The 56,665-nt window shown below is 25.9% G+C and overlaps 8 protein-coding genes and 1 pseudogene across 13 annotated transcripts; 5 read left to right on the top strand and 4 right to left on the bottom strand.

Annotated features, from left to right (window-relative positions):
• Window positions 1-1,981: 1,981 nt before the first annotated feature.
• On the bottom strand, window positions 1,982-4,656 carry LOC129607470 (uncharacterized). Its single transcript, XM_055518498.1, has 4 exons — window positions 4,225-4,656; window positions 3,840-4,157; window positions 2,513-2,872; window positions 1,982-2,441 (listed from the first exon to the last, which is right to left on the bottom strand). Exons 1-4 carry the CDS (start codon window positions 4,567-4,569, stop codon window positions 2,115-2,117), a joined length of 1,350 nt encoding a protein of 449 aa, XP_055374473.1. The 5' UTR covers window positions 4,570-4,656; the 3' UTR covers window positions 1,982-2,114.
• A 2,104-nt stretch (window positions 4,657-6,760) lies between these two features.
• LOC129607469 (glutathione S-transferase 1-like) lies at window positions 6,761-7,508 on the bottom strand (annotated as a pseudogene).
• A 1,504-nt stretch (window positions 7,509-9,012) lies between these two features.
• LOC129607427 (farnesol dehydrogenase-like) lies at window positions 9,013-10,536 on the top strand. Its single transcript, XM_055518450.1, has 2 exons — window positions 9,013-9,688; window positions 10,174-10,536. The coding sequence occupies exons 1-2, from the start codon at window positions 9,113-9,115 to the stop codon at window positions 10,348-10,350; spliced, it is 753 nt and encodes a 250-aa protein (XP_055374425.1). The 5' UTR covers window positions 9,013-9,112; the 3' UTR covers window positions 10,351-10,536.
• Window positions 10,537-14,521: 3,985 nt separating this feature from the next.
• Window positions 14,522-17,143, top strand: LOC129607355 (transcription factor mef2A). Of its 2 annotated transcripts, none has more exons than XM_055518312.1 (4): window positions 14,522-14,719; window positions 15,008-15,995; window positions 16,070-16,583; window positions 16,666-17,143. In XM_055518312.1, the coding sequence occupies exons 2-4, from the start codon at window positions 15,034-15,036 to the stop codon at window positions 16,861-16,863; spliced, it is 1,674 nt and encodes a 557-aa protein (XP_055374287.1). In that variant the 5' UTR covers window positions 14,522-14,719; window positions 15,008-15,033; the 3' UTR covers window positions 16,864-17,143. The 2 variants fall into 2 exon arrangements, with proteins under 2 accessions (XP_055374287.1, XP_055374288.1); XM_055518313.1 differs by lacking the exon at window positions 14,522-14,719 and having other exon boundaries at window positions 15,089-15,229; window positions 15,288-15,995.
• Window positions 17,144-17,582: 439 nt separating this feature from the next.
• LOC129607527 (coiled-coil-helix-coiled-coil-helix domain-containing protein 1) lies at window positions 17,583-18,735 on the bottom strand. Its single transcript, XM_055518559.1, has 3 exons — window positions 18,538-18,735; window positions 18,404-18,444; window positions 17,583-17,890 (listed from the first exon to the last, which is right to left on the bottom strand). Exons 1-3 carry the CDS (start codon window positions 18,627-18,629, stop codon window positions 17,658-17,660), a joined length of 366 nt encoding a protein of 121 aa, XP_055374534.1. The 5' UTR covers window positions 18,630-18,735; the 3' UTR covers window positions 17,583-17,657.
• A 733-nt stretch (window positions 18,736-19,468) lies between these two features.
• LOC129607423 (phosphorylated adapter RNA export protein) lies at window positions 19,469-21,298 on the top strand. The gene is made up of 5 exons (XM_055518446.1): window positions 19,469-19,628; window positions 19,683-20,436; window positions 20,492-20,583; window positions 20,637-20,904; window positions 20,969-21,298. Exons 1-5 carry the CDS (start codon window positions 19,581-19,583, stop codon window positions 21,175-21,177), a joined length of 1,371 nt encoding a protein of 456 aa, XP_055374421.1. The 5' UTR covers window positions 19,469-19,580; the 3' UTR covers window positions 21,178-21,298.
• A 1,404-nt stretch (window positions 21,299-22,702) lies between these two features.
• LOC129607426 (neuralized-like protein 2) lies at window positions 22,703-24,773 on the top strand. Of its 2 annotated transcripts, none has more exons than XM_055518449.1 (4): window positions 22,703-22,964; window positions 23,037-23,378; window positions 23,444-23,746; window positions 23,814-24,773. In XM_055518449.1, the coding sequence occupies exons 1-4, from the start codon at window positions 22,892-22,894 to the stop codon at window positions 23,933-23,935; spliced, it is 840 nt and encodes a 279-aa protein (XP_055374424.1). In that variant the 5' UTR covers window positions 22,703-22,891; the 3' UTR covers window positions 23,936-24,773. The 2 variants fall into 2 exon arrangements, with proteins under 2 accessions (XP_055374424.1, XP_055374423.1); XM_055518448.1 differs by having other exon boundaries at window positions 23,441-23,746.
• A 2,704-nt stretch (window positions 24,774-27,477) lies between these two features.
• LOC129607586 (uncharacterized protein DDB_G0283357) lies at window positions 27,478-46,330 on the bottom strand. 4 transcript variants are annotated; one of them, XM_055518678.1, is made up of 14 exons: window positions 46,256-46,330; window positions 45,691-45,907; window positions 45,572-45,636; window positions 44,714-45,471; window positions 44,486-44,657; window positions 44,286-44,435; window positions 44,140-44,229; window positions 43,792-43,854; window positions 42,968-43,165; window positions 42,277-42,903; window positions 42,113-42,202; window positions 30,599-31,595; window positions 29,901-29,954; window positions 27,478-28,723 (listed from the first exon to the last, which is right to left on the bottom strand). In XM_055518678.1, the coding sequence occupies exons 1-14, from the start codon at window positions 46,277-46,279 to the stop codon at window positions 27,495-27,497; spliced, it is 4,734 nt and encodes a 1,577-aa protein (XP_055374653.1). In that variant the 5' UTR covers window positions 46,280-46,330; the 3' UTR covers window positions 27,478-27,494. The 4 variants fall into 4 exon arrangements, with proteins under 4 accessions (XP_055374653.1, XP_055374654.1, XP_055374655.1 ...); XM_055518679.1 differs by having other exon boundaries at window positions 29,901-29,939; XM_055518680.1 differs by lacking the exon at window positions 29,901-29,954.
• A 1,661-nt stretch (window positions 46,331-47,991) lies between these two features.
• On the top strand, window positions 47,992-55,028 carry LOC129607338 (integrator complex subunit 1). The gene is made up of 4 exons (XM_055518284.1): window positions 47,992-48,328; window positions 48,384-49,453; window positions 49,508-50,946; window positions 50,996-55,028. Exons 1-4 carry the CDS (start codon window positions 48,060-48,062, stop codon window positions 54,569-54,571), a joined length of 6,354 nt encoding a protein of 2,117 aa, XP_055374259.1. The 5' UTR covers window positions 47,992-48,059; the 3' UTR covers window positions 54,572-55,028.
• Window positions 55,029-56,665: the final 1,637 nt, after the last annotated feature.

Raw genomic sequence — 56,665 nt, 5'->3', positions numbered from 1 at the left:
TTGCCGTTTCACATATAGACGTGGGCGGAAGCATGGGAAAAGTTTTATTCATGTTTGTTACGTTTCATAAGAAAGTAGGAGCACGGCTGAACGATACATATTTTTTATATTATTTCATCAGTTTTCGACATCACAGAATGAACGAAACATTTTTTTAGCGGTTCTAAAACTTGACAATAACAAAATAGTTGACGTTTAAAACTTGGAATTCTCAAAAAATATTAAACTAACAACACATTTTCATCAGCAAAGTGTAACCCTAAGTATTTGAACGCTTATGTTGCAATTGTGAGAAGTCAAACAAGTGTTCTAAAAAATATCAAAAAAAAACTTTAATTGTATAGAAGTATCATGAATTTTTAAATATTTCAAAATAAAAAAAACTTACTTTGTAGTTTGAAAAAATACTTTAATTGCAGTATAATTAAATTTTAAATTCTTCAAAATAAGGAAAAATTTTATTTGTAAAAAATACTCTTTTATTGCTTTAATATAATTCGTGTGCCACATACACACGTTATCAAAGCTAATTTTCTTTTATTCCTTTATTATTTTTTGTATAGCAATTAGTAATTTGATTATATACTTTTTGTTTCAAATTAATAATATATTAAATTTTTGAATTTTCAGTTTGTTTTAACTTTCCTCTTAAAATAAAAATAATGGTTAAAATAATTATTTCAACTGTTGTAAACATGCACGAGATTTTTTATTTGCTTGGAAAGCATTAGCTGAAGAATTTTAAAATACAATAGTAGTGAGCCCTGTTCAATACACTGAGCGATCTCCAAAGCGCTGTACCTTCCACTCAATTTGTGTTTTACATGGTTATATTAGTTAAACTTTTTTTCATAATAAAAAAGGATCATATAATTATTTATAATCATCACTGTTATATTAAAAGATTTATGTATGTATAGATGTATGTAAAACTTTTTTTTTAAATCAAAAAAGGAATAAATAAAAAAAGTATTTCTCAACACAGTAAAAGAAATTTTTGCATACTTTCAGGAGGTTAATGTTGATTAATCGCGTAACATTTTATTAAATTCCAATAAAAGTTCATACGCAATATTGCTTTAAAGAATATTGTCATCAATTTGAAATTTAAAAAGCTCTTCAAAGTAAAATTTTTTTTTGAATTTTAAGATAAAACTTACCCTTATAATATTTTGCTTAGTTCCTCAGTGAACAGTATAAATCAGGGATGGCAAATAGGGTTTGATCAAAGTGCCAAAATTTGGGGAAATTTATTGTCACACTTTTTCCCGTGCCAGCACAGTACCAAGTACAGGTATGGTTAGGTAAATACAATATTATGACAAGTTGTAATAATATTTATTTATACATATTATAGTTCAAGGTATAAAAATTAATAAATACAGATAGAAAAAATATTAATTTAATTTTTTATCAGAAACTTTTTGTTTCATATTACTTGCAAGAGTTTTTATGTCGGGCTGGTACATTGTTGACTGCAGAGTAATACATGCTGCCGAATCTTCCTCTGTTAATCTGTTTCTAGTCTTTGAATGTACATGATTCAAAACGGAAAAAAGACTTTCGCAAGAGTAAGTGGAAGAGAAAATCGTTAACAACGAGATTGCTAATTTTTTGACAGAATAAAAGGTATCTGGCATACTATTCCAAGCTTCTAAAATTTTACTTTCCATGAAACATTCTGATTCCACATTTTGGGATCGATGGCTTTCTAAATCTTCAACAAGCTTCCGCATATTCACAAATTTATTTATGTTTGGTTTTGAATATTTGTCATTTCGCTATTAGGAAATTATCATTTTTAGGAAATTTTTCATTCAATCAATTTTTCAACGAGTTTTTAGATTTTTTATTAGAAAAAAAATCTATATAAAAATTTGTCGAGGCACAACTATAACGTGCCATCAAATTTTTTTTCCGTGCCAAGTTTGGCACGCGTGCCCTTTAATTGCCATCCATGGTATAAATACCATTATCAAATTATTGAAATTGTCCAATACACAATTACATTTATTTTAATGTGTGAAAACAAAATTACTACATAATATTTATATAAATATATATACATATTATAATATTAGCTACAATATAATATATATTATATTACTTTTATACTAAGCTTTGCTTTTGATATCTTGTAAAATTTTTTTAAACCACATGTTTCTCATTTCGTTACCTTTTCCATTAGCTTCATAATAATATGGTAATTTTTCCAAATTCTTTTTCCAAGTATTTATTTTTGGGTATTTTTCAGGTGACGCAGGACAATTAAATTCCATTGATGTTATACTGGAAATAAAACAAAAATCTGCTACAGTTAAAGTTTCGCCAACGATATATGTGTTTGTTTCCAAAAATTTTTCAACAAAGTCATACGCCTCATAAACTTGATCAATGTAAACTTGTGGAATAATATCAGTATGTTCCACATAAATTTTTCTCTGTAAAAGAATAAAAAGTAAAATTAATTAGCTACAATGTGTATCAACTACAAAACAAAAATCATACTTACAGCTACTTGCAACAATCTTGGAAATAATACGCCAGAATCAAAATGCAATCTTTGATCAATTAATGCTCTCTTATATGGATCTTTCGGATACAAACTATCATCTTTAGCATATTTGGTTATTAAATATGTGCTAATTGCATGACTATCCCAAATATACTTTTCATTTTCGTCTTCCAACAGTGGAACTGAATGTTGAGGATTTTTCTTGAGAAATTCCTCACTTAAATGTTCTTTTTTTAATAGATCAACTTCAAGATATTGAAAATCCAAACCGATAGCGTGAGCGGTTAAGAGTGTAGTACGCACAGGTGGACTTGCAAGAATACCATATAAAATCGGTTTTTGCATTTTATTAGAATGTTATTTTTATTATCTTAACTCTGCAACGAATGGAAAAAAACTGAAATAAAATTTATAAATTTCAGTCAAAAGAGAATCTAAGCAAAAAAAACTTTTTATCTGCAAAAAGCTTTTTTCAACTTCAATATTTGTGATATCCCTAGAAAAAGAATAATATTTTGTTATACATTTTTTTGTCCGACCTACAAATTGCGTTACCGTATTATTTAGCTATTGGCAACTTAAACTTATGAATTAAAAACTTTACATACAAATCAATAGCTGTTTAGGGTTACTTTTCTTCATAAACAATAGTATAAATAAACAGGAACTCGTTCTTTTTAAAAATAAAAGATTTAAATTAAAGAATTACCGCTCCAAAAAAGTTAACCGAACGCATTGCAAACAGTAAAAGGGGTACATACATGTTATGAAACTAAATTTCGTAAATTGAATTATCAGTGGATACGCACTTTTCCAAGAAAGGGTAGCATAAATGAATTTTTTTTAGAAAGTCGTCGATCTGCCGGGTGTCGGTCTGTTGGTGGACGCGAGTATTTGAAGTACAGCTAAGTCGATTTTGATAAAAATTTGATTAACTGACGGATTGACTAAGTGACAGAGTTTCTTGAAATTTAGTATTTGAGTTCTGTTTGCTACCAAAACTAACTGCCAATTTTTCAGCGAATTGAGATGTCATATATAGTGAACCTCTTCTAAGAGCCAAATTAACATTTCTTGTAGTATGTTAACTGGATGCTTACTAGAGTCCTTAAAATTTGAAAAAAGTATTTAAAGGACATTTCTTGTGAAACACTTTCTCTAAATTAAATCAGATTTTTTGCTCTTCTAATAAAATAATAAATATACTTGTTTCAATTTTTTGTTAACAGATTAGCACTGATTCCATAATATAATAATATAATAGTTAAATTTAATTATTCATTTAGTACTTTTTTCAAAATAAAGAAAATTATTTATTTTGTGCTTTCAATTCAGCCATTACTTGTTTCGCAAAAATAATCAAAGCCTGCGCGCCTTCACCGTTGTTTTCACAATAATTCGGTAAAGTTTCCATACGTTTGACCCATTTTATTAATTGAGGATGATTTTCTTCTGATAAAGGAATCAAACCTTTTACCGATGAAACCGTTGAAATCAATGAAAAATCAGCAATTGTCATAGAATTCCCAACCATATATTCGTTATCACCTAAAAATTTCTCCAAAAAATCATATGCCTCAATTATATCGTTAACCAATTGCGGTGGAATATCTGATCTTTCCTTTCTCAGGACAACAATTAACTTTAAATCATTGAAAAAATTTCGCACATTTTAATACAAAAAAAATTTAAATATTCTTTATACTTACAAGACTTTCTCTTAATTTTGGAAATAGAACACCACATTCAAAATGTAATCTTTGATCGACAATAGCGCGCTGATATAAATCTTTTGGATATAGTGAATCGTCTTTGGCATATTTTCCAACTAAATATGCAATGATTGCATGACTGTCCCAGATATATTTTCCATCATCTTCTAGCATTGGGAATGTATGTTGAGGATTTTTCTTCACATATTCGGGACTTAAGTGGTCTCCATTTATAACATTTAATTCACGGAACTCGTAATCCAATTGGATTGCCGCAGCTGTGAGAAAACATGCTCGTACTGGTGGGCTCATTTTATTTCCATAAATAATTAGTTTACCCATTTTTTTATATTAAATATGAATTAATAATATTATTACTGTAAAAATGATGCTATTATAATGAGAATATTTTCTATAAAGCGGTTTTAATTCAACTAAATTGAATAACAAATTTTGAATTACAATTAGTGTATAAATATGTATAAGATACTATTATATTTAAAGCTTTTTTCAAAACTCGCTTTGTTAGGGTGATTGTGCAGAATTTTGTTACATAACAAACTGATACTTTTATATATCAAAAATATTTTCAGAACAAAAAACAAAAAATATCAAAGCTATGGAAGCAGCGCGGGTTTTATTATTGCGTAAAAATTTTTAACATTGAGTTTGACTTTTTTTAATCTGCTGTCACAGAATTTCAAAATAAGGAACACAATATAAAAGGAAATTGAAGAAAAAGTAGAAAACAATTTAAAATAAATGGATTTTATCTAACTGCACATTAGCCTTCCATGTTCCCAATTCTCTACAATTGGAATTTTACTGATGAATAAGTCTTTTTTAAAAAATCTTTATCTTTTTTAAAAATTTTTGGTAGACGTTTCACTAATAAACTATAATTTTTTTTATTATTTCAAATGTAAATAAATATGCACTTAATTTAATTAAATATGCATAAAGAGTATGCAAAGTTTATTTATTTATCAGAAGTTAATTAATTTTTTAATATTTGAGTATTGATGATCAATAAGCAAACAAAATATTTATCACTATGAGTTATCACTTATCATAAAAATTTAATGGTCTTATATATATCTGAACATTGTTGGTTAGACGTATTAAATTTTTTAATAAGTCTAACCAACAATGACTTATTAAAAAATTTAAACATAATAAAATTATTAAGTCTGATAACATATCTGAGTAATTTAAATTTCAAAATAATAATAATTTGTAGGAGATGGTAGAGCTGACCATTTTATAAAAATTTCGTGGAAAGCTTGAAAGTTTAGTTTTTTTATTAATTTACTATAAAAATTTTATAGTAACTTTATTTCTCGTCGTTATAAGCAAAAATAAAATAAAATTACATACATAAGTAATTTATAATAAACAAAGTTTTATATTAATGTTTTTAAAAACTTAGGCATCAATTTGAGAATGAAAATAAACTTTATTTATATTTATAAAAATCTTCAATTACAGGGCTATCAACACAGAAAAGTTTTATAAGCCCAATTTACAATATTCGGAACTATTATCAAGATCATATATATGTACATATACATTAACAAAATACTTCAATTAGGATATTTACAATATTTATATAACCACACTAAACTCACCTAATCTTATCGTTTAAAACAATCCATTACTGATGATAAATTAAGTACACCTTAATTGATATTTCGTTATCAACAAAATAATAATAGTAATTGTTTGGTAAATATAATTTGTAATTGAAATATAAATTTGCCAGAATGAATATTGAAGGAAAATTAAATTTATAATTATTGTCGGAAAAAAAATCAATAAAACCATTAGAGTTAGGATTTAATTATAACGTTAAGATTTACTTCGCCAATTATTGCAATACATATTTCAAATATTTTATATAGCAATCTAATTCTAAAATTCGAATATTTTTGTTGCAAATAAAGTTATAAATATACATATACATAAGTATGTATTTGTTTAAAACGAAGGAATCTTAGATTCATAAAATTTTTAATCAGCAAAATTGTTCTATTTATTTAATAAGTCAATTTGACGTTAGATCTGCCTTTTGGCAAACAACCAAGAACTATAGGTATCTACTAAAAGAGTTGTTAAAACTAGAGTTGAAATATGCCTAAAATATAATGTTCAAAAATGTTAAAAATCATATATGAGTGAACCCAGAGAGTTGCTGTTATTCTCGAATTGTTCAATGAACAGAGATTACAAATTTTTCATAATATTTAACAAAAATGAATTTATAATTTGTGTATTAAAAATAATATTCGAACATTCAAATAGTTTGAAAAAGTAAACAAAATTTGTATTAAAGAGTTTGGCATTATTTACACTTTTTACATATTGTACGTTTCTATATTACGGAATTGAGCAATGAGTTTTGTGAACAAAGTATATTTACCATTTCGATAAAATATAAACAATTCCGCCTTTAATAAAAAAAAAGTGAATTGAAATTTTATATATATGCTTTTATATTATGCTCCTTATTTTTGGTAATTTAAATTTTATAAATTTAAATCTTGGACTTTTCCATAACACCTTTGACAAAGTTTATTAAGCCTTGAGCGCCGATTCCATTTGTTTCATTATAATATGGCAAAGATTCCATACGTTTAATCCAAGCTATTAGCTTTGGATTACTTTCCTCTGATAATGGTATTAAACCTTTTATTGTGGATATTGTAGAAATCAAAGATAAATCAGCAATAGTCAACGAATCGCCGGTCATAAAATCATTGTCATCCAAAAATTTTTCAAGAAATTCATACGCTAATTTTATATCCTCAATTATTAACAAAGGAATGTCTGATACTTCTTTTTTCAAGCATATCCGGAACTGTTTTTTATTTAAAAAAAAGATTTTCATATTAATAGATTTTTGATCCTTACAAAAGGCTTTTATATCACATACTTACAATACATTCTCTTAATTTTGGAAAAACCACTCCAGAATCAAAATGAAGTCTCTGATCAACTATAGCTCTTTTATACAAGTCTTTTGGATAAAGAGCATCATCATTACCATACTTTCCAACTAGGTAAGCAATAATAGCATGACTATCCCAAATAAAATTTCCATGGTCTTCTAAAGTTGGTATTGTATGTTGAGGATTTTTTTTCAAGTATTCAGGACTAAGATTCTCTTTAGCCATAACATTCACTTGACGAAACTCAATATCCAAGTTAAGAGTAGCCGCTGTTAAAAGACATGCGCGAACCGGTGGACTAAAATTTGTACCGTACAAAACTGGTTTACTCATAATTACTATATTTATATAGTAATAATTGAAAAATCAACAAATTTAAAATTAGGTAATTTCTTACTTAATGTAGCAATAATACTAAACTTTTTTTAAACTACTCCAAATTTTTATTGTTTTATTTTTGTTGTTTTATTTTTGTAGGTATGTGAACGCAACTCGAATGTATAGAGTACTCGATATATACACTTTTAAAATATATTCAAATAATTTGATTATAAATTCGTTTCCAAAAACTAATTGTCATACGTAATCAATAATCATTAATATAATCAGCAAATATAAAACTTCATCCCGAACTTATGCAATTTTTTTTTTCAATCCAAAAAAGGTGAAGAAGAAAATATTAAGTTTTTAAAAACAAAAGTTACAATCAATTTTTATGATTCCACTAATTTTTTATTTCCTTCAAATATCTACAGTACATCTTGGTTATAGCGTAAACTTAGGAGATGAGAAAAAATGAACTACATAATCGATTTTCATTATAATAGGCATTAATAATTATCTGTATATAATAAATAATACATCTGTATAAAATATACAGATGAATTATTTATTATGAAAGTTTTATTACTGTTTATTTACTTTTCAATTCAAAATGAAAATTAAAATGACATTTAATGGTTTGACTAAAAAGACAATTTTTTTCGGTCGACAGTCAGTTCCCGCAAAATTATGACTCAGCCGGTTAAATTTAATGGGCTGAATGACATTTTTGTAAGAAGTGACCGTAAATCATTTTTTCAAACAAAAATTTTAGGTCAACAACTATTTCACCTACGCACATAAAAAACTAGATGTTGTTCAAGCTGAAGTATTCGTTGTGTTATAAGTAAAACCAATTTTATTTCCATGTGATAAGAGAAAGAGACGAGTATCGCTAAAGCAAAGACATTCAAGCAAGTTAAAGCAAGTTAAAACCGATTTCGTTATAAGCATTTGTCGTTCCATATGCTTTATATACATATCAACCAAACTTTGTTACAGTTTTTGCGTACTATAACCGTTCGTTATAATTGATTTTTACTGTATTTTAAAATTGTCTTTTATATTGCATTTTACAGACCAAAAAGATTAAATTTTTAACAAACAAATTAGAATTAGCAGATCAGGTCTTGATTGAAGATAATAAAACGGATGACAAAGGGATGACAACTATGAAAAATAATTGATTGGCAACTACGTGCATAATATGTATGTATAAATACATACAGCAGATTGGTTAACTGAATTCAGTAGAAAATTTCAAATTAAAATTTGGATTTCAATAATCTAAAATTAAATTTACATATGTAGATGTTAAATTGTAATAAACAATAATATTATCTTTTATGAAGTTCATGTAATTAATTATTAATAATAATAAAAAATAATTTTAAAAGCTTACGAAAACCAGTTTCAGACATTTCCTCGTTCTCACTCTTTTAATTGTTATTCATATACATATGTACATACTTTAAAAATTTAGTTATACGGTTACACTAAAAAAGTTATTTGTAAAAAAAACAATTTAGTTCTTATGCAGCGTCGTAACAAAAAAGTCAGTCATACTCCATAAATTGTTTAAATAAAAAAGTAAAAGTGCAACAAATATTTTCACAATGGAACGTTGGCATAATAAAGTAGCTATTGTAACAGGTGCAAGCGCTGGTATCGGTGTTGCTATTGTTAAAGATCTTATTAAATTTAACATAAAAGTTATTGGATTAGCAAGAAGAGTTCATAAAATTGAGGAAATTCGTAATGAAATCCCAGAAAATTTACATAAAAATAATTTATTTGCAAAAAAATGTGATGTTTCAAAAGAATCTGAAGTAATTCAAGTGTTCAATGAAATTATCAATGAACATGGTAGCATTGATATATTAATTAATAATGCTGGTTACATGGAATCTGGTGATCTATCTATGATGAACACACAATCTATACGTGATGTATTAAATACAAATGTAATGGGAATAGTTTATTGTACACAACAAGCATTTAAAAATATGAAAACAAGAAATTTCAACGGCCATGTTATTTTAATAAATAGTATTGCTGGTCACAGAATAACTGCACCTGTCGATAATTCACCATCAATTAACATATATTCGCCATCAAAGTACGCTGTAACTGCAATGACAGAAGTCTATAGACAAGAATTTTCGGATCTTGGAACAAAATGTAAAATAACTGTAAGAAAATTTTAATTAACTTTTCTTTTAATTTTTTTCATAAAAAATATGTAAATTTCTAAAATTTATTTAAATTATTTATTCACAGTTTTTTTAATAATTAAAATAATTTTCCTAATATTTTTACAAACTTATCTATATGCTTTTGATTAAATGGAAGTTCATATTCATGCTCGTATGCATGCAGTAAGCGATGCCAATGGCACGAAACCTGTAAATCCAGTTTAACTTTATGTGTTGTTTAGATGCGTAAGCAAATTTAATGGACAACGTAGTTAATTTTTAAATTTGAAGCAATTTTAATTTTCTTTCTTATGAAAATCCTTCCAAAAAACTAGATCAAGTATAGAATGCAAATAAGTTAAGCATGAATATTTTTTTTCTAAATTTCCCTAAGCTTATCCGCCTTTATAACAAGTTTTAAAAAAAATTCTTTTGACTTATTGAAATATAATACAGTTTCTTTTTAAATTTTATTTAAACAGAGTATAAGCCCAGGATTAACTAATACGGCTATGTTACCAGAGGAATGGAAAAAATTTGAAGATGTTGGGTATTTAAATCCTGAAGATATATCAAATTGTGTTATGTTTGCCTTAAGTACCCCATCACATGTACAAATATTTGAACTTACCGTATTGCCAGTAGGAAAAAGAATTTGATGGAAGAAAATTAATTTTTTTTAAATTATCATTATTATTAAATTTAAAAGCACTGTTATTAAATTTTAACGCAGTATTTGTCAAAGCGCAATATCAAAATTTTATGTATTGCAGTTTAAATTTCTTTTTGTCAAAAGTTACTGTTAAAATTATACCGTTGAATGGGAAATCATATTAAATTTGTAATATTTTGTCGGATTACTGCATTTTTTAATTTTCAATTTACATATTATGAAGATAAATACTCAAATTTTTCAATGCGTAATCTTTCATGTTTTTCAAGAAATAAAAATTAAGACTTTCATTTAAACGAACTCCATCGATTCCCTACCTAATATAACAAAATCAAATTAGTTAATATTTTATTAACCCCAATCAAAAAAATTAAGGTTTATTCAGACAGATTATCTAGTCTAATATAAAACCTTCATCTTAACCACTCAAATTTTAGCTATACTTACATATATATTAAATTTAAATAATTGTTTTTATTATATTATACAAATTTATGGAACTTTTTTTAAAAGATAAGTTATTTAATAAATACTTAAATAAATTGTATGATTTCGGTTTACAAAACACAAATTATTTCATCAATTCACACAATACTTTAATTGAGATAAGGTTTACGATTAAAAATACTTAATTGCTATTTGAGTATGTACATACATACATACATATGTTTCAAAAAAATTGTCCTCTACTCTTTTTAATTAATTCATCTTGGTATTAATTTCACACTAAATTCATCCTCATCGGGTCCAACATCTAATGTATCATCAACTAAAAATTGTTTTGGTGGCTGTTTTAGTTTTACTCGCACAGATTCTCTTAATTTATCCATTTGTGGTCTTGCCGATGTTAGAGATATTAAAACACAGCAAATAAGTATTATAGTGTTGAAGAATTTCATACTGCCGCAGTATTGGAAATTGAAGTATGAAGAAAGAAATGAATTTTTTTTTAAAAAAATAAGCTAATATAAAACTTCTCCTATTAAAACCAAAATCACGTCTGAATAGATATTTTGAACAATTTTAATCTTTATACTTGCATATTAAAATATATAACTACATACGTACAGTAATCTTAAATTATTGAAATTATATTGTTTAATACCTATCGGTACAATTGTATGTACATGCATATGTACATTATACACGTAATTTATAGTATATTAACCATTAATTTAGAGTAAATCAAATTTTTATAAGTAATTTTTCTTAAATAAACAAAACTGATAAGGTTTTAAATTCGTAGTAAATTCAATTAATACATACATATGTATAAGGATTTTAGGGGGTTTTACTAAAGAGACAGTAAAATAATCTAATATTAGTCATTTTATATGTAAGCAAATATTATTATTAAATACATAAATAAATATTATAACGAGTATACAAATGAATAAAATATACATATGTATATTTCATGAACATATAATTGAAAATTTTAACAACATATTGTATATTTATGTATAAACAAAGAATTTGCGAGCTAATATACATACTAAGTATGCACTATTAATAAGTAGCAACCTCAAATATAGGAATTAAAAGGATTCACAATACGCATAACTTTGCAAAATATAAATCATAAGAACAACCTCTATAAAAAGCAAAAAAAGTATAATACAAGTCTTAAGGTAAAAAACAAGAAACTACACGAAAACAACACGAAATTAAAAAAAACAGCGCGCGGTGTTCTTTCCGGATTCCCCTTTCCAATTTGAGTCATGTGGTGCTTAACAGTTTAGTGTAGCGGCATCTATGTTGCCACATCAAAAACTTTTCATTATTGTGCATAAAAAATAATTTTAGGTGTATGTATTTACTATTTTAAACAGCTGACATTTATAATATTACGAAAAAAGTAGAAAATGTTGTAAAAATTCAAAAATTACGTTGTTTTATTCAGCAAATGTATAAAAAGTTATTTTCCCGATTTAATTTTTTTTTTCATTTTCAATATTTGTATGTAAGTGTGTTGTAATGTAATAAAAAGTAATACGTATTACAAAAAAGTTTAATTACAAAGTTGTTTAATCTAAAAAATTATTTTTGATGTTGTATCCTAAGGTCAATCAATTTATAACAAATGATCATGCCGTGCGGTAATATTTCGCTACGCCGCATCAGCTATATAATCATTTTGATTACTGCATACCACATAGTTTATCGTTAATATTGTTATAATTATATTGATCACTAAAAAAGTTTTTATATACACCAAAGTATATCTACTAATAAGTAATTCGACTCGTTCCATTCCGTTAGTTTTCATTTGCATCTTGCTTCCAAATTCTTAAAATATTCCATTTTTTTTAGAAATAGATGGTAATAAGAGTTGTGTAGGCAAGAAAGAAACAAAATATTGTAAATAAACGAGTGCATCAAAAACATTGAAATAAAATAAAATTAAATTAAGTTAGGTAAAAATTTTGTTATTTTTATTTTGATAATAACAAAATTTATTTTTCATTTTATAAAATTTAGGTAAAAAATTCGAATGTATGAAAGCAAAAGAAATTGAAATTTCATGTATGAATGTACACATGCATGTACCTGGTACAGTAGATACACAGTATCAGGTAGTGACATAGAAGTAAAGTAATTTATAAAGAAAAAAAGGTGTATGCATACTGATCACTTTATGAAATATAATCATTGCCGATTCATAGGAAATATATTTTAAATTTATTAAGATTGAAATGAAAATAAAAAATTTAAAAATAATTTATTTATTTTATTTATTAATAATAATTATTAATTACAAATGCTTAACACTAAAAATTTAAAATATTTTCAAAAGTACATATTTACCTCTCCATATCTTAAAGCAACAAATGAAATTTTCGTGTCGACTTTTTTTCATCCCAAACACTTCAAATAATGTTTACCCATTTTTATAAAAAAAATATTTTTTTCACAACTATTTAAATTTTTTTTTTACTATTGTACGTCTTTTCAAAATTTATTTTTATTATTTGTAAAAATTATATTATATAAATTATAATAATTTTTTTAAACACTTTTTTTCTTCTTTGCTTTTATAATATAATACACATTTTTTGCCACCTTGTACTGGAATGAATTACAGAAATTATTGTGTCGCTTTTAAAATTCTTAATATTTTTCCCTATACTTTATATAGGAACAAATAATAAAGTGTCGCCTTTCAAAATTACATTATAAAAAAACAGGTTGACATCTATTGCGTACTCTTTCCCTCTCCCAAAAATTCTTATGTGTATAAAAATGAAAATAAGAAAGTATACTGCTTTACTCTTTTAACTAAGGGAATTTTTTGTATACAAATATTGGTGAGTGATTGCATTAGTGTGATGTCAACGGAGAGTCGAACTACTTGTTAGTAGATATACTTTGATTGGAACAAAGACCAGTTATTAAGTAACATTGATTGTAGTGGGCTCAGTAGATATATGTTTGTAAGTACTACTACGAGAAAATAAACAACTTACATATCTCAAGGGATATGGAATTTTATTCTTTAATTCTCTCCCAGTGTCCAGACCTTTATTTTTGCTATGTCAAGTTAAGAACATGCAGAAGTAGATAGGTTATCAGGTTACACAGGCTAAAAAATCAACACTACAGCAAAACTTATAAAAATCCTAAGTTCTTTTGAAACGAAAATTACCAGAAAACAATTCGAGCAAGTAGAAATACTACGAAGTTTTCGTAAAATCTTTGTTTCCACAAATTGTACTAACGATCTGTAAAAGATTATCCCATTTATGATTCGCTAAAATATTGTGCTCTTTATCATCGAAATTTAGTCATCGAAATCTCAACTATATTTATTTTGTTTATTCTAGTATTATGTATTTGTATACATACATACTTCATTTTTATTAAGAGATACACAAGTCCATAGGTATATAATACATATACATATGTATCTATCTACATATATAAGTATATTATACCTGTAAAACAGGTATAATATTATACAAATTAAGCCGTAAAAGTTGATGCAAAAGTGTTTCGCAATTGCTGAATAGTAAGAGAACAAAAAGATCAATATGTATGAGTATTGTAACATTTATAATAATGCATAAATTGTCTTTAAAAATTGCGGAATCTGAAGTACCGGGATAACTGGTAATGCTTCTGAAATTTGAGCATGATGACAAACAGCATTAAAATCAAATGATCTTAGATCTTATTCTGCTTGCGAGATTCAAACAGATGAGATGTATTTCGTATTGTTTCTCGCAAAAAAGTTTTTCTAGTAGAGTGGTTTAAGTAATAGCTACGTCGATTATTTTTAATATTTTAACAAGCGATACATAAAATGATAGTCTTCGCATAACAAGAAAAACAATCATGTCGCAGTTATAACGTTTGTATGTGCAAAACAAATTGTTTCTTTGATTAAGTGTCTTGCACCTTAATTATTTATTTAAATTTTACGTTTATAAAATTAAATTGTTTATTACAGCAATGCAGAATTAAAATATTATGTGCATATATATTGTATATTACATAAATATTAACATACATATACATATATTTATACATACTCATACAAATGATAAAATGATAAAATACTGACGTTGCAAATTTTGCCAGAAAAAAAAATGAAAAGTGCAAAAAAAAATTAGAAATTAAAATTTAACCTGTTATATTTTTAGATTTCACAAAACAAAACCCATCAGTAATGCATCAACAAAATCGTTCTTCAAATGGGAAAAAACATGTTATAATACCAACATCAAGTGCCAACAGTACGAGCCAGCCAATTAAAAATTGTGTCGGAGGCAAGAGCAATAAACCAGTAAATAACAGCTTAAATAGTAAACATAAATTAGGATCATCAAATAATAATTATCTTCATCACCCACATAATCAAAATGGTAATATAAACGGAAGTGGTTTTAATACTGGTAATAACATTAATAACAACACCTATAGCATAAATAACAATGGCGGGGCATTGGATTCATTACCTAAAGCGTTTGTGACTTCAATGAAAACTTTATTTGATATATTAGACGATCATCAAACTGGTTATGTTAAACTTGAAGACATAGAAAGAGGTTGGCAAGATGACGGTTCAAAAGGTTTACCCCACGGAGTTATTGATTCTTTAAGAAAAGTTACACCTTTAAATGGTTTATTAAGCTTTGAAAGATTCTGTGCTGGTTTGAAAATTTGTTTACTTCGAAATCAAGCGACAACAAATATTAATAGTCATTCAGCAAAAAATAATATTAGCGATCATAGTAATAATCGAAGACTGTCAAGTGACAATATTTTGGTTAATAACAGTATTAGTAAAAAGAGTAGTAAAGAATACTCCCCGAACTCATCACCAAAAGTATCATCAATAAGGCCTCCTTCAGCTCCACTTCTAGATATTGAAAATCCTGTTCCTAATAATCAATGGAATAGTAACACGGCTACAGTCAGACCAATGCCTGGTCAAAGAGCCTTAAGCTTACCACAATTAAGTCCTGGAGATAGTGATGATCTGGAAGTTTTACCACCACTAGATTCCGTTGATCCTTTAATGTCGATACATCCACAATCAATCATTCAAGACTTATATGGTGGGGCTCCACCAAAACCACCGCGGACTGGTCTATTATCAACACATAATTCCAACGGATTAAGTACTGGGTAAACTGTAAACAAAAATTGCATATATTAAAGATCTTTCACATAAAATTCTTATTAGATTAATATCTCTATAGAATCGCAAATCCTGGATCCAATGTTATAAATTTGGCTTCAACCACAACGAAAGCATGTGGAACTATTGGAATTGATAAAGCTGAAATACGTAGTGCTTTGCAAAATTGGCAAATGGGCATCTTAATGAGTGAAATGGAATCGAAAGATAAATGGCGCCATGATCTTAACACAAACAATCACTTTCCAAGAGGAACAGCCGATGGAGGCTCTACAGAAATGTCAAATAACATAGGGTTGATTAGGATAGGTCCTCAGTCATTGCCGTCAGTTGAAGTATCACCAAATCAAATATATCAAAAGAAAACTAATTCGAAAAGACGCGAACCAAGACGTCATACTTTGCAAAACGGAATTGATTATAATTTACTTAAACGACTTAAACAGTATGAAGAAGAAAGAGATCTGCTTTACCAAGGTTTTACAGCCATAGAAAAAGCTCGAGAATGGTATTTACAACAAATAGGAAACGTACAAGAAAAAATAAGATATTTAGGAAGAATGGGTTCACATGTGGTAAGAATTGTAACGTAAAATTGCAAAGCAATACATAATACTTACTGCTAACGAAAACGCAAATCTTAAAAAAATATTTTAGGAACAGTGGTCTGAAGTCCACCAAGAGCGCTTAGATTTTCAGAAAGCAAGAGTACAAGAAATTAACCGGCATCTGTCAACTTTGGCAGATACATGGGAAAGAGGAGGTTTTCCAATGCACATGAATTTGGCTGTTTCTAATGGAAGCACTACAAGAGCGACAAGAGGTGTATTAGTTCGATCAATAGAGAAGGATTAACGCTGCTCTAGCTTCATTTCAGAATATTTAGAAACAAAGATTGTGAACCAGGAACAATTATGTATCTTAGTTTGTTATACAAAAACATGGATTTCTTTTTAGTTTTTTCGCAAAGTATCTATTCCGAACTTATGTCATTTCGCCGTGCTAAATAATACGTCTGCGTTATACATTATGAAATATATTAATGGAATATTTCGGGTGCGATCTAGCAAAAATTAATCACCTTTTATTGGCCATATATGTATATTTTTAGAAATAAATTTTTATTTTTAAATAATCAAAATGTTTAAGCTTTTTAAAGTTAAAAATTTTTTCTAAAGGAGAATTCATAACATTTGATTGCAATAGAGATAATCGACAGTTCAGAAATTAAAGTTTTAACTAAAATCTTCACACCCACAAATCTGTAAAAACTAAACGTATAATTATCTATTTGATGTAATGATTTTAATATCAGACGCTTCTGTTACATACATTATGTCTAATCTAAATACGTAATACATATGCTCATTTTTCTAACTTAAGTAATTCTCCCAGGTAGAAGTAAATAATTCGAAATGTCTATATCATTTAACATATGGAGATAGGTGCATAGAGCCAAATTTACGATAGATAACGTGACAAATGAAAGTAAAGTTTTATTTAAAAGGTATTACACAAAAACTTATATAAATATACACAATCGTTATTTATATACATACATTTAATTTTACATAAAAAAAATGAACAAAAAATTTTAAATCTTCCAATTTTTCTTTATTGCAGCTAAAAAAAAAAAACAAACAAATTATCTATAAAGGATTCGGATATCCTCTCATATATTTATTAAGTTGTCTGTAATTTAAATTTCTTCCAGGAACAATAATCCCAAGATTTTCTTGTTGTTTAGCTTGGAAATTTTTGTCCATATGAAATTTAAAGCATTTCTGGAAATTTGAGATTTCTTTTTGACAATATTTTTCTGCAAATTCATTATCCTTCATACAAGCGAAAAGAATAGCCATCTCTTGCAAACACTCAACCTCTAAAAATAGTTTTTATTAATAATATCTTAGATTTAACTCTTATTTTTAAAATTTGTGTGTCAACTACGAAAGCAGCAACTACATAAGAAGTATAAAATAGTTATAAATGTGTAGTGCAAAAAATAAAAGATTTTCCTAAACGATAAAAAAATAAAAATTGTCATAAAAGAAAAATCAAAGAATTTTGTGATATTTGCTTAATAATGCAGTCTTATCCCCTGTTCCTGACTAGAATCTGAAGAATAGATATTATAGGACAGTGGAAATCAACAGATTAATTTATATTTTTTTAAAAATTTGAATGAATTTAAAATTTCATGAATTTAAAATTGAATCCAGATGATTGTTAAGATAAATATTGAGATTCAATATGATAATGTTCAAAAGATAATGTACAATTTGCTTTAGTTGAATACCTAATTTTTTTTTAATTTGAAATCAAATACTACATATATTGAAAAATGTAATTAGTAAAAGAAGTTAATGTTTTAATTCAAGTTTCATATTTTTACCTGATATTGAATCAGCCTTTCCACTAACTCTGTTCTTTAACCTTAAAAGTAAAATGTACTTTCATTTATATATTCACTTACATATATTTAAAATTGTTCATTATTAAATTATATAAAAGTTTAAACATATGTACCTCAAAGGCAAAATTTCTTGGAAGGGTACTTTTTTTACATCTTGGGGCCACCTGCCGTTGCTTCTCATTAAAATTTCAGTTGGAACTCTCATTTCTACTTTATTTCAATTATCTTTTTCAAAAGATTTTGATATTATGTACCTATATTTTATAAAAAAATACTCAACAATAATAAATAATAGCAAATGTCAAATTACTAACAGATGACATTTAATATTACAAATATTTCATAAGGTCCAACATTTGTTAACTTGACATTTTCCTTAATATATTTTCTGTTGATAAATTTTGGTCAACTACAAATAAATTCATAGATCTTTTTCCAAAAATTCTAATATGAAATAACAGATCGAATTTCAAATCAATTCCAAAATATTTTTTCTATAATAAAATGATGTTTACCAAAAATTTTTTCTTTAAAAAATACAATTACATGAACTTAAAACTTTTACATTCTCTTTAATTTTAATGCATTTTTTTTTCTCCTCTAAAAAGTTTATTCAAATTCAAGGTTCAAGCTACTGTTATATAGTATTACTATTATATAATACACTACTACAATAACATTTTAATTAAAATATAATAAAAAAAATAAATCATTAAGAGAAAATTTCGGTTTGAAATGGCTCAGCTTTAAATCGATGAAACAATTAATACGTTTGTAGAGGAAAAATAGAAAAATTTTATTAATTTTTTTGCTAATGTGTTATTCTTTTAAAAAATTTTTGCAGAAAAGTTGTCATGGCATGGATTGTCAAAACTATATGAATTCTTCAAGTATAAATATTTTTCTACTGAATTCATTGAGAGTATCATTGAAGAAAAAAGGAAAAGTACTTTCTGTTGTCATTCTGTTAATGTTTTGTCTATGGTTTCAATGCAACCAAAATAATAATTTATTGTCAAATGTCAAATTCCAATCTATCCTCCAACTTTTATTTTATTAGGCACAAGCGTTCATAAGTAAAACTTTTTGGACGAATTCTTGGTTTTACTTGGTTATTATATTTTTCATAAAAAAATTAAATTTCTTTATAGAAGATATGGAGGTCGGCACTTGCAACACATACGAAGATGTGGAAGATGGAGAGGTTCATATATTTATATTCGAGTTAAAAAATTTTCTAATGTGCAAGTTTTTATAGATATCAGATAGCAGCGATGATTACACTCCTTTGCAAAGACCACAATTAAAAAAGCCATCTATAAAAATTGAATCAATGGCCACTGAAATGACATCCATTAATGAGGACACCGAAAGAGAGAGAGACATGCGTGATCCAGATGACAGTGCCTCTGAGTTTGATCAAAGCACAGATTCATCATCTGATTCTGATGATTGTATGAAAACCACAATAAAAGATGATAATGATATCAATAAAAACGTTAAAAAGGAGAAAAGAAAACGCACAGTTCTTATACGAGTTAAACCAACTGAAGAACTTTTAAACAGAAAATCCAAATTTAAAAAATATGATATATGGGCACAAAGTTTACAAGAGGATTCCCTTATGGAAAATATGAGAGGAATCGATGTAGCAAAAAATAGAAGTGATCGAAATGTTGAAAATTACGACTTCGCATTAAAATATCGTTTAAATGGAGAAAATACTTTGAAAAGGCGTTTATCAACCTCAGATGATATGTCAGAAGGAAGCAATAGCCGACAATACTATCAAAATAGTAAACGAACTAAATCATCTGGAAGAAGATCACGACAAGAAAAAAGACAGAAAAAAAAATCGTCTCAAGAACGCAAAAAAAGCACAAGTAGCTGTGATAGTAATCAAAATGCAGGTCGAGCAATATTTGACTTGAATATACAAGCAGATAGTTCAAATGAAGAAATTGCTAGAGAAATAGCAAATAAATTATATGAGGAAAAAGATGATCTTTTATGTATATTTTCAAAATTTAAATATATAGTTCTTAAATTTAAATTCCTTTATTTTAGTAAGGGTAGTTCAAGTATTAGGTAAAGATTTACCAATTCAAATATTCAAGGAAACTCAAAAAATTGAAAAAGAAGGTGGACTAATGATTATTGTAAGTATTTTAAAATAAGTTCAAAATCTACAAATTATAATTTAAAATTTTAGAACGGCAAACGCCGAAGAACGCCTGGTGGAGTTTTTTTGTATTTACTGAAGCATAATGGATTAATTTCTCCAGACGACAGAAGAGAAATATTTGTAGAAGAACGTAAAACGGCTAACCGTAAACACAAATCGATGCAAGCTATCAAAAGAGATAAAAAAGTAGAAGAATTGAAAAAGCGTTTAAGTGAAAGGGAAAGGGAATTTAATTCTACATCAAAAAATAAGGAAGCTCCTTCACGATCCCTTTTGAAGCCAGAAAGTATTTCGTGTAAGTTTAATAAATAAAATAAATTTATTGGAATTCATAGTTCTTACTTATTCAATCATCGTAGTATCGAATCCACCACCTTCACCTGTAACAAATGGATATCAGGAATTGAGTCCAGAATATAAACCTCCAACAATAATAAATCATGTAGTAGATACACATATAGAAAAACTTCTATTAGCTAAAAGTGCAGGCGAAAATTTGGAAGATAATTTAACAACATATGATGATGATTTCCTAGACATGCATTGCGATGACATGGAATTGATGTAGTTGATTTGAAATTTAGAAAATGCGGTTCAAAAAATTATTTAATGATAATAGGGAGAATATTTTTAAAATTTTGAATTATTTTTATTATATGAAAAATAAAAGTGGAACTTATATTTTGAAAAGAAAAACTGGTAATAACTCACTAACGTTTTTAGTCATGGTTTTTAATGTTGATTGTTGATTAATGGCTGGTACATCCATGCATCGTGTGTATATACCTATGTAATATTTAGTTCAGGTTAAGATGCTAGTCGGTAATATTGAAATATCGTAGATTTTTTCCAATATAACGGCATAGAATTTTTTGAAATTCTAATGGAATATCGCATTGATCATAATCAGTGAAGTGAATGACATTTTTGACAAATATAATTTTTTGGTACATACAAAATTGGTGATTGGCCTAAATTTGAGAAGAATGAGTTACAGCAAAAAAACTGTGTGCGACAAATTAGGCAAATTATTAAAAATGAGTAATTTTGAGGTTATAACTTTTGCAACAAAATACATAACTGATTTCTTATTACAGCAAGGTTTAGGATTTGGCTACCTGGTGCACATCATAATACAATTACAATTTTCAACTCAAAATGATAATTATTACAATTTTTTCAAAAACCCATTTCTCCTTCATATTTTTAAGAGTAAAAGCACTTTGATTTAACATTTTGTCATCAATCTATAAATATAAAAGTAATAAGAACACAGCAAGAAATGCGACTTTCAGTTTTGCAATTATTGCTTGATTGTAACATCTTTGGACGCACATCTAACAACTTAACTATTACGTCAATTCAAATCGATTGCGTTAACTAAAAATTGCAATCAGTTTATAAAAAATTACAAACATTTTGATTGCTTAACTGGATGTGCGCGTATTTGAATACAAAACTATGGAATTCAAATAAGCAAACAAACATTCGCAAAAATATAAATTGTCTGCTAGTGCCCTAAAAACCAATTTGCAAAAAGTTAAATGGCGACAATTAACTTTTTGTTAAAGTTTTGAGTTAAAAGAACCGAACAGCTGATTTTAATTTTTACTATAATTTTCATAGCAAATTAATTTTCGTTGAATCTTAGATTTTGTCCCATATATTTTGTCATTGTGTTGTAGAAGTGCAAAGTTAAGCTCCGATAAAACAATACATAAACTTAACCTAAACAGTGGGCACCCACAATTTACACAGCCATAGTTTTACATTTTGCCAAAATATTTAATGTATATAAATTATTATATTATTTCAAATAACATATGTATATATCCAAAAATTTCATTTGTTCATTCGTTTTGGAATTGTTTTTTTTTTATTTTCTTTTTCAAATTTATCCATTTATACGTGTTTTTTAATCAAATCTTTCACAATGACTCTTCATGTACAAATGTCACTTCAACGAGAACAGTTTTGAATGGACCTATAGCGTAGGAAAGTTGTGAATGAATGTACGTATAAATATAGAAGAGTTTAAATGTATGTATCAAAAACTTTATTCACAGTACATATAAATACAAGATGTCATTCTCGCAAATTTTAGTTTGATGGGTGAATTGTTGAAAAAACATTTAATTTTGGAAAGTTTTTAAATTTTCGTTTTCGGAAATTCGTATAGTAGTTGTTTATTGTAAATTTCTATTAGAAATTAAAACAGAACAAAATCAAACTTTTAAATTAAAAACCAATAAGGCAAATAAAGCCTCAATATAAAAAACGACATGGAAAAGAAAATGTTATCTCGTTTTCATCCATACCATGGAGCAAACATTATTTTGTTTGAGGAAAATACAGGTAATCTACAAAATCAATTCTTCAATTTAGTTTGATCTTTAAGTAATATATTTTAAACATTGTTTTAATTAGTTGCTTTTCGAAAAGCAAGTTTTGCTAACGCTCTTACATTCAGCGAAAAACCCTTGCTGCCAGGAGAAATTTTTCTTCTTGAGATTGAAAAAAATGAAAGGGGTTGGTCTGGTCATATGAGATTGGGGTTAACGCAATTAGATCCTCAAACAGTAGCTTCTTCTGAAGAGGGCTTACCACAATTTGCTTTACCGGATTTGGCTAACATGGGTACAAGCTGGGTATATCCCATATCAAAATTTACTGAAAGTCGACCTAACACAAACAACTTGCATGGCAGTAATATAAATAATTCTAGTAATAATTGTAATGGTGGTAATACAACGGGAGTTTATAAAAGTGGTAATAAAAAGATTATATTGAAAACGGTATGACATTGAAATAAGACTGATTTTGTTTTGTAGTAGATATTTTAGGTGATGGCATCAATATTAAAACTGCTCGGGGACCTGTTCCTCGAAGTGTACTTAGACCAATCGCACAAGACGGTAATGGAGCCGACATATTATTAACTGACAAAGGCTCACGAATTGGTGTAGTTTTTGTACCTACACCTCACCAAAATGACTTAGCTGAAATGCACTTTATCATAAATGGAGAAGACCAAGGACCATGCACTATGGATATTCCATACAAAAATGGTGCCTTACATGCTGTTGTAGACGTATATGGAACAACCAAACAAGTAAAAATTATTCAAATATATGGAAGTAAGTAGTTTTTTATACTGTATATATATATGTATATGATGTTATATATTTCTTTTCATTTTTAAAGTTGCATCATTGCAAAATGCTTGTCGTGATGCAATTCTTGCACGAGTTAAAAGAACTGACATATCAAGGCTGCCATTACCAAAACGTCTAAAAGACTATCTATCCCGGCATTATGACAATTAAATTAATATAAAATTTAAAATTAAGCAAATTAAAAACTATTTAAAAATAGAATAAAATATAAAAAAATTTAATTTTAAGCTATATTTATTCTGAATCATAAAGAGTAAAAATGTAAAATACGTAAGTTTAAAAAAGAAATTTCAATGAAAAAAATAAGATTTCCATTTGGAATCTTTATTAGAAAAATTCTTATTTAAATCTTTTTTTTTCGACACAAGTTAAAAGGGGTATTTAATAAACTGATATATAAAAGAATATGGAATATAATTAAATTTTAAAGTTAAAACTGCATTTATTTTATGTATATATATAACTAAACAGAAATCTATCTTTTGTATTATGCTCGCTCTTTAGTATGTATAAATTTTTTTTAAAAATTTGAAATAATTTAAGAAATTCAAGTTATCGTTTTGAAAACGATGAAAATAAATGCCGATAGCCAACTGAAACAAAAATATTTAAGAATTTAAACAATTTTTTTGTTTTGAATTATTATATAAATACTATTTACTTTTTCAAGATAGTTAGTAAATAGTTACATAAATTTTACAACTTGAAGAAACTGGCGAAGGCAACATTTTTACATTGTTAAAAAAATATGAATTTTCTCCAGCATAAAAACAAAACTCTACTATATAAATGTGTTCCTATGTAAAAACATAATTTTTGGTTTTAGTTTTTAATTCCATATTCTATTTAGCTTTCTTACTTTTCGTTTTTTAAGATATTGTCTAACATTCCTTTTGATGTTGACATCAAAAATTGATTTACACAATTATACCAAATTTTTAGAATTTTTTTATACTTGTATGTATTTTTTGTGAACTTAAAAATTTAACAAAATTCTTGTCTTAAGTTTTCGATAACTAAAAATGTATAAAATTTGTAGATTGTGTTTTTATATAGATGTATGTTTTACCTATCAAAGTATGATATTAAAAATTACATATGTATATCTAAAAATTGTTTTAATTTATTTTAATAAGGAAATGTGTAATAATAAATAATCTTGATAAATATCATCCGTCCTAAATTTCCATCAAGTATTTAAATTATAATTGACTAAACCTACGTTGACTATGTTTTATAAATTTTAATATAAACATAATATGTAGTTTGATTGATTTTAGACATGGTGGGAATAATTTTTTTTAGAATACCACTGGCCAGATTATTTTTCGAGACTAAAGTCACACAAATAAATATGTACATTATACAGCCCACTTCTGCGGGTTATATCCTTAATGCGAAAAGAAACAGCATGGTACCTTTTTAAAAACTTATGTTTTTAATTTTTTAATACTAAAAAATTATGGGAAGATTTACATTATTAGAAAAACTTAAGCATTAAAATTTGTAAACGAATTTTAAAATTAAAACCGAAAGCGAAAGAGGTGTTAAAAATAAGGATAATTCAAAGTGTGTTAATTAAAAATGCATTATTTTAAATACAATATGATTAAACTTTATATTTATATATATATATTATATACATTTGTTTCATGTTGTTTATGTTTTTATTATGTAGTTCATTAAGGCATACAAATATTTTCACTTATGAAAATAACATAAATTTAGTAATACAGACAAAATGATTCTTAATATTTTTAAATCTTTAGACGAGACAAAGTAAAGTAAAATACATCAATAATATTATTATTATTTATTATTCTGATTTTATACTTATTAATAAAATATTTCTAATAAACTTTTGATTAAATTTTGATTATTTGCTGTTTATTTTAATATATTTAATATACATATTTAATGTTAGATTGTAGGATAATTATTGAAGTTTGTTTTTAATAACGTTGTGAAGGAAATATTTGTAAATAATTACAAATCCAAATAATTAAATATTATTAATTAGGATCTTCATATTGATATTTTTAATTTTTACATCTTGTAAAATTCGTTGTTCTCTCATTTTCCACAAATTTCTAATAAAAGCACCCATACACACAAACATTTATGTAGATTTTTTTAAAACGAAAAACTTGAAATACGCAAAATATTTAAAACACTCGGACAATTTTAATAATTTCCATTCTTTCTACATTATTCCCTTATATGTCGCTGCTTTCAACCTATTTTGTAGAGACATCATTAAAATTCAATAAATTCATGTAATTAAATTATCAATTATAGTTGATATTCCTGCATCAACATTTAAAATCTACAGATTTATGTTTGTATGTACGCATAAAAATCATATTATTTTTATTAGAAAAATTCAAATATTTTAAAATGCATACTTAAAACACAATAGAAGGAGTAAGATTTTTTTTATACATTTAAATATTTCCACATTATAAATAACAGTTAAAGTAGAAATTCTTTTTTAATAAATAATACTCATTATTTCAACTAAAAAGTATACATATTCATATACCTATAACTCATTTTGTTTGTTTTTATGCAATATTTATACGACAATACAATTAGATGTCGTATATTAAAACATAAAAATAGTTTAAACCTAAATGTACTATTTTATCAGATTCTATTGGAATAAAGCTAGCAAAATTAGAGCTTACTAGAAAAAAAATAGTTATGAATTTTTCAGACCAGGGACTTCAATAACTTTGAATAGTGCCCAATATGGTAAATCTAGTTTATTGAATATTTAAAACACAAATATTTCCAATATAGTTTAAAATAACGTTAGAAAATTGTGTACCCAAAAAGTATTTTGGATTATTTTAATTACTCACTTTCTTAAAAAATATTTGTAAAATTTATAAAATTCAGAGAAAAACAAATTTTTGTTATCACTTAAATTAATAGCTGTGTAATTTTAATTTTCATTATCATATCAACATACACATACATACAAAATGCATTTGAATTTATAAACCAAAATTATTGAGTATTCAAGAATCGGTTTAACAAAAATTTTAATTCAAAACTAAATCTTTAATACACGTAAAATAGTTTTAATTTTTAATATTATTTAAAAATAATTGATAAATTTTTGTACCTAGTATTTTCAGTAAGACTAACATAATATAATTATTTTTCAACACATTCTCTATTCTCTAACGTGCATTTAAACAGCATTGAAATTTATTAATCTTAATGAATTCTTAAGATCTTAATATTTTATATTAATTTTAAAATCCATTTCCAACTATGTATTCTTGCTTTGTGCACAGCTAAAAATGGATAAACCTGGATAAAAAATTCATATCTATAAATCTACATATGTATGTACATAACCAAAAATCAATAAAATTTAAAAAAAACTTACATAAATTTTACGAGATTCATTAAATTAAATATTCCTTCTTTACATTTTTTATCCTATACGCTATTTAGTCGCTTTTTTCTTCTGGCTTACACAATGTAAGCATGTGGAGATTATCCACAACGAACTTTTTCAAAAAATTTTAAACTAAATGAAGTATTAAATAATATATGTGTGTATATACTGCTATTATATTTTAACATTTAACGTATTATCAAAAATATCTTCAAAATAAAGAAAAAACCAAACAAATAGCTCATTTGAAATACAGCGTTTTTTGCATTTTTAATTTCACTTTTCATTCACACAAATTTATTTATCAAGCATACTTCTTCGAATCGCCTCCTCAAAGTCTGCGTCGAATGTATCTGGTTTCGAATAATCATCAGCAAACTTTTCCATTACTTCAGAGTTAACTGATGATGTAGTAGTTGATTGTTGGTTTTTTTGTTGCTGTTGGTGTTGATTATAAGATTTTTTTTTATAATCAAAAGTATCTTTATAATGATTACTTTTGCTATTTTCACTCAACATCGTCTTCTTATCTTTTTTATTGCTGCCAAATGACCAGGCTTTTAAGTCATTTTTGCCAAAAATTGATTTTTTGTTATCTTTAGAAGTGGTTTCAAAATTCGCAAAATCATCATCAAAGGAGGAATCACCAAATAAATATAAATTGTTCATATCATTTTTTTTACTGTTCACATTGTTATTATTATTACTATTATTATTCTTGAGTAAATTAGTATTCGCAGTTGAAAAATCTTTTGGAGCATTTAATGTTACTGTTTTTTGTGATGCATCGGAAATTGTTGGGTATGATACTGTTTTAAAGAAGTCATCTTCAAAGTTCGCATTAAAAACTTTTGATGATCTTGTAGTTTTTCCGTCACCAAATGCATCAAAAGGGTCTGCTGTTGGTACTTTATTAGATTTAAAGTCAGTTGTTGCTTGTGCAACTGTTATTTTTTCAGTTACATTTGCTGGTGATGATGTAATGAAATTATCATTGAAGCTTTCAAAAAAATTATCAACATCAACTTTGGAAAAGTCAGCGATAAAGTTATTATTTAGATTATTCTGGGTTTTTTTGTTTTCGAGAGCACTATTGGCTTTAGTGCTTGTTGTCAAATTATATTGCATAGTATTTGTGGTAGCATTAAAAGCATCATTAGAATTAGTATCAAATAAATTATTATTATTATTCTTACTATTATTATTATTATTGTTTAAACTTTTATTATTCTTAATAGTGGTTTCAGTTTTCAAATTAAAATCATCATTTAAATTAAAGGCATCAAAATTAGCAAAATCTGCTACAAATTCTGAATTTGATAATGGTCTAGATATTTTAGTCTTTTTTAATGGAATTGATTGAGGTGATGGTGAGTTTGCAGTTAATTGTACATTATCTTGATTTGGTGTTGGTGATGATACTGGTGTTAATTTAAAATTTTCAATTAAATCGGTAACCTTTGAAACATTATTGGATGAGCTATCAATAATTGTAGTATTCTTCTTTGCATCTGATGAGAAAGGATCTATTTGGAAGTATTAAAAAATATATATACATATGTTAATATACGTTAAATATACATACATATATATATGTACATATATACATATGTATATGCGTTAAGTTAATAAAATTTAAAAAAACTTTATTTATGAATTTTTAGCACGATTTCATTTTAAAATTATTAAATTGAGAGTGAAAATCATTAGTTATTAATATTTATAACTCAGAATATTAAATTTGTTTAAGTAAACTAAAAAAGAAATTTCATGACATCTTAAATATTTTCAAATAATTTGTAATATTTCTTTAAAAAGCACAGTTATTTACATTACATATACATATATGTATGTATGTACATATCCATATATACATACATAATGTATGCGAGTTTGACTTTTAATTGAATGAAAATAAATCGGGGGAACCCCATGGGTTATATTCATTTAAAATTAATCTTTTCATTTCCCTTTTTTCTCTTTAAATTTAAACATTCATTTCATAATGTTACGTATGTATGTAGGCATATATTTATTTCATAATATTACGTATTACTGAAAATGCTGTTAAAGAAGGTTTATGCTTTAAATGCTTTAAATAAATAATATTGAGTGGCACAACTTTTCATAATAATAAATTAGTTGATTCATTATTTCAAAAATTGGTGATTGGATTACTAAAATCATAACACAAACAAACACTATATTTTCTTCTATTAATACTTTAAAATCTACATTTTACTTTATTTTCTGATAACAGTATAATTGTCTGATGCTACTCAAAATGGTTTTAGTTGGAAAATATATTAGTATGTGTTTGTGAAATGGAATACCGTTGAAGAGGTCTAGAGGTTATTAACAATTCATGCTGTTGTTTAGATTCATAATAAAAAATTATTTTTTTTTCTTATTTTATGACAAAAAATTATTCTAGCTAATGTGGAATAATTAGAGCAATAATTATATTAGAATAAAAAAATTATTAAACTAAAAAAAAAATTATTTCTTTAATTTTACAATTCCAGGCACACAAATAGTAAAATTTTTAAATATTAAACAAAATCAGTTTCATAAAATTTTTTAAATTGTTCAATTAAACTATAAGTTATTAAATATTTTTAATATATTTTCATTCCAATAAAATTAAATACAATTTATATTAAAAGCTAAAGTTTTAACAAAAAAAAATCTAGCTTAGTTTACCTGACATAAAATCAATAATAAGTCGAGAATAAGATGAATCTGAAGGAAATAAACCTTTAATTAAGAAAAATCTTATAATATTCTTATTAGTATTTTTTTATAAGTGATATTAATTTCTAATATCACAAAGGTTAAAATCTGTTATAATAAGGTGCTTTATATAGTAATGACAAAACAGTTATAACCATAAAATTTTGAAACTAATTAAAAACTTCGGGTTCCGAAAAATTTTTAAGGAAACTTTTTTAAGTGGCCAGAAAGGTTTGATGTAATATAAAAAATTAATATGCGGTTATCATTCAGGAGTTCGAAGGAACTTTTAATATAAATTTTACGAAATACTGAGAGGACATAAAAAATTCATCCTTAAAATTAATTTTAAATAATAATACTTAAGTAGTATTTAACAAAAATTCTGCGTTCACTAATTTTTTCTAACTCCTTTCTGACTACTTCGCAAACGTGAAAACTCTTTCAGCTCATAAACATGCTTCTAAGCACTAAATGAGAATTAAAAACAAAGTTATTTAATAAAACAGGGCAGAAACAAAAAGCTATTTTAAAATCCTGCGTGACATTGAAATTAAGATTCAACTTTTAATATATATCAAATGTTAAGGTTTAATTATAACTAAATTAAATTATCTAAGTTTAAATAAAAAAATGTAAATGTATTTAATACTTTTTTCTTAACATACCTTCTGAGCAATCAGTGTCCTCAGCATCGTCGTCGTTATCATCATCAGCAAATGGATCTTCTATGTTAAAGATATCTTCATATCGATAATCTTTAAAAGGATCATCAGCGAATTCTGTAGGTGCCGGTACAGTGGATGTAACTGGAATCACTTTTGAAATCACCTCAATAGCACTGTTATTATTACTATTTTTATTAATATTTATATTATTTTTGTTTATTTTTATATATGCTTTATTTTTAGCACCAATTTCACTAATTTTGCCATTATTAAATTCATTATCAAAAACGGTAGTTGTGGTATTTTTCATTAAATCGTTATTATTTTGAAAATTTTCTTTATTTTGTGTTTGACTCAATGAAAACTCTACAAAATTCGCATTAAAATTATTTTCATCAAATTTCATTTTATCATCTTTATCATCTTTATCATCATTATCTTCCTCCATTTTTGGTGATGCTGATTTTGGTAAGGGTGATATTTGGGTACGCTGATAATTTTTTAAGACATTTGAATCTGCATTGTTGTTTTTGTTTTTCATAGTATTATTATTAATTGTATCATGAATATCAGAATACGTATCAAGTGTTGTATTGGAATTGTTAATGAAAGTACTTGTGTTTGTTATTAGAGTATTATTTGATGTGGAAAAGATTGTATCTAATAATGGAGAAGATGAAGTCTGAATGTTTCTAATTGCGTTAAAACTGGTAGATTTTATATCATTTTGATTTGTATTTGTATTTGTTCTAGATGAACTAATGACTGTATTATTTGTATTCAATGTACTAGTTATATTATTATCAATATTCACTTTACTTTTGGTATTTAAAGCATTTGTTGTTGTGGTGTTAATAGTGGAAGTGAAAATTGATTTTGATTTAGTATTGTTCTTGTTGTTGTTAAATAATGGTAATGGTTGTGGTGGTGGGAGAGTATTATTCTTGTTGTAGCTGTTAAGAAATGATAATTGTGGTGGTGGTGGAAGGGAAGGTTGCTAGATTCGGATTAAAAAAAAAGAACAAATAAATAAATAAATTAAAAAAAAAAATTAAATATAAAATCAAAAACAAAACTTAAATATAAAACAAATTAATATAATTGTAATAACTTAATTTAAAATAAATTATTTAAGCAACTTAAATTTAATTTTAATTATCCTAGTCCAATTTTAATCTATTTCATATAATAAAAATTATTTGTTAATTTTTCAAGCAATAAATAAAATAATTTTATATTTTTATAACACTTTGTCAATAAATTTTGTTAGATTTAGTTAATGAAAAACGATTATTAAATTTTCTTATACAATTATATATAAAAAAAACTTTCTATACCTTAACTATATTATATTGTATAACTTCCTTTCCTTCTATATAAAGGTATCTTAATTAAATTGTTAGCCTTGTTTCCAAATTATTTTATATCATATGTCTATAGTAGATATGCATATGATTATATATATACTAACATACATTTATACTAACAAATTATTACTTTTTTCATTTTTTAATTTAAGCTAAAAAACGAAAACTTCATTTACACTTGATTATTTAACAAAACAATTTTACAAAAAAAAAAAAACATACTTAAATTGTTTGAAAATATTTAATTGAACTCTTGCAATTTCTATATTATTTTTTTTACTAATTAAATTTTAACAAAATATGTATGTATAAATAAACATTTTGAATTATACAACAAAATTAAATTTTAATTTTTGGAATTGCTTGAATCATAAAATTAAATTTTTGCAGTTGACAAAAATAATTAGACAAAATAAATAAATAACAGTAAAACAAATTATAAACCAAAATAAATATTCAAATTGTGTTTAAAATTATAAAATAAAAACGATATTTTTATACACAAACGAAAAAAAAGAAAATCAAAAAGAAAAGCAAAAACTGAAGAATTTATTTTTGTCATCAAAAGGGCAACAATGAATTCTATTTCATACGAAATAAAATATCATTTTTTTGTTCTTGAATTAACATCGCATAGTAAAATTTATAAATGTACAACATTATTTTAATCCCCAGTAAACTTTTGTGGAAATTTTCAAAATGTCAACTTTACAGCATAACATTTTGATAATTTTAAAAGAGAATCTTTAATATTTACAGCATTGTTTTCATTTTGCATTTTTAATGAGAACTCTAACAGAAATAAATCAATATCGCAATTTTTATGTAAATTAATTTTTAATTAAGTTATGCTTTGGTATTATTAAAAATGTAACAACCAAATTTGTATTATTTTAAAATATGAAAAATAAACTACTCTATAATTATTTAATTAAAAAAAAAATGTTTTTATTACAAATATGTGCTGGAAAAGAGTTACAAAGTTAAAATATTTATATGGGATTATAGTATATAAAATACCAAATTATTGGAATTTCTATATGAACTTTCAGTCTCCAGAGAATAAAATCGACTTTATGATAAATTTATTTCGTACAAAATAAGTTAGCGCAGTTTAAATAAATATCATTTAAAAGTAAAATTTAATATTTCAATAAAAAATAAATATAAAATATAAAAATTTTGAAAACAAAAGCTTAGTAGTGAGTTAGGATTTATTTTGGAAGTTTTTCATTTTCAAAAATAAAATGTTTAATTTCTTTTTTTCAATAGCATTAACATTTATTTATTTATTTAATTTCATTTAATTTACTTTTTTTTGTCGTTTTCAAACTGATCTTTTAAATTTAAATGTGTATATATATAGAAATTAATACATAAATTTATTATATAAGTTGTATATGGGTGATTTCTTATTTTCATTTTTTTTTTGTAGTTAGTATAACTATGCATATGTTTTTTTTACTTATAATTAATATTTATACTTGCATTGTATTTATTTTCTTTGTATTTCCCTTTTTTTTTAATTATATTTTTTTAACGTTTTCCTTTTATTTTATACTTCTATTGCATAATAATATGAATGCGACCATTTAAGCAGACTGTGCTCTTTGTAAATTGCGTTTAGTTTTTTTCTCTAATTATTTAGAGCTAAAAAAGCTAAATATGAAAATAATTTGAAAATTATTGATAAATCTAACAAAAGCGATTAAATAATTAATGTTTATTACAGTTCACAATATATAAAGCAAAGTATATTGTGAAAAGAAATTAACCAATTTATTCAAAAATTGTTTTAAATATTTTTAAAAAATTTCTACAAACATAAACAACTTAAAATTAATTTGACAATGTATCCAATTAATTTCACTTGACATTTTTTCGTTTCCCTTACTTCCTTTCGTACACGTACAAAAGCTCTAGTTTTATTTTAAAATTCCAGGTTATTCTCAAATTCAGCAGTAATTTACATTTTTGAAATACAAGAATTCCTATGTTTTTGAATATTATTCGTATTTGCTAGATTGAATACGAATTTAGATATAATAAAAAATTAACTTACAATTAAATAACAATAGTCTTAATTGTACTAGTGATAAATCACTCAAAAGTTACTATAATTAGAAAACGAATTTTGAAAGTTACATGTTCTTAGATTAATTTGATTTATAAATTCTAATTTTTCAATAATTTAAAAGTTAATTTGAAATTTAAGTTTAAACTCTTTAGTAATCCCGGTTTTAAATATACATTGTAAGCAATATCTAAATTAAAAAACTACTACTTTACCAGAACTAGTTATAAAAAATTTTATAAAATTGAAATTTTATCAATTGAAATTTCTAGAATAAAAAAAAATTTAAATGAAATTCGATAAGCTGAAATTTTCCATTTCATTCAATAGATTAAAAAATTCAAATGTTAATAGCAAAATTAAAATATCTTCAATCAAATAGGATATTTTTACTGTAAATTTAAATAATTTTTTTAAAAGTAATTATCGACGAACTTGGGATTTAATTTTTACAATATTACATTATATACACAGTATGAGTAAATGGACATACAATCGGTAATAATAATAATAAATAACGAGAATATGAAAATTTTGTTTTGATTACTTTGGAAGTACAAAATGTTAAACAATTACACACATTCTATTAGATGTACCACTTGGTGTGATAGCAAATATAAATCGAAATTATTGAAGTATTCAGTTTATACTAAAAAAATTACAAAATGAATATTTATTCAAAAATTTTGAATATTCCAACAACACCTCAAATGATACGTCTAGAAAAATATGCGTGTATAACAAAAATTCTTATTTATTGGGGATTTATATATTAAATTTTGTTGCAATAAATTTTTATATTTTTCAAAATCTTTTGTAAAACCTTTAAGCACATTTAATTCGTGAATTTTCTGTTTTTTAATATAATTTATTTTTTTTGCAATTTAATTTAAAGGTTTCAATCAATCGAAATCGATTATCAATGAATAACTTTAATTATGTATTTCTGTTGAAATATAAATATGATATCGAATAACATCTATGAATATGCGTCTATATAAATTTTTGTATAATCTAAATAGAAATGTAAATTTTAAAGCAGGGATCATATAACTTTATATAATCATATATTGAATATAACTTGAAAATTAATGTTAAATCCCAAAATTCAATCTATTATTATGTAGAGAAAGCATTATATTTATTAGCAAATTTTTTCTTACTTTTATATAATAATATTTAATTTAAATATGCACACTCCTTCAATTGAATTCTATACATATATATAAATATATGTATATAATTTGTTAATTTATTTCTTTTATTTATTATTATTATTAATATTATGAACGATTCTTATTTTTACTTTTCCTTTGACTTTTTTTTTAATTTTTTTTTGTTTTTAATAATTAGCTAATGATAATTGTACAATAAATTTTTCTTTACATAACACCATTTATATATATTCAATTTTTTCCTCATGGTTATAAATACTCGAAATTTGAATTTTGAAAATTTATATTAAAAGAATTATTTAATAATATGACTTTCTTACTTTTGAAAATTAAATTTTTACTCGTCGCATCTACCAAAGTATGAAGAAAATTTAATTATCATAGGATTAACAATTTTAAAGTAAATTAAATTTTAATTTTTTTATTAAAATATATACATTTCTGGATTAAAGTGCCACATAAATTTGAAAATTAATAACAATTTCGAGAAAAATTGTGATTGATGTAAAATAAAAATATATTTTTAAACTTTTTGACAATTTTATTCTATAATTCAAAATATTTTGCCGATTAGATTTTTGAAGTATTTATTTATGTGAAAATATGGACAAAAATATAAAAAATAATTATATTTTTCATAAATTAATTATTACTCTAAGTTATTATATTTTTGAGAATAAATATGTACTAAAAAAATTTTTAATGCTTTTAAATAATACAGATTTAAAAATTGGAAAATAAGAGAAAACTTATGAACATACATATTAAAAAGACATCTACACCTTAAAAAGGAAATCGTAATTTTGCGTGTTTTAACACTATAAAACTAAATAATTAAAATTTTAGTTAGTTTTATAGTATTAAAACACTTTCTATGCGTGGCATATTTAATAAATAAATAAAATATTGTTTTAAAATTAAATAAATGTTCAATTACGTTTATGTGTACGTAATATTATATAAACTTATAAAATTTAAATTGAAAGGCACATGTAAGTATTAGAGCTTTTATATTTTTTTTATTTTACTCTTTCAATAGAAACAATATTTGTTTTTAATAAATTAAAAATGTTGAAAACAATTTCAGTGGTATAATATTTAAATTATATATCATGTATAAAAAAAACATATAAATTGAAATATAATAATTTTACTAAAAGAGAATAAATGTATTGCCCTCAAAGCCATTATATTATGTTATGTATATTATGTTAAATAATACTAAATGTCATGATATTAAATTTTATTTTTATATTACTAACACCTTTTGTTTTTTTAAATTTTTATTTTATTTACAAATTTTTCATATAAGTTTACTGGATTTCTTTAATTCAAATATACTTGTGTGTATATATAAAAACTGGCAATGACAATTTTTGTTTGTTATAATTGGTTTTGTTTATACTATTTAGTTTTTTTATTTTTATATAAATAATATTGTAAAAATATTATTGTTCACTTTGATTTCAAATTTTTACTTTTAAATTTTCTTTTGCGTTATTACAAAAATTGCTTTTATTTATTCTAAAAAATTATTGTTATTGCCTTTTTAATTATGTATTATTAATTATATTAATTAGTTTGTATACAATAAAATACTTTTCAATTTCTTGCACGAACATTATTTTGTTTAATATTTGATATTAAATATGTTACTTAAATATCTTACTCAATCAACTGTAATTAAAATACAACAATATAATGGCATAAATGAGTTTTGAAATATATTAATCAAATTAGAAAAATGTATAAAAAATCAAGATGACGAATAATAAATTAAGTGATTCTAGTTTTTTTTTAATTTATTATTGAAATAAGAGCATTTTTTTCTAAAATAATTTCGAGTATTTATTGTTTTAAAAATAGTATAAACATAATATACATATGTAATTCGTCGAATAAAGTTTTTTTTCATATACATACACGTTATATAAATTAATAAATAAGTATTTACATATCGTTGCTTTAGATCAGAATTATCCCAAATCCATTTTGAATAGACTGGTTTAACTCACTTACATAGATTTTAGTATCTTTTGCACCGCTGACATAAAAACAAAAGTTCCGTCAGATATATTTTTTTGCTTTTAAAAATTGGTGAGTACTCGTATAAATTTAAAAAAAATTTTGATACGAATAGAAATTAGTTTAAACATTCGATATCCAAGTATTGATAATTGAATTTAAACTATAACCGTGTAAGAAAGATACAAAAGCAAAAAAAATTTATTAAACCACTCACCCCCGAAAAGTTTTTAAGATGTGACTTAGGATGTTTCTGACTAATGTGATTGTATAAATACATGTATATATATATATATATATATATATATATATATGTATACATATAATAATTAATAATTATGATTAATGTTAATATGTAAGTTCGGCTAAGTGCAATTCAATTAATTTATTTTATCAACATAGGTATTTATTTTTTACTTATTATTCTTAAATTTCACAGAATATACTTTTTTGGAATTTAAAATAAGTATGTATACATATATAGCGATCTCTGAACAAACATTGCGTACTAGCAAATTTAATATCATATCTATAAAGTTATTTTATAAAGATTTTGGAACGTATATAAGTATATTTTTATGTTAATATATATATATATGTATATTATGTACACATAATTAATGTAGGATTATATGTACATATATATATATATAAATATATATATATATATATATGTACGTGATCCTACATTATGTTTATTATATAGATGTATATATAATGCATATAAGAAAAAACAACAATTTTTTCACATTTTTTTAAATATTTTTTTTTGTGTTTTGTGGGAAGATTTATTTGTAAATAAACAATTTTTTTATCCTTTTTTAATTTTACTATTATAGTACGATATATAATGTATTTATTTTTAATAGCGATTTTAATGTTTCGATATTATATTTAAATTTAGAAATAACGTTTATAATATGAATACATATATGATGCAGATATATATACATACAGCTTATTTATATTATTAAAGTATTTGTTTTATATAACTACTTTTTGGTTCTATACACGCTGATATTTTTGCAAATGTTTTTACTTTTCTTTTGAATTTTCAATTTTCAATTTATTTTACTCATACGATTTTGCATTACGAATTTTAATTAATCCTGTTATTTAACAAAAAAAAAAAATTATTTAGCAACCTTCATAAAACTAATAAAACTTATTAAGAGATTCGCGAAATTTCATATGTAGACGATATTTTTGAGATATTCATTTCTAAAATTATTTTAATTATTTAGTGTGTTCGATTTATGAAAAATAAAAGGAAATTAACAATGTTGTACATAATTATTTTCTTACTGATTTTGATCAAAAATTTATTAAACTAAATTTTAAATCTATTTAAAGTAAAGAAAGTGTTGTATTAAAATAAAACAAATAAATTTATCAGTCGGAGAATCAATTCAATTTTAAAATTCATAAATTTCGGTTTATTATCTAATATTTTTTAAGCAGTTATTGAATTCATTAAAAAAAATTAATTCTGACCGACTGAAATATTATTTTATTTTATATGTACATACATATATCATTTGAAATAAAAAACATATCGTTCCATTTGTATATTGGAAGATTTTTTATTTTATCCAAATATTTAGCTTTTCCAAAACTTAATATGTATTCAATTTGATGTGTTATTAATATACTTTGAGGTCTTTTTTTTTTATTTAAATTAAAAATTTATAATTTATACAAAAATATTAAATGTGGAATTTTGGATAAAATAAAATATTACGTTTAAATACTTCACGTTTTAATTCAAATACTTCAACATTTAAAATGAAGAATTTAAAAATTTCAGTACCACAAAAATTAAATATCAGAATGTTTAATAAATTGAAGAATTGAAAATTTAAATATTAGTTTTAAATTATTATGTTATTATTATTTTCTTTCAATGTTATAGTACTATGATTTTTTTTATGAGAATTTATGATGTTCTCGGTTCACTGTAGTTAAAAAATGTGTTATTCAATTTGAAAAAAAAAGAAAGAAAAGAGCACATAATCAAGTAAAATATTAGTTATGATTTGGTAATTTAGGCTTTTTTTTATTTCATAAAAAATGCTATATAAGTTAATAAAAGGCTAAACAAGGAATTAATTAAGTTTTCCTTTTATTTTAAAAGATTGAATTTATATTATGTATTTTGTACAAATTTATTTGTCTGTACGGTTTCAGTTTAAAAATTAAATTTAATACTTAATTTTTTTTTTGAGAAAATCAAGAAATTATTTTGGGACATCCATGCAATTTATTAATTGTAAAAGTTTTACAGATTAAGAACAGTTGACAATAATATATTAAAATAAACTTAAAATATGAAGTTTGTTCAATATTTTTGTAATATTTTTGCCGAATATTGATATTTCACATTAGTATATACAATTCTGTAAAGATTTTGCTATTGAAAAAATTGATTTTGCTATTTGAAAATTTTTGTTACAAATTACTAATTAATATGAGAACACTTATATAGTGTTCGAATCTAAATAATTATATTTTAATTTAAATCTACAACATTTCACTAGAAAATGTTCGTTTCAAGACATAAAGACATGTACAAAACTAAAAAAATTAAGAGAATAAAATAATATAATCAAAATTAATAAAGAATTAATATTTTTCAATAACTGGCATTACACTGTAATCATTTCGATGAATTTATTTCAAACGTATTTACAAATTTATAACAAAATAAAAATTTTCCTGTTCTCAATCTAAATTCATCTAAGTTTTTATTTTCAAAATTTACATAATGCAATTGTAAAATTTCGGAAAATGTATTCTTGACTACTCTTATTTGTTAATAATGTCATATTAGACGAGTGAAGCTTTAAAACTGAAAAATTTACCGAAATATTGGTAGAAAACAATCATAGTTTAAACGTTTGATTTGAGATACATACTTAAATAAAAAAATATCTTATACTTGTACTTATGAATGGTTAAATTTTTTGCATAATAACAGAACCGCAATTTTCGATTATTTGATTTTAGTATTGCTTTTTTATAAAAATCAAAACAAAACAAAAGTATTTTCATCATTTATTACCTTTTTAAAGTATTAAAACTCTGTTTAATACTTTAAAACTTTCTTAACTTAATGCTGTAAGATTTATTACAATAAGATACAAAATAATTTCTTAACTTTCCCCTCGGTCATTGAAAAGCCTATCAAAAATTTTGAAATTTGATTGCAACAATAAAAATATACTAAAATAAACGGAATTATTCGTCGTAACATGCACAATATAAATAATGGTTAGTACGCAAATTTTGATTATTTTTGTCTTTAAACATAAGTATCTAAAAATTAAAAATTTAATACAAAACTTAAGAATTGCAAACAAAGGCAATAGAAAACAAACATAAAAAAACCTTAAACACAAAGTTATAGGAACCAAAGAAATAAAAGTTTAAAAAAAAAAAAAAGAAAATATATTGCACACTATTCAAAAGTGTAAACATAATACACAAACAGAACATAAAAAATAAAGTTTTCAATGAATAATATTTTGCTTTTGAATTTAAAATTAAATTTCAATTTATTTTCAAACAAAGTACTTTTTAAAACAAATATTACATTTTTAAACACTTCAATAAAAAATTCAATATAAACCATAAACAAAAATAATAATAATTAAAACAAAAAATTGTATATTTGATTTTCGCATGCAAGTTTTCAATTACTTTTTTTTTAAAATAAACTTAAATTTAAAAATTAATTTTCTGCTTTAATAAGAGGAAAGTTACCAACATTTATAATACAATATACTAAAAACAGTAAAGTTGAAAGATAATAAATATTGGAAAAAATTTAAATTTAATAGTATTTAAATTTTAAAATATTTACTTGTTTTAAAGCTTTTTACATTATTATATCAAAAACCAACATTAGTTTATTTAAAATTATTTTTACATGAAGGAAACTTGTTATCTATGGTATTTAAAGCCATTTTGTACATTTTAATATATTTTCACACTAAACAATGAGTACAAAATAAATATAAAACTTAACTTTTTTAATTAATTAGTACAGAGTTCTTTAGTAATAGTAAGATTCTAGTGTGTTAGCATTTAAAGGCTTTGGAACATAAAACAATTCCCTTTCAAAAACAATTTATATATGAAATTTTATTTATTATTTAGATTGGAGAATTTTGTTTTTAAAGAAAGTTAGATCTTTAGTTTTTTTTAGAAAGGAAATAAAATTTAAAAAATTGTCACTTTAAAACTGAAAAACGCACAATTCCAATTTTCTCATTTTCTAAATTATTCAATATTTTATGTCTTTATATTAATGTAGTAAAATTGTGAAAATCAAATATTTTATTCACATAACAATTTTTTCTCTAATAATCTGCGATTTTTAACAGAAAAATTATTTTTGGTAATAAATAAGGCTAGATCTTTCCTCTTATTTGAATATGATTATACATAAAATTATGATTATCATGCAGAGGTTAGTATTTTCTTTTACAGTTTCTGTGATTGTTAGTGTTTTAAGGATTTGCAAAAGTTTAATTTTACACATTGCTAGTAGGGATTAGTGAGTTAGAATTTTACTTTTCTTATTTTTAAAATGGAATGAACTACAGGGAAGAAAAGTACAAAAAAGGAAAAATAATATAGGTACATCAGCAAAGTTATAAATTTCACTTTTGAATTATCTTTAAGAAGTTAACATATAAAATAAAAGTTCATTGAATAGAAATAAAAGTAAAAAATAAATTTTGTTAAATTTGAAAGCCAAACAAAAGTGCGAAAACCAATTTGCTTCAATTAGGTACATATTTCGAATAACTTAATATAACTTTTATAATATTCACTACCAATTATTCCAAGAAGGATTGCTTGTACGAACCTTATTGTCAAAGTCATCGAAATCTGCAAATCCTCCACCACCTGTAGATCCGAATGCGTCCTGTGTTGGTGGAGCTGGGCGTGTTGGACCCTATAAATCAAAATAAATGGTTTTTGCTTTAGAGTTTTGGTACTTATTAAATATTCATCATAATTTGATTATACCTGTAAAGGACGTGGTGGTGCTGGTCTTGGTGGTGGTTGTTTAGATTTCTTTGGTGGCAAGGCTGGACTAGGTGACTCTGGTCTTGGCGGTGGACCTGATTTCTGTGCATTGGGACTTAATATTTTGCCCTGACCAGTTGGAGCATGCAGTGACGCAAATGGATCGCTACCAAAGTCATCTTTCCCTGGTGGTATTGGTGATGCTGAAGTTTGCCTAGCATCGTTAAAGGGATCTGCTTTTAAATTACTACCTGCGTTTGTTCCAAAAGCATCCCCACCAAAACCATCATCAAACTTAGCATTGAATGTATCACCATCTCCCCATCCATTATTATTGTTCACCATTGAAGATGAGAATGCATCATGGTCACCAAAACTATCTGCGACTTTCGTCGTATTAGACGTTTCATTTGCACCACTAAATGGATCAGGTTTTGTTTCTTCTTCCTGTGGAGGCTCAAATGATTTTTCTAAAAGTTGACGAGCTTCTGTGAAATCAGGTTCAATTTGAAGTGAATATTCAGAAACAATATGTGTATCTTGGGAGTCTACAGCAGCTTTACATAACAGAAGTGCATCCGTCATTTGACGTTCTAGTTCTAACAATTGTGTAAGGCTAGCACGTACCTTATTTAAAAATACATAATTTTTTTTTATTTCAATATTTTAAATTTGAATAAATTAATTTTACCTGACTAATTCCTAATTGAGTATAAGACAATTGATTTGTTAATTTATCCAATTCTTTGCGATTTAATTCGTATTCTTTTTCTAATGCCGTTTCTTCATCTTTTAGTTTTTGTAACTCAGAACGTTTAGCATTTAGCTCTCCTTCTTGTTCATTTATGGTTTCTTCTTGTTTTTGACATTGCTCTCTAATTTTGTTTACCTGTATATTTATACACATATAATACCAGTTTGTATAATGCAATTAACATGCATTTATATATACATATATAAATAAATTTTTTTCAATTAACATTCCATCGAAACTATTATTTTCAACTTTCACTTACACAATATGTTTATAAAAAATGAATAAAATAGTACACAAATAAGATCATTTTCATTTTGAATTAAAAAAAACACGATATACAATTACAGTACTGCAACTCCATACTATATAATTATTACTAATCATTTTCAATTTTAACCGATAGGTAATTAGAATCAAAACTTTATTTTTATTAAGAAATAGAGACAAAAAATTGCTTGGACATTTAGTAAATGAAAATTTTATTTCTATAACAATTTTTTACCAATTTTTTAATAGTTTTGAAGGTTAAAATGTTTCTTTAAACAAAAAGTTTATAAAAATCTATTACCAATTCAAAATGAAAAAGGATGCAAATGAATTAAATTTTTATATACTACATTTAATACTTTAGGGAGTTTAAACAAATAAACAACTGTTTTAAAAAAAAATCATCAAACAAAAAAAAACGAATCAACCCAGTTTCGATAGTCTAAACCAAAAAATTAAAACACAAAATGAAAAATGAAGTCAAAACAAACCTTATATCGCGTAACGTCAATTTTGCCATTAATTTGTTCAATTTCATCAACAAAAAAATCCGTCTTAAATTTTTAAGTTAAAATTTGTTTAAAGTGAATTAAAAAAAAAAAATATAGGTTGTAAACCAATATTTAAAAAAAAAAAACGAACTAAAATACTACATTACATTAATGATTGCAATATGCTTTTATATTCATATACGATTTAATATCAACCCAATTTAATGTTTGCTAGGTGTTTGATCTTTTAGAAAACTTAACATTAAAAAATTTTATAAAAATTGGCTACTTTTTCATGTATTTTATGTATATAAAATTTTTTTGACATTCAAAGCAATTAACTCTTACTTGATTTTTCAAATCATCTAATCGTTTTTGCGCTTCCCCTTTTTGGTTTTCTAATTGTTTTAATGTTGCCATTAGTGTATCAAGCTCACTCTAAAATATTTGTAATTGAATTAATAATTTTTATTGAATGCTGTATTAAAATTTACCTGAAGACTTCGAATTTCTCCAGTTTTTATTCTAATATCAGCTTCCTTTTGAGCTATATCCGTTTCAAGAGCACGTCTTTCACGGGACAATTCCTCAATTTCCTTAGAAATCATTTCCAATTCTGGATTTGAATATGTGGGCTTGGGTTCCTAAAATATATGTTGTTAAAATTTTTCACTTTGTTTTCACTTTTACATACAGCTGCAACAACGTCAACGCCTTTCACTATTGCTCTTAAGCTAGGCGGCACCATGTTGGGTGTAAGAGCCTCCGGGGGCTCAATATTCATTTTTTTTCGTTCCACCATCCACATAGCTAATGCGAATTGTTCTAGTGTCAATTTCCCCGTTTGATGTGTGTCGCATAAAGCCCTTTAAAATTATTATATACAATTTTATATATATTTTTAAAAAATCATTTACAATACCATATGTGAGCTAAACAATTTTGGGGTACACCTGATTGTAAAAATACATTTTTGACCTCTAAACCTGAAACCAAACCGTCTTTGTCACGGTCACTTTCCCTGAACATCGTTTCGTATCGTAGTAATTCAGGAGGTGTAATTACCCAATCTACAGGTTGTTGTGTCGTTGGTGCCGTCGCGGTAGGTATTATTGGTTCAGTTGATATTAGATTTATCGCAGACGAGGGCTGTATACTAGGAGGAACCATTGGTGGAACACTTGACAATGGTGGTAATGGAGCTGGTATAGCTGCCGGTATAGGTGGCACTGGAGGCGGACCAATATCTTTTGGGAAATTCGCGACAAAACCACCATCATTGAAGTTACCACTTGGAGCTTTAGGCATGGCTGGAGCAGGTGGTACTGGAGGTGGGGCACCCGGTTTTGGCTTTTGCAATTCAATTGGCAATACTTCTGGTACTGCTCGTTTTTCTAATGCTTGATATACCAGATGCATTGCAATTGTAAATTCATGTTTGTCCAAGCTACCGTCTCTATCCTGATCAGCAAGATCCCATATTTTTCCTAATGTTTCCATTGGTAACTTTGAATCCATCAACACTTTCTTAACGCTACCACCATGTAGTAAACCATTAACTGGTTTTAAAGACTGAAATAAATTTTCATATTTTTCACGCTCTCCTGGTTTCATGGCCCAATCGTTACTACCAGGCGGTCCTGGCGTAACTTTTTGTGGAATTATTTTAGGAATTTCACCCTATTGATATAAAATACGTTAAAATTAGAAATTTTTAAATTAAATTAAAAATATCATAAAATAAAAAAACAAAAAGATTTTATTAGAATGAGGCACTTACCACTCGGGGAGGATTTTCTGTTTCAAAAAATATATTGCTCATTTTTATTACCTGCCCGCATTGAGCTAAAAAATATTATAAAATTTTTTTCTATATCAATATTTACAAAATTTTCTTACCTAGAGATACTAATTTTAAAGCAACAAAAAATCCAGGTTTATCTAAATAACCTTTAGCATTTGGGTCTGAAAGATCCCATATACGACTAAGAACAACATCACTTAATGCGGATTTCTTTAGAAATTTTGCAGCATCCATGGCTTGGATAGTCCCAACGCCTTTGGGATCAATTTGTCTATAATATGCTTCAAATATGGCATTATGTTTGCCAGACACCTGCGAAATGGTTATTTTATATAATGCTTATAAGTATGAATTATATTTTAACATATAAATAATTTAAAAAAGGAAAATGCTTTTGCACAATTTTTTTTATAAACGAATTATCACGAATTTTTATATTTAAAAAAAATCTTATCAGATCGATAAAAACATCGATTATTTGACAATTACAATTCTTTTTAGTACCACCCTTGGTAATTGTTTTCTGAATATCTGGAAAAGTGTATGATGAAAGTACAATATTTTGCTGCTTCATTTGAAGTTCAGAATAACATATTATTTTTTTGTTCAAAAAATATAGAATTAATAAGCCCAATCATATTTTAAGTAAATTTTTCTTACCTTAGTCGGACTAGGTAGCGCCATATTTTCCTACTTTATGTCGTTTTTTTTCTCCCACTGTCTACTGTCAAAAATTCTAATTTAATTTTCAAATGTCATTCTAATGTATTAAAAACTGCCAATTTCATTAATGAGGTCGAGTTTTTGGAAATTACATGAATGTTACAGAGGCTCCTTCACGAGACAGAATTAATTAATTTTCCCCTAGTTATCTTATTAAAATATGTTAAGCTTCGTCTTGAGAATGTGCCTTTTGTCATAAAAAAACTGTTATTTAATTTTTCCTAAATGACAACTTGCGATGTACTAGTTTTAAACACGAATAAGTTAATCCGCCAAATTATTCCAAAATTGATACGCGCATTTGAAATAAAAACAGTATAAAATTTAAAACAAAAACAATAGGTCTGTCTGGTATACCAAAGTTTTTAAAAACTTTTTATTTGAACAAAAATGAGAGAAAATGATGACATTTTCATTTTCACAATGTTCAAATTTTTTTCAAAAAATACATAAGTACATGTTTTTCTTGGTTATGTGAGATGGTTTTAGTTTTGAAAACAAAAAAATTTTCATTAATAAAAACTTCTTTTTCAAAACTTTTCATTTTGGTTATTTTAACCCATTTTGGTTATTTTATTTTGATTAAAAAGTTTTGGAAAAAAATTATTGTTGAAGAAAAATTTTTTTTTGAAAAATAAAACATTCTGACATAACCATGAAAAAACATATATTTCGACAGCTGTAACATTTCAAAAATTTTTAAAACACAAAATTTGAAAAAACTGCAAACATTGAGAAAATGAAAATGTATTCATTTTCTCTCATTTTTGTGTAAAAAATATTCTACACGCTTTGCGTACGAAAATTTTATAAATTTTTTTAAGTTTTATACAGTTTTTAAAAACTGTTTTACCAGACATACTTAATGTTAAATTATTTTAGTAAAATTGTATCCCCATATCTCCTTTCTTATCCCATTAGTAAAATTACTTACTGACTTTTAAAAATTCAATTGCTGTGTAAAAATAATAATACACAGAACAGAGCTATAGTAAGACTAAAAAGATATAGTTTAAATATTACAGAATGCACTTTAGAAGAAACAAAAATTAAACATGTCATATTAAAACTTTATAACTTCTCCAATTTTACATCGATTTACATAAAATTTTTGACTTTTTGTAAATAAATAATTAATGGAAACAACTGTTGAAAGCAATAAAGATATACAAGTACTATGTTATAAAAAAAATGCAAAGCCAAATAAAAATAAAAAAAAAAGTTTAATATTTATGTTTTGGTATGAATGTTAGATCTTCCGTTTTTGAAGATGAAGAAGGCGATTCTAAAGATTCGCTTTCCACTCTCAATCTTTTCCTTGTATGACCAACTACACTATCGTCATCACTGCTTACATCAATCTTGTCCAAAGATTCATCCTTAGATGTGAAATTAGAGCTCAATTCAGAGTCCAAAATATTATCATCACTCGACATGGCTACGTTTTTCAATGCGAAAAAAAAGACGTTTTTCAATGCACTGAAATGGCAGCGCTACCGCGCCGCTTAGCTGTATTAGATGTAACATCGAAGCGCGACGGCGCCGCGTAGCGGTCAAACGGTTAAAGATATACGCTTTTGAAGTTGGAAGATACACTTTACTTATGGTTGGCAATCCAGGATATATGATTTGACGTTTTTTTTGACATGTTGTGCCTGTTTTAAAAACAAAAAATTACAAACTACACACTCTTTTTTAAAAATTATTTTGTGAAAAATTTTACTAGAATTAATGGATCAAAATGGACAGAAATAAGCCAGGAAGTTCGCGCTCTTCTAAAGCTAAAATAGGTGCTCCTCATGGCAGTGAACTTTTCGCATTAGGAACAAAACCAGCTTCGAGTTCGGGTGATAAAAAAATAATATCCAGTGTTACAGATCGCAAAAGGGAACCAACGACCAGCTTAGTTGGGTCATCAGTTCCAAAGAAAACAAAAATAGGTGGAACTATTGGGAATGTACCAAGATTATCGGGCGAAGGTAGTAGCAGTTCCAGTTCTCTTGAACCTTGGTAATATTTGTATAAGTTATTTTTATCTACATTTTACCGAATAATTTTTTTACAGGGAACAAGCAGCGGTAGAATGTGAACCACAAGATCTAGTTAATTCCGTATTAACAGCAATTGACCAACAGGATTCAGACACAATTGTTGGACTAGTGTGTGGTGCGATAAAATTGATTGCTTCTAATAGAAATAAAACTGACAATATTCTTTCGTTGTCGTTACTGTATTTGGCAAAATTGCGACCCACTTTATTTTGCAATTATGTTGTTACATCAGCTTTGATTTCAATTTTAAAACGTGATATTCATAATACATTTAAAGGAAGAAGTAATCCAACAGCACACATTTTAGCCGCAAATCTTCTTGCTAGGGGTTATCATGATAAAAAAACTTGGCCAGAAGTTTTTGTGAAAACATATATAGATGATGCAGCTAATGAGAGACTTTGGGTCGACATTTGCGATTGTGCGCCTTTTGTAGAAAATATTTGCACTGCTTTTAAAACTAAAATTCCACCAAAATCCTTACTGCAACCAGAAGGCGGTGGCGGGACCCCTACCTCCACATCAACAAATGTTCCATTACCAGGTAGTTCGAATAGAGAATATTTGGTAATCGATGATGATTCTGGAGACAACTCGTTGCATGGAGAAATAAAAACAAGTGACTTAGAATGCCCAGTTCAAGATCGATATGCCAATAATTCTAACATAGTAGAAAAATATGTCTCTGATATTATAAAAGAGCAATTGAATAGAAGACAACAACAAGATTGTTCAACCAGAAATTTTTTGAAATTTCTTTCATCTACTTCTGGTATACCAGAAGTTAGATCATTGTCGATTTCTCGACTTGAGTTATGGATTCATAACGGAAAACTAATGAGACCTGCTCAAGAACTTTTAACCTATATATGTTATAATATTACAAGTCATTTGCAAAAAGATCATGAAGTTTTAGCAACGTTAGTGAAAATGAGGTTGAAGACTAAACCATTAATAAATATTTACATGCTATGTCTTAAAGAAATGCTTCTTCAGCAACCAGATATACTTTTTATAGCTCTTAAATTAGTGGTTCAAAACGAATTATCAAACGCCAGAAACCCGAACAATATGGGAATGCTAGGTAATTAATTTTAATAATCTGCATGTTTAATTCACGAAGGTTTTAAATTTTTAGCAAATATGTTTCAAACCAAACCTGAACAGTCTGCAAAACATTTGGCTGAAATTTATCAAGAGTTTTTATTGCAGCGTGAAGACTGTTTACGAACTTTAAGAGTTTTTCTAAGAGAATTGGTGAAAATGCTGCGCTACGACATAAATTTGGTTGAATTTTGTAAATCATTTTTAGTTTCAAGACCAGATCTTGCACCACAAATTCAACAGTCAGAATTTAAAGAAAGAATATTTTTGGCAATAGTTGAAATAACTTGCCTTTGTATGTTCTTAACAGTATCACCTCAAGTACGAGAGGCTAATGTTTCTTTAAGAGCTGGAAGAGATATGCGAAACAATCCAATCCTTCTAGCATTTTATGCCCAAATGTCACAAATTCAGCTGGATGCCCTAACATGGATGCATCAAGTTGTTCCAATATTATTTAATCCGCAAGCAAATGAGTACACCCAAGCGCTCCATCGTATTTTGTTGTTAGACTCCCCAGAACAATATTCCAGATGTGATCAATGGCCTCCAGAACCAGAGCGTGTAGCTCTTCTACGTTTGGTCTCAGAAACTCCTGTCCACGAGGATTCCTTGTTGAGAATAATATTAATTGGAATCACAAAAGAAATTCCTTTCAGTATTCAGGATACTTATGATGTTATAGAACAGACAATTAAAAGAGCTTCAGCTTTAAAATGTATCGATTATCCAGCCGTCGAGGCAAATAAAGTTGATATAATTGATTTTTTATTTAGTATGGCAGAATATCATCATCCGGAAAATATTCATTTACCTGTAGGTTATGAGCCTCCAAAATTGGCTATAACCACTTTATATTGGAAGGCGTGGGTTATTTTGCTAATGCTTTCCTCACATAATCCTTCAACATTTGGGGCTTACTGTTGGGAACATTATCCAATTTTGAGAATGTTAATGGAGATTTGTATCACAAATCAGTTTCATGATATTAGAATTTCAGAAGAATTGCAATTGTCAGTCCTAGAAAAACAAAATATTTTGGAATTCGAAACTCATCTTGCAGCAGCATCTTCAAAAGTTGTAATAACAGAACAAAATTCGTTATTATTGTCTCAGTTGACATGGATGGATCCTATGGGCCCACCAAGACGTCCGCCTAACTACACTATAGACAATTTGCAACAATTAAATGCGACTTATAAGTTTGGACATTTATTGTGCCGAAGTCGAAAACCTGATCTATTGCTAGATATAATACAGAGGCAAGGAACTACTCAATCAATGCCTTGGCTAATTGATTTGGTACAAAATAGTGACGGCGATTTTAGTCATTTACCCGTACAATGTTTATGTGAATTTTTATTAGCTAATTCGTCTAATATGAGCTCAGATAATGTTAGAGATGTTGAATTACTTGAATATTTGAGAAATTTTCTAAGAAATGAAAATGCTGATAAACAAACTTCCTGTGAAGTAAGTAAATAACTTTAAATATTAATTAATATAGAACTTTAAATTTTAGGTTTTGGAGTATTTTCTTCGTCGATTGGCGTCAACATGTAAGCAGTCTCGGATTATGGCGACAAATGCATTGAAACTGTTATTGCAAACTTTTAAAAAACCTGATGATGAAGAAGATCCTGCAAGTGATTGGTTACTTAGACATCTTCCCCATATTCCACATTTTATTCATGCCCGTCCACTAATAATTCTTCAGCTAAGAGCAGCGTGTCAAATTGAAAACAACCCAGAACTTGTAATGATTTATATACAGTTTATTGCAGCCCATACCTTGCATGATCCTGTCCCAGATATGCTGGATCATGTAATGGATATGTCGCAATTAATTGTTGAACGAAGTACAATATTTCAACATATTATACCCATACAAACACCTTCTACAATGATGGTAGGTGAACCCAATGAAAACGAGCAACAGAATCGATTGCAAACTTTGAATTGCCTATTTGTGATGTTCAATAATTACATAATAAAGTTACGTGATACAAAACCACCATATGAATGGGCTGAATATCCTGACCTATTAATGGTTCATTTTGATGATGGGGTGCAACTGCCCATCCACTTGAATATTATTCATGCGTTTGTTATTTTACTAACCCATTCAACGACAACAATTCCAAATTCGATTCCAATATTAGATTATTGGTTTCCTCCAGGGCGACCAATACCTCAAGCTTTTACCATTGAAACAAATGAACCTGTAACATTTTTGCCAGATTGGTTAAAGCTAAAAATGATTCGTAGTCCGGTAGACAGATTAGTGGAGGCAGCTATGCATGACTTAACGCCAGACCAAATTGTTTTATTCGTACAAAATTTTGGCACTCCAATAACATCTATGTCAAAGTTACTCGCGTTATTGGATCAAGCAGTAATTGAACAATTTCAAGCAGTGAGAAATGCAGTACTAAATAAAGCATATCTTGCACAGTTAATTGAAATTCAAAGAGCGCGTGGTGCTAAGAATGGGCATATAACTGTCACAGCTTTAGAACTATGTGCTACCTCTTCTCCTGATCTGCCAAAAACTGGCATTTATGTTTTAGAGTCAATTAACTTGGATCAATTTCAAACAATTTTGTCTACTGAAAAACCTCAATCATCTTCAAAAGGATCAAAAGAAGTTGATGAAATTGTTGATATAATTTTGAAAAATCCAAATATGACCAAACTCAACAACATACGATTTAGAAAACTAATTCATCAACTTTTAGGAAGAGATCAAATTTCTTCCGTGAAAAGAACAACTAAACCACAAGACATTCAAGTATTTTCTTCTGGAAAAGCATTATTATACCTAATGAGATTAGTAGAATCCCCTCATGGTCCTTACGTTTTTCAAAATATATTTCAAAAAACACACGCGTGCACATTTTTTAGAGCATTATTAACTTATGTTCCCGAAAAAGTGGAGAACCATAACTTCATGTTACAAGTAATTGACAAAATCATACTTAGTCTCAGTGCTACTCCTGATTTAGAAAATACAGCTTTATTAAATATTTTGACCAATAAACGAAAAACTTTCATTCGTCATACTCTAGATGCAAAAGTTATTCAAACTGAAAAACAAGATTTCATTCAAATTTTGATGACTGAGAAGGCTACTGAACTAGAATGTCAAGGACGAAAATTTGTTAACGATATGATTGAACATCGCAAAACAGAAAATTTGGTTGAAGCTCTAGTTTCAGTACTAAAAATTGATTCAAATAAAAACGAAGTAAAAATGGAGGAATGTTGTTTTGACAAAAAAGGAATTTTGGTCGATTGGTTAGCTGAAGTAGATTCTGAATTAATTACAGTTAATAAAATTTTACAAATGGATTTACTATTTGGATGTACTTCAAATGAGTTTAAGTTTTACATGTTATCATTACTATGTCATCAAGCAAATTGGCAAACTTTAAGTGAAAGTTTAAAATTTTTGTTGTCAATATACAAAAAGAATTACGATTGCTCAGCCGTATTGAATTTTATAGATGCTTTAATACATAACCCAAAAATGTGGCAAGGCCGCGATAAGGCTGTTCCCAAACACGAACAAAAAGAGTATATTTTAACTTTAACAATGCCTCAAGCAAAAGTTTTTACAGAATATGCCCTGAACGAATCCCTCAAAGAAATTGAATTAAATGGGGAGTCAAATGTGACAAACGAAAAATTGAGCTCAAGAGTTACATTATTTATCAAAATTGTTGACGAAAAAACTTTTGAAATTATGGAACTAGTACAGTTTGTTCGGTCCTACGATTGTTTAGACACCCTCAAGCAAAAATTTTTACAACAAATCTATTTGATGCTACCGACAATAAAATTTCTGGATGATGAACTGGAAACAATATACACAACAAATGCACAGAATCTTGTGGCTTGTAGATCTGATAAAATAACAAATTTCATAATTACAACGTTTACAAGTCTCCAAACACAAAAGGATTACCAAGCAATGGGAAGCGATTCTGAACTTTTAATACGCAAATTAGCCGCATCACATCCAACATTATTTTTGCGACAACTGGCAGTGTTATCAGCGTTGATACAAGGGAAAGCACATATGGACATACAAGTACTAAGAACTGAATACCATGTATCCAGATTACATCAAGTGGTAAGAATTTTAGAACTTCTTCAACCATTAGTATTTGAAGATGTTTACAGACAAGCGTTTCAAATGTCCTTGGATTGTTATTTTATGTTTTTCAAACACCATTCCCGCGCTAAGGAAGCTTACCCGATTTTGTTAAAATTTGTAGAGCTTCTTCAAGCATATATCAACAATAACCCAGTAAGTGCTTTAGCTTATATTGAACAATACACAGGCTTGATGCAGGAATTATCAATAAAATTTCGTGGTTTGCAAGCCTTAAATCAACTTGTACAGGGTTTATCCTTATTAAAACATAAAACTTCTACCAAACCAGAGTTAAATGATGAGGAAACTTCAAAACAGGAATTTGATTTAGATGAACAGGAACATAAACCAACACCACCCATTATACAATTAGACACTGAAGAAGCTGTAACCAGTGCATCTAACACAACATCGCAACTGGACATAGAAAGTAGAGGAGCTGCATCATTTGCCTTAGGCGGTCCTCATTCAAAACAAGCTCAAATCTCACCCCATTTTCATAATTTGGTTAATATTATACGTCATTCAAGTTCTGAAGAGGTCATATTGCAACCATTACAAGATATTGAAAGTCTTACATTTAAGAGAACAGCGCTACTTGATGAACTATATGAAAGACTTTTAGAACTCATATTTTCACCAAGCACACAAATTCGTACAAATGCTTATATTTTGCTAATAAGACATTTAAAACATAATCCAGGCAAAAAAGACGTTAACAAAACTACTTTATTAGCTTATATTCAATGCTTGAAAGACGAAAATTCCGCAGTTGCGTCTTCAGCTGTTGATAATTTGATTGAAATTGTAGTTTGTTTACAAGAATATGCATCAGAAATTCTAAGAACTGTTTTTGAGTTAAATGTTGAATCAAAATTAAATACAACAACGCAAATTAAAAAATGCTTACAAACATTAAAATTACAACATGGATGTTAAATGGTACATGATAACAAACTACTATATAAGTTTTAAATATATATTAGCTTTATAATATAGTTAGTAAGGAGAACAAATTTTATCAATTTTATAAATATTGAATCAATGAAATAAATGAAAAATTCGTTACATGTGTACTCTGCAAACAATATTTTGACATACCTTCAGTTGCGATTATCTTGCGAATTTTTGTTAGTAATAACTGATGTGTTATAAATTTAATGAAAGAATGCTTAAAAGTAGATTTCAAATAGTAAAAGTATGAGAATTCGAAAGTACAGATGCTTTTGAAAGATTAGATACTTTAGGGTTATAAACGCTGTCACTTTGGTTATTAATTATTATTAAAATCGAATAATTAAAAGTTCATTGATATGATTGCTGTATTCAATTTTGGTAATCTTTAAATTATTCGAACTACTTTATAAATAAATGAATACAATTTGGTATTTTCTGATTATTATATAAATAGTTTTAATTCCTATTATTCACTTGACGTCATAACAATAATTCCTTGCTAGAAATTGATGTAAACATAATTAAATAACTTTATAACAATCAATACTACAGCGGTTGCACTTTCAAGGTTATATAATAAAAAAATATAAACAAAAAAAAAATATATACATGTGTATGTATATACTTATATTAAAGAAAAACCGTGCAATGAATGCATAAACGTCTTTATGCTGTAATATTCATCGTATTTTTATTTTATGATTCTTAATTACTGAAACGTTCTTTCAAGTGATTCCCCTCGGATGGTTGATCAGAGAATTACGCGAATGAATAAACATTGTTGATAGTAATCTATGAGCAAATAACATATTATTTAACAGTATGTTATCATTAGTATTAATGCAAAAATATTAAAATGAAAGTAATTATAATAATTAAATTGTACTTACAAAAATTTATTAATGAATCAACATAGAGCATTAATTTATTTTACATTTTTGTGATTACATGTATTTATTTCTAAATAATCAAGTTTAGGAAGCGGAAATAAACTTAATTTTGTTTTCAATTGCTTAAAAACCAAATGACATTCAAAGTTCAAAAATATATTAAAAATAGCAAAAATAAAAAGAAAAACAGGGGAAGCTAATGCCGAAATAAATCTTATTTTATAAAGATAAAATTTTGAATCGTATAGTTGAAGTAACCAAGTTAATCATTTTAAATTGAATAATTTTGATCTATTTGAAAAAAAAAGTTGAAACATAAAAAAAACAGACTGAAATACTGTTATACAATAGTTGTTCAAATTTATTTCAAAACTATTTTACTGTTGATCATTATCTAGTAACAAAAATATTGGGTTTCACTCTAGTTATTTGCCATCATAAAACGGTATAGAAAATATTGTTGTTGAAAATTATTCCCATGTTACTGTACATGTTATATAGCTCAACCTTTGTATATGTCGTAAATGGAAACAGAATTTTGAATATAAAAAATATATCTTCTGATTTGGTTTTTAGTTTTGCTTTTTTTTTAACCATTCATATATTTCATAAACACATATGTATATGTTATATAAAGTTTAATTTTAGTTGGTAAGTAATCTTAATTATTAATAGATTACATTATTATTTCTTTCATTTAAAAATCCTTATATTTTCTTTTCAATACTATAAATTATTTTTACTTGTTATACAAAGTTCCTTTTAATAAACACAGAAAATCAATTTATTGTGCTTTTAGCAGCTTTTGACAAAATAAAATTATTTCATTGTGAAATGCATATGATTGTACACAGGCGCGGTTCTGATGTATTCGTCGCCCTAAGCGATTCCTAAAAAGTGCGCCCCCCCCCCCCCCCCCTTCAACCTTTTCACCTATTTTATTACTGTGAACAAAATTTAATAGGCATTGCACATTGTGCATCATAAAGCAGTTTCTTGTAACCTTATTGTGCTGAATTATAGAATTAAAGTCTGGAACTAAACTTTCAATTTTTTGTTTTATAAATTCAAAAACAAGATAATTTATTTAACTGTATGTTTTTTTATGAAGTTATGATCAGATTTATATCAATCACTTAAACTTGATTTTTTGATTTTAACAACCAAAAAATTTACTTTTTGACGT

This window comes from Condylostylus longicornis, unplaced genomic scaffold (assembly GCF_029603195.1).
Source record: "Condylostylus longicornis isolate FDR11 unplaced genomic scaffold, ASM2960319v2 ptg000027l, whole genome shotgun sequence".
Classification (NCBI taxonomy): domain Eukaryota; kingdom Metazoa; phylum Arthropoda; class Insecta; order Diptera; family Dolichopodidae; genus Condylostylus; species Condylostylus longicornis.
The sequence above is the reverse complement of the archived record's forward strand: the minus strand, read 5'-3'. Positions and strand labels throughout refer to the sequence as shown.

Coding starts and splice junctions, on each gene's coding strand:
- LOC129607427 (XM_055518450.1), top strand. CDS start 9,113: ATGGAACGTTGGCATAATAAAGTAGCTATTGTAACAGGTGCAAGCGCT. Junction 9,689..10,173: donor GAACAAAATGTAAAATAACT/GTAAGAAAATTT, acceptor TTATTTAAACAG/AGTATAAGCCCAGGATTAAC.
- LOC129607470 (XM_055518498.1), bottom strand. CDS start 4,569: ATGGGTAAACTAATTATTTATGGAAATAAAATGAGCCCACCAGTACGA. Junction 2,873..3,839: donor AAGTAATGGCTGAATTGAAA/GCACAAAATAAA, acceptor TAATAAAAATAA/CATTCTAATAAAATGCAAAA. Junction 2,442..2,512: donor CAAGATTGTTGCAAGTAGCT/GTAAGTATGATT, acceptor ATTCTTTTACAG/AGAAAAATTTATGTGGAACA.
- LOC129607586 (XM_055518678.1), bottom strand. CDS start 46,279: ATGGCGCTACCTAGTCCGACTAAG. Junction 43,855..44,139: donor TAGATGATTTGAAAAATCAA/GTAAGAGTTAAT, acceptor TAAAAATTTAAG/ACGGATTTTTTTGTTGATGA. Junction 42,203..42,276: donor CACCACCACGTCCTTTACAG/GTATAATCAAAT, acceptor TTTGATTTATAG/GGTCCAACACGCCCAGCTCC.
- LOC129607426 (XM_055518448.1), top strand. CDS start 22,892: ATGGAAAAGAAAATGTTATCTCGTTTTCATCCATACCATGGAGCAAAC. Junction 22,965..23,036: donor TTTGTTTGAGGAAAATACAG/GTAATCTACAAA, acceptor TGTTTTAATTAG/TTGCTTTTCGAAAAGCAAGT. Junction 23,379..23,440: donor AACGGGAGTTTATAAAAGTG/GTAATAAAAAGA, acceptor TTTGTTTTGTAG/TAGATATTTTAGGTGATGGC.
- LOC129607423 (XM_055518446.1), top strand. CDS start 19,581: ATGGAGGTCGGCACTTGCAACACATACGAAGATGTGGAAGATGGAGAG. Junction 19,629..19,682: donor AAGATGTGGAAGATGGAGAG/GTTCATATATTT, acceptor AAGTTTTTATAG/ATATCAGATAGCAGCGATGA. Junction 20,437..20,491: donor GGAAAAAGATGATCTTTTAT/GTATATTTTCAA, acceptor CCTTTATTTTAG/TAAGGGTAGTTCAAGTATTA.
- LOC129607527 (XM_055518559.1), bottom strand. CDS start 18,629: ATGAGAGTTCCAACTGAAATTTTAATGAGAAGCAACGGCAGGTGGCCC. Junction 18,445..18,537: donor CAAGAAATTTTGCCTTTGAG/GTACATATGTTT, acceptor TTTACTTTTAAG/GTTAAAGAACAGAGTTAGTG. Junction 17,891..18,403: donor AAAGGCTGATTCAATATCAG/GTAAAAATATGA, acceptor AACTATTTTTAG/AGGTTGAGTGTTTGCAAGAG.
- LOC129607338 (XM_055518284.1), top strand. CDS start 48,060: ATGGACAGAAATAAGCCAGGAAGTTCGCGCTCTTCTAAAGCTAAAATA. Junction 48,329..48,383: donor TCCAGTTCTCTTGAACCTTG/GTAATATTTGTA, acceptor ATTTTTTTACAG/GGAACAAGCAGCGGTAGAAT. Junction 50,947..50,995: donor ATAAACAAACTTCCTGTGAA/GTAAGTAAATAA, acceptor TTTAAATTTTAG/GTTTTGGAGTATTTTCTTCG.
- LOC129607355 (XM_055518312.1), top strand. CDS start 15,034: ATGCATCAACAAAATCGTTCTTCAAATGGGAAAAAACATGTTATAATA. Junction 15,996..16,069: donor TCCAACGGATTAAGTACTGG/GTAAACTGTAAA, acceptor ATATCTCTATAG/AATCGCAAATCCTGGATCCA. Junction 16,584..16,665: donor GAAGAATGGGTTCACATGTG/GTAAGAATTGTA, acceptor AAAATATTTTAG/GAACAGTGGTCTGAAGTCCA.